A 65,949-nucleotide genomic window follows, 5' to 3' on the forward strand; every position below is an offset into this window, starting at 1 on the left:
TTACCTCCAAATCTAACAGCACTATAAGTGTTTTTAACATTCTTGTGCAAACAAAACTTTTACTGCTATGACGAGTTGCTTGAAATCACGTCAACGACGAGGTGATCGGGGCAAATCACTAAAAAGCTTTTTACTACGAGAACAACCACTCCCAGCAGTAGGACAGACACAACATAAAATCCATTCTTTTGCGCTATGGAATCGTCAATAGGTACTTTTATGCTCCATTGACAGAATTATTTAACTTTGGTATTATCTTTCAGTGGGCCCAACTTTGTGCAAAGAGAGATAGAAAGAGAGTTAATACATGAACAAATAAGTAAGAGCGTGCTAAGTTCGGCCGGGCCGAATCTTATATACCCTCCACCATGGATCGCATCTGTCGAGTTCTTTGCGCAGTATCTCTTTTTAGGCAAACAAAGAATAATGAATAAGGACGGAGGAGGAGGAGGAGCTATATCAAGTTATAGTAAGATTCAGGGCTCAATAATCAAAATCGGGAGATCGGTTTATATGGGAGCTGTATCAAGCTATAGATCGATTCAGACCGTATTGCACACGTATGTTGAAGGCCATGGGAGAAGCCTTGTGCCAAATCGGATGAAGTCAAGACCCAAGATCGGTTTATATGGCAGCTATATCAGATTATGGACCGATTTGGACCATACATCGTACAGTTGTTGAAAATGATACCAAAACACCACGTGCAAAATTTCAGTCAAATTGGACGAGAATTGCGCCCTCTAGAGGCTTAAAAAGTCGAGACCCAAGATCGGTTTATATGGCAGCTATATCAAAACATGGACCGATTTGGCCTATTTACAATCGCAACCGACCTACACAAATAAGAAGTATTCATGCAAAATTTCAACGGACGGTCAGACGGACGGACATGGCTAGTTTGACTTAAATTGTCACGACGATCAAGAATATATATATTGGGTTGCCCAAAAAGTAATTGCGAATTTTTTTAACAGACAGTAAATGCATCGATTTATGCGTTTTGTTTCTTCCTTAATTAACCCAAAAACATACATCAACATTTATTTGCTCACATGTAACAGCGTGCTAAATTCGGCCGGCCCGAATCTTATATATCCTCTACATGCAAAATTTCAGCCAAATCGGACAAAAATTGCGGTTTCCAGGGGCTTAACAAGTAAAATCGGGAGATCGGTTTATATGGGAGCTATATCAGATTATAGACCGATTTTGGTCATACTTAGCAAAGTTCTTGGAAGTCATAACAGAACACTTCATGCGAAATTTCAGCCAAATCGGACAAAAATTGCTGCATCCAGGGGCTCAAGAAGTCAAATCGGGAAATCGCTTTATACGGAACCTGTATCCAAATCTGAACCGATATGGCCCATTTGCAATCCCCAACAATTTACATCAATATTTAGTATATATGCCAAATTTCAAGCGGCTTGCTTTACAGGTTCGACCACTATCGTGATTTCGATAGACGAATAGGGCTAGATCGACTGAGAATGTCAAGACGAAAGGAAACGGAATGACTAGATTAGTATATCCCCATCCTATGGTGGTGGATATACAAAATTACTTACATATCTGAATCGGCATAGAAAACTATAATGAAATTATATTGAATGTGAGTAATACGACATTCAAAACCAAATTTCATGCAAATCCATTGAAAATTGTAGTAATTTCGCCCTTAGAAGTTTAAATCGGGAGAATTATATATGGAATCAGGGACGTAGCCAGGAGGGGCGGGAAAAAAGAAGAAAATCCTTCCTGTTAAATTTCGAGAGAATCAGTTAACGAATGACTATTTTATTGCATTATGACTGTAAATCAGACGAACATATATATGAAAGCTATATCTAAATCTGAACCGATTTTTCCAACTTCAATGATCTTCGTCTGTAGGCAGAAAAACATGCCTGTAACAAATTTTAAGACGATCGGATGAAAATTGCAACCTCTACTTTGTACCCAAATTAACATGGACAAACGGACAGACAGGCAGATGGGCATAGCTAAATCGAATCGGAAAGTGATTCTGAGTCGATCGGTATACTTATCAATGGGTCTATCTCTCTTCCTTCTGGGTGTTACAAACAAATGCACTAAGTTATAATACTGTACCACAGTATAGGTTTAGGGTACACAAATTAAAAAAAAAAAAAAAATAAATTCCTAAGTTTTCCAAACTTTTGAATTTTTTGGACACCGTTGGATTTATGAGGAATATCGCTTTCCGTAGTGATGGATGAAGCAATACTGTAAAGTTTTCTGTAAAAATCACCGCAAAATCCATTTTTGGGCGTCAAAATTCAAGGACACTTTCAAAGGCAAAAACGCTGTAACTCATTAATTTTTTCGAATTTCGAAAAATTTTCCAGCATCCCACAATTCGAAATTCCAAGAAGATTCATACAACAAACAGAATTACTTAAAAATTCACATTTAATATATTTTTTTAGCAAAGGCTAACAACCCCTTAGGAAAATTTTAAATTTTTGATGCGAAAAATTTTTTTGAGTTGAGTATACAGTATCGAAGATAATCGCAAAAAATTCGGATTAGTGCAATTCCTATGTTTTTTTCTCTTAAAAAAACAAGCTCAAAATCGCATAATTAATGTCCGAAAAATGCCAAAAAAAATCAAGGTGATTCTGAAATTGCTGTAAAATCTTGTGTTTTGCGAATTTCAAAATTCCGAGGACACCGTTAGATTCGCAAAGAAAATCTCTTTCCTCAATGGTGATGGACGAAGCAATACTCTTTTCTGTTTCATTGAAAACTTTAGAATATTGCTTCAAAATCGCATAATTCATTCCAAAAAATTAAAAAAAACCAATGTGAGTTTCCAATTGCTGTAACTTGCTTAGTTTTGCAAGCTTTAGAATTTTTCAGACACCGTTGGATTCGTGAGGATAATCAATTTCCTTAGTGGTGATAGATAAAGCAGTACTGTAAAGTTTTCTGTAAAAATCATCGCAAAACCCAAATTTTTTTGGGCGTAAGAATTCAAGGTCATTATCGAGGCCAACAACCCTGTAACTCCTTAATTTTTCCCAATTTCATAAATTTTCCTGCATTCCGCAGTTTGAAATTCGAAAAAGATTCATACAACAAACAGAATTACTTAAAAATTTAAATTTTATATTTTTTGCATTTTTTTTAGCAAAGGCTAACCCCTTATGAAAAATTTGCAATTTTTGATGCGAAGAAATTTTTCGAGTTGAGTATACAGTATTGAAGATAATGGCAAAAAATTCGGATTAGTGCAACTCCTACGCTTTTATCTTCAAAAACAAGCTCAAAATCGCATAATTAATATCGGAAAAATGCTAAAAATTCAAGGTGAGTTTGAAGCTGCTGTAACATCTTTTGTTTTGTTTTGCGAACTTCAAAATTCTGAGGATACCGTAGGCTTCGTGAAGAAAATCTCTTTAAGTAGTGGTGCTGGACGAAGCTATTCCTTGGAAACGTTAGAGTATTGCTCAAAAATTGCATAATTCATTCCAAAAAATTAAAAAAAAAAACAAAGGTGAGTTTGCAATTGCTGTAACTTCTATAGTTTTGCTAACTTCAGAATTAGATACCGTTGGATTCGCGAGGAGAATCACCTTTAGTAGTGATGCTGGATGATGGAATACTGTAGTTTTCTGTAAAAAACATCGCAAAAATCTATTTTTTTTTTGGCGTAAAAATGCAAAGTCGTTTTCAGGGCCAAAAACACTGTAACTCCTTAATTTTATATTTTTAGAACTTTTTTAGCAAAGGCTAACCCCTTATGAATATTTGCAGTTTTCAATGCGAAAAAAATTTTCGAGTTGAATATACAGTATTGAAGGTAATGGCTGAAAATTCGGATTAGTGCAACTCCTATGTTTTTTTTTTTCCTTAAAAAACAGGCTTAACATATTAAATTAATTTATGGAAAATCCCAAAAAATAAAGGTGAATTTGAAATTGCTGTAACTTCAAATTGCTGTAACATCTTTTGTTTAGCGAATTTCAAAATTCTGATTCGCGAAGGAAATCTCTTTCCGTAATGGTGCTGACGAAGCAATACTTTTTCCTGTTTCCTTGAAAACTTTAGAGTATTGCTTCAAAATTACATAATTCATTCCTAAAATTAAAAAAAAAAAAAACTATTATGACTTTGCAATTGCCGCAACTTCTATAGCTTTGCAAACTTCAGAATTTTTTAAATATCGTTGGATAATCACTTTCCTTAATGGTGCTGGATGAAGCAATACTGTAAAGTTTTCTGTAAAAAACATCGCAAAAATCAATTTTTCAAGGTCATTTTCAAGGGCAAAAACGCTATAACTCTTTCATTTTTTTCGAATTTCAAAAATTTTCCAGCATTCCACAATTCCAAATTCCCAGAAGATTCATACAATAAACAGAATTAATTAAAAATTCATACTTTATAATTTTTGCATATTGTTAGCCAAGGCTAACCCCTTATGAAAATTTTCAATTTTTGATGCGAAAAAATTTATCCAGTTGAGTATACAGTATTGAAGATTATGGCAAAAGATTCGGATTAGTGCAAATCCTATGTTTTTTCTTCAAAACACAAGCTCAAAATCGCATAACTTATAATATCAGATAAATGATAAAAAAATCCAGGTGAGTTTTAAATTGCTGTAACATCTTTTGTTTAGCGAATTTCAAAATTCAGTGGACACCGTTGGATTTGCGAAGAAAATCTCTATTCGTCATGGGGCTGAACTTGAAAACTCAACGTGAGTTTGCAATTGATGTAACATCTACAGTTTTGTTAACTTTAAAATTACTGTAACATCTTTTGTCTTGCGAATTTCAAAATTCTGAGGACACCGTTGGATTCGCGAAGAAAATCGAAGCAATACTCTTTTCTGTTTACTTGAAAACTTTTGGACTATTGCTTTAAAATCTCATAATTTATTTCAAACAAGTAAAAAGGCATTAAGTTCGGCCGGCCGTACTTTGGATACCAACCACCTCGAGTATATATGTAAACCCCATTTCGTCACAATCAGGTGAATATTGGATAACTTATGTACCCAAAAATTCGGCTCGGACATTGAGTGGTCTAATAAATATAAGTCACTGTTCAATTTTGTAGAAAAAAATATTGGTCTTTTTGGCAACTATATCCAAATAAAAACCGATCTAAACCATAAAGGACACGGATGTCGAAAAACCTTAAATAAGTCACTGCGTAAAATTTCAACGAAATCCGATAATAAATGCGCTTTTTATAGGGCCAAGACTTTAAATCGAGAGTTCTTCTATATGGCACCCTTAATCAAATCTGGATCGATGTGGACCAAATTAAACAAAGATATGATAATCATCCTATTTTATTATAACTCCACTACTATATACGTAGTTATGTCTTAATAGGCGCTGGTCTCGATGATATTTTATTCAGGTACCAAGAACTCTTATACAAGTAACATTTTCAAACAATAAATCTGTTTTTTATTGGATTAAGGCCCCAAATTGGAAGATCGCTGTATACGACAGCTATATAAATATTGGGTTGCCCAAAAAGTAATTGCAGATTTTTCATATAGTCGGCGTAGACAAATTTTTTCACAGCTTGTGACTCTGTAATTGCATTCTTTCTTCTGTCAATTATCAGCTGTTACTTTCAGCTTGCTTTAGAAAAAAAGTGTAAAAAAAGTATATTTGATTAAAGTTCATTCTAAGTTTTATTAAAAATGCATTTACTTTATTTTAAAAAATCCGCAATTACTTTTTGGGCAACCCAATATATAGTCTGATATGTCCCATATTTGGGGCGAATATCGGGAGGCGTAAAACAACTCACTACTTCAAATTTCAATTCCAGCGAAATCGAATAAAATATAAAGCTGTTATGGGCTTCAGACCCTTTAACGAGAGATCGGTCTATATGACAGCTATATCTTAATATAGTCCGATCTGAACCATATTAAGGTCGGATATCGGGAGGCTCAAAACAACTCACTGTTTCAAATTTCAGCGAAATCGGGTAATAAATAAAGCTTTTATGGGCTATATCCAAATATAGTCCGATCTGAACCATAATTGGGCCCGATATTGGGCGGACTAAAGCTACTCTTTGTTTAAAATTTTAACGAAATCGGATAAAAAATAAAGCATTTATGGCCATTAGACCCTCTATCGGGAGATCGGTCGATATAGCAGCTATATCTAAATATAATCCGATACAAGCCATATTTATGTTAGATGTCAGGAGGCTTAAAATAACCCACTGTTGAAAATAAATTTCATTAAATTTCAATTTCATTAAATTTCAGCGAAATTGGATAAATCTAAATCATATTTATGTCAGATGTCAGGAAGCTTAAAATAACCCACTGTTTCAAATTTCAGCGAAATCGGGTAATAAATAATACTTTTATGGGCATCAGACCCTTTATCGGGAGATCGGTCTATAGGGTAGCAATATCTAAATATGGTCCGATCTGAACCATATTTGCGAAATCCGATTAAAATAAAGCATTTATGGGCATTAGACCCTTTATCGGCAGATCGTTCTATACGGCAGCTATATCTAAATATATTCCGATCTGAACCATATTTGGGTCGGATGTCAGGATGTTAAAAACAACTAAATTTTCACATTTCAGCGATATAAAGTAATAAATAAAGCTATTATGGGCTTCAGACCCTTAACTGTCAGATCGGTCTATATGTCAGCTATATCCAAATATGGTACGATTTAGCCTGTTCCAGAAATTAACCTGCGTGCAGCAAAAAGACGCATCTATGCCAAATTTCAGCTCAATATTTCAATTTTTGAAGACTGTAGAATGATTACAACAGACGGACGGACGGGCGGACAGACACACGGGCATCGTTAATCGTCTTAGAATTTTACGACGATCCGAAATATATATACTTTGTAGGGTCTGGAAATGGATATTTCGATGTGTTGCAATCAATGATGAAATTAGTATAACCCCACCCTATGGTGGAGGGTATAAAACTGGAGGGTATGCGTTTCAAAAAAAAAAATCCTTTTTGTTTTCTGGTACACTCTAATATATATAATTCGGCCCCGCTGAGATATGCCCCCATATACATTTTTAATCATGAAATTAAAATGTTTCCTTCAGCTGTTTTTTAATCAATCACCACATATTCGTGATATATAAAAAAGTAAAAATATTTTGTATCAAAAATTATTATCACGTGGTTTGAAGATATTTTCAAAACATCAATACCTACATTAATCGGTCAAATTGTTGTCCATATACTTGCTTGTGTAAGGACAAAAGTATGACGTTCGACTTTGGCCAAAAATGCACATGACCAATAAAGTTTGTGTGAAACAAATACCCATGTATTGTAGTGATGTTTCATACAATTACACCTATGAATGTTATTTGAAGATATCTTATATGGTCACATCAGATTAGACCTTTTAAAGTTAAAACTCTATTGATAGACTAAGTAAATGTCAAAGCAAAAATGTTTGAAACAGTATTAAACGGTCTGTCAATCCATAAACTGGTGACATTATAAACGCACATAGAGTTAAAGCGCGATAAATTTAAAAGTTAGACAATTAAAATGAGGTTCCTGTTATTCATAGCACTTGTAGCGGTTTTGGTAAATTCAAAAGGTGAATTGATAAAAATAGGAAGAACTAAAAGAAATCTGAGAACAAATCAATAGTGCTTAGCAGAGGTTCCTATTTGAGGCCATATTTGGTGTTATCATTACATAATTAATTTCACTTTCAAGATAACACCAATGCAGGAACATGATAAAGACTGATTTGAATTCATCATATCGTGATATTAACAAATATTTTTACAACACACTTTAAGTGTTTAGCTGGGCAATTAGTCATAACCCTAACAGTGAAGGAAAACTGATTTTAAAAATATGGAGTGATTAAGTGTTAAAGTTAAAGTGATGAAAGAGAGTATTACTCACACCAAAAACTATGAAAAACCAGTAAGGAAAGGTAAAAGTCGGGCGGTGCCGACTGTATAATACCCTACACCTACCCCATAAATACAAAGTGAAACTATATCTATTTCCGAACCAACATTGATGGACCTCGGTGGATTTTTTCAGATGGGTTATTAAAATACCCGTATCAAAATTCGAGCAAAGGAAATGTCTTCAAAATGTAATAAATTCGGTTGGCAAGTGACTACAAATTACCCAACATCTTGCGAACATATATATGGGAGCTACATCTAAATCAAAATCGATTTTGACCAAACTTCTTCGATATTGTGGCAGTCATCGAGGAAAGCGTTGTGCACAATTTTGGCAAGATTGTTCAATAAATGCGCTTGCAGTGACCAAAGAAGTGAAAATCGGGCGATATACATATATGGCAGCTATATCTACGAAATGCCCCAGTAATGTTAAGGGTCACAAGAAAATCCTTCCTGCCTAATTTCGGGAAAATCGTTTACCAAATTAGCACTTTAATGTTATATTTCTCAAAATCAGACGAACATATAGATGGGAGCTATATCTAAATCTGAACCGATTTCGACCAAACTTTATGGATATTGTGATAGTCATCAAGGAAAGCTTTGTACAAAGTTTTGGCAAGTTTGGTCAATAAATGCTATTGCAGGGGCTCTTGAAGTGAAAATCGGGCGATATATATATATATATATATATATATATATATATAGATATATATATATATATATATATATATATATACAGGGTGGCTGATGAATATTGCTACAATGATGAATATTGCTACATTTTTTTTTCGGTGTATGGAATACATTTTTCTTTTATTCATGTTAAATTAAATTATTAAATTAATTATTAAATTATTATTAATTAAATTAATTAATTAATTAATTAAATTAATTATTAAATTATTATTATTAAATAGAAAAAAAGTTATTACATTTTTTTTTGGTAGCGGCTTTCATCAGCCACCCTGTATATATATATATATATATATATATATATATATATATATATATATATATATATATATATATATATATATATATATATATATAAGAGTTATATCTAAATCTGAAACGATTTCGACCAAACTTTATGGACTTTGTGGGAGTCGTCGAGGAAAGCGTTGTACAACATTTTGGAAAGATTGATCAATAAATGCGCTTGCAGTGGCTCTAGGAGTGAACATCGGACGAACATATATATGATAGCTATATCCAAATCTGAACCGATTTCTATGAAATTCACCACTACTGTCGAGAGTCAAAAGAAAGTCCTTTCTGCCATATTTCAAAAGAATCGGTTAACAAATTATCATTTTATTGCATTATTACTGCAAATCGGACGAACATTTATATGGGAGCTATATCTAAATCTGAACCGATTTCTATGAAATTCACCAGTAATATCGAGTGTCAAGAGAAAATCTTTCCTACAACATTTCAAGAGAATTGGTTAAGAAATGACCATTTTATGGCAGCATTACTTCAAATCGGACGAACATATACAATATATGGGAGCTATATCCAAATCTGAACCGATTTTTTCCAATTTCAATAGGCTGCGTCCCTAGGCCGAAAAAATTCACGTACCAAATTTTAAGACGATCGTAAGAAAATTGCGACTTGTAGTTTATACTCAAATTAACATGGACAGGCGGACAGACAGACAAACGGACATAGCTAAATCGAATCAGAAAGCGATTCTGTATCGATCGGTATACTTATCAATGGGTGTTACAAACTAATTCACTAAGTTATAATACCCTGTACCACAGTAGGAAAACGTGTTGGTTGGCTTTTTTGTTCCATGTCAGTAGATATGACATATCAATTAAATTTTAACATTTCAATTTTTGTGGACAATTTCCGCATGAAATTTTATAAGAAACAAGTTAAAAGATGTATGGTTCTATTGGGAAAATCCTACATATGCATCACCATCGATCACGTTCGAAAAGTTAAGGCTTGTGCTATGTTTGTGATTCACAGTGGAAAGCCCACATCAACCAAAATTGTTCCATCTGTGGCTGGGAAAACCCAAGAGTTATCGTTGAGAAGACCCTCAATCCTAAATGTGTGACTGATTGTACGGTTTATTGTCCGGCAGGGTCATTGGACTTCACTTTTTCGAAAATTAGGTTGGATCAACAGTTACCGTAAACCGAGGGATGATTAATGTTTTTTGTACCCTACACCACCACTATAATACAGTTTATTATAATTTTGTGCATCTGTTTGCAATGCAATGAAGGAGAAGAGCTAGACTCATTGATGAGTATAGCAGGGAACTGCAAGCGGGCCATTTTTATACCCTGCACCACCACTATTAGTGCATCTGTTTGTAACACCCAAAAGGAAAAGAGAGAGACCCATTGATAAGTATACTGATCGACTCAGAATCACTAATTTGAACTATGATCGTCTATCTGTCCGTCTGTCTGTCCGACTGTCAGTATGTTTGTCCATGTTAATTTGTGTAAAAACTACAGGTCGCAGTTTTCATCCCATTGTCTTCAAATTTAGAGACGAAGCCTATAGAAATTGGAAAAATCGGTTCAGATTTGGATATAGCTCCCATATAATATATATTCGTCCGATTTCCAATAATGATGCAATAAAAAGTTCATTTGTTAACCTATTGCCTCGAAATTTTGCAGTAAGGATTTTCTCTCCCGACATTACTAGGGAATTTCATAGAAATCGGTTCAGATTTAGATATAGCTCTCATATATATATATATATATATATATATATATATATATATATATATATATATATATATATATATAGCGCAAGCGCATTATTGACCAATATTGCCAAAATTGTGCACAACTCTTTCCTCGACGACTGCCACAATATCTGAGAAGATTGGTAAAAATGGGTTTAGATTTTGATATAGCTCCCACATATATGTTCGTCCGATTTTGAGAAATATTGCAATAAAGTGCTCAATTGTGAACCGATTCTCTCAAAATTTGGCATGAAGAATTTTTTATGACTCTCGACATTACTGGTGAATTTCATAGAAATCGGCCCAGTCTTAGATATAGCTGACATATATGTATATCACCCGATTTTCACTCCAAGAGCCACTCCAAGCGCCTTTATTGACCAATCGTGCCAAAATTTTGCAAAACGCTTTCCTTGGCGACTAACTAAGACGATTACCACAATATTTATAGACCTTGGTCGAAATCGGTTCAGATTTAGATATAGCTCCCATATATATGTTCGTCATATTTTGTCTAATTTGCAATAATGTTATCATTTGTCAACCGTTGTTCACAATCTCAGCTTATGGCTAAGTCTTATTTTTGGAGCTAAGGTTCACAGATGACCGAGTAGAACTCAGGTTCCTTTCCTTCACCACAGGGGACACACGCCACCATGTAAAACCCAGCAAGACAATACTTACTTATGCCAATGCCGAATGAATAGAGACAACAAATGAGTTCAAATTCGCTGGGGTCGGGGATCGCTGCCATAGCATACAAGACACCTCGGTCCAAAGCATTAAGAAAAGGGAAATGGAGTTGCCAGCTGGCTGATGAAAATACTGGTTTTATAATACATTTCAGTTTAGGAATTGAAGATTGTATCTTAAAAATAGGCTAATTCGTTGATAATAAGGCACCAAACCATTCAACAATCGTATTCATCACAGTTTGAACATATTTGCTCGTTTAAATATGAATTATGCAATTTTGAAGCCATAGTCCAAAAGATTTCAAGGAAACTGAAAAGAGTATTGCTTCGTCCAGCACCATTATGGAAAGAAATTTTCTTCGCAAATCCAACGATGTCCTCGGAATTTTGAAATTCTCAAAACAGAAAATGTTACAGCAATTTCAAACTCAACTTGATTTTTTAGGATTTTTCGGAAAATAATTATGCGAATTTGAGCTTGTTTTTTAAAGAAAAAAATATAGGGGTTGCACCAATCGGAAATTTTTGTCATTATCTTCAATCCTGTATACACAACACGAAACATTTTTTTCGCATCAAAAATTGCAAATTTTCATAAGGGGTTAGCCTTTGCTAAAAAAATGCAAAAAATAAAAAATTTAAATTTTTATGTAATTCTGTTCATTGTATGAATCTTCTTGGAATTTCAAATTGTGAAATGGTGGAAAATTTTTGAAATTCGAAAAAATGAAGGAGCCCAAAAAAACATAGGTTTTTGCAAAGTTTTTTACAGAAAACTTTACAGCATTGCTTCATCGAGCACATCCACGAAAAAAAACTTTCCTTACGAATCCAACGATGTCTAACAAAATCTGAAGTTCGCAAAACAAAGGAAGTTACAGCAATTGCAAACTCACGTTGTTTTTTTTAATTTTTTGGAATGAATTATGCGATTTCAAAGCAATAGTGCAAAAGTTTTCAAAAACACAGAAAAGAGTGTTGCTGGACAAACCATTACGAAAGATATTTTCTTCGCAAATCCAACAGTGTCCTCAGAATTTTGAAATTCGCAAAACTGAAGATGTTGCAGCGGTTTCAAACTCTCCTTGATTTTTTTAGCATTTTTGGATATTAATTATGAAATTTTGAGCTTGTTTTTTGGAGAAAAAACATAGGAGTTGCACTAATTCGAATTTTTTGCCATTATCTTCAATACTGTATACTCAACTCAAAAATTTTTTTCACATCAAAAATCGCAAATTTTGCTAAAAAAAATGCAAAAAAAAAATAAAATGTGAATTTTTAAGTAATTCTGTTTATTGTACGAATCTTCTACGAATTTGGAACTGCGGAATGCTGGAAAATTTTTGAAATTCGAAAAAATTAAGGAGTTACAGCATTTTTGACTTTAAAAACGACCTTGAATTTTTAAGCCCAAAAAAATTTGATTTTCGCTATGTTTTTCACAGAAAACTTTACAGTATTGCTTCTTCCAGCACCTCTACGGAAAGGAATTTTACTCACGAATTCAACGGTGTCTGAAAAAATTCAAAAGCTTTCAAAACTAAGGAAGTTAGAGCAATTGCAAACTCAAATTGTTTTTTTTTTAATTTTTTAGAATAAAATATGCAATTTTGAAGTAATATTTTTAAGTTTTCAAGGAAACAGAAAAGAGTATTGCTACGTCCAGCACCATTACGGAAAGAGATTTTCCTCATGAATCCAACGTTGTCCCCGGAATTTTCAATTTCACAAAACAAATGATGTTACAGCAATTTTAAACTCAACTTAATCTTTTTAGCATTTTTCGAATATTAATTATGCGATTTTGAGCTTGTTTTTTTGAAGAAAAAACATAGGGGTTGCATTAAACCGAATTTTTTGCCATTGTCATCAAAACTGTATACTCAACTCGAAAAATTTTTTTCATCAAAAATTGCAAATTTTTATCAGGGGTTAGCCTTTGCTAAAAAAAATGCAAAAAAAAAAATAAAATGTGAAATTTTAAGTAATTTTGTTTATTGTATGAATCTTCTACGAATTTGGAACTGCGGAATGTTTAAAAATTTTTGAAATTCGAAAAAATTAAGGAGTAAAAGCATTTTTGACTTTAAAAACAACCTTGAATTTTTACGCCCAAAATAAATTGATTTTTGCGAAGTTTTTCACAGAAAACTTAACAGTATTGCTTCATCCAGCACCTCTACAGAAAGAAATTTTACTCACGAATTCAACGGTGTCTGAAAAATTTCAAAAGCTTTCAAAACTAAGGAAGTTAGAGCAATTGCAAACTCAAATTGGTTTTTTTCAAAGTTTTCAAGGAAACAGAAAAGAGTATTGCTTAGTCCAGCACCATTACGGAAAGAGATTTTCCCCATGAATCTAACGGTGTCCCCGGAGTTTTCAAATTCGCAAAATAAATGATGTAACAGCAGTTTCGAACTTACCTTGATTGTCTTTAGCATTTTTCGGATATTACTTATGCGATTTTGAGCTTTTTTTTTGAAGAAAAAACATAGGAGTTGCATTAACCTGAATTTTTTGCCATTATATTCAATACTGTATACTCAACTCGAAAAATTATTTCGCATCAAAAATTGCAAATTTTCATAAGGGGTTAGCCTTTGCTAAAAACATGCAAAAAATAAAATGTAAAATTTCAAGTAATTCTGTTTATTGTACGAATCTTCTTCGAAATTCGAACTGTGGAAATTTTTCGAAATTCCAAAAAAATTAAGGAGTTACAGCGTTTTGGCCTTATATACGTCCTTGAATTTTTACGCCCAAAAAAATTTGGTTTTAGCGATAGTTTTCACAGAAAACTTTACATTTTATCTTCATGCAGCACCACTACGGATAGCGACTTTCCTCACAAATTCAACAGTGTCAGAAAAATACAAAAGCTTTCAAAACTAAGGAAGTTACAGCGAAGCGAAGGATTTTCTCTTAACTCTCGACATTACTGGCGAATTTCATGAACATGGGTTTAGATTTAGAAATATCTCTCATATATATATATATATATATATATATATATATATATATATATATATATATATATATATATATATATATATATATATATATATATCTATTTGATAAATCTTGCCAATACCGTGTGCAAGAAGTTTGGTTGAAATCGGTTCAGATTTAGATATATCTTCCATATATGTGCTCGTCAGATTTTGGTTAATTTGCAATTATGTTGTCATTTGTCAACCGTAGTTATTACAGTTTGAACATATTTGCTTGAAATTTGATTCGGATGATTAAATAACCCATCTGAAAACATCCGTCGAGGTCAATCAAAATTGGTTCAGAATTGGATATAGCTTCCACTTTGTATTCATAGGATAGGTGTAGGGTATTATACAGTTGCCACCTCCGGACTTTTGGTTTTGATTTGTGTTATACCCAAAAAATGTGATGTTAAAACAAACTCAGTCAAACCAACTCCGCAATAGCACTCGGCAAAGTCTCATAAGTCATGTGAATAAAAGTCATGCTGCTCATTTCGATGTTAGTTCGCTTCAATGATTCTTCGTGTAACATCGTTTGCCTACATCAGCGATGCCCAAAATGAAAATGTGACTGTATGTGTGAAATACCCTCTTTGAGTATTTTTATACCCTTCACCATAGGATGGAGGTATATTTATTTTGTCATTCCGTTTGCAACACCTCGAGATATGCGTCCAAGACCCTATTCAGAATAATATATCTGATCGTCATGATATTTTAAATCTATCTATACATGTCCGTCCGTCTGTCGAACCACGCAAACTTTCGAAGGAGTAAAGCTAGAAATAAAGAAGTTGTTTTTATTTTTCAAAAAAAAATAAAACGACCCCTTTTTTTGAGTTTTGTTCAAACGCTTTATTTAATTGTGTATATGTAAAGTACACAATTATGTCTTAAAATGATAACTGATTATAATGTTTTTCATCTGTCTTATTTATACTAATAAGTAAAGAATGAATGAGCGAAATTGGGCTATTTCGGCTTAACAAAATTATCGGGAATTGATTGACTTGATCCAATGAAAAAGATGACCATTCAATATTTACATTGACACGATCAAAGTAATTTCAAATATTTCCAATCAATTATCAATGGGTCAATATGGATTGTGCAAATTAAGATTGTTCATTGTAATGGGTAATGGATGGGTTTTCAAATTCCATCCAAATCGGATGAAAAATGCTCTTTTTATGGGCTCAGTACTCTATATAGGGAGATCAGTCTATATGGCATCTGTATCCAAATATGTGTCGATCTGGACGATATTCTCCAAAAAGGTTTAGAGGAGTATTGGAACTCGCTGTGCCCCATTTCATCGAAATATGTTGAAAATTGTTCCTTTTATAGGCGCATTACACTATATCGGGAGATCGATATATATGGCAGCTATATCCAAATATAGTCCGATCTGTTTCACATTTGACAGGAATGGGTAGGGGTCTAGCAGAACACACAGTGCCAAATTTCATTTCATCGAATTCGGGTAATAATGGATATTTTATGGCCTTAATACCCTATATCTGGAGAACGGTTGGTCTGTCTATAGGGCAGCTATATCCAAATATAGTCCGATCTGAACCGAACTTGGGTAGGGGTCTACCAGAACTCACTGTGCCAAATTTCGAAATCGGATGAAAAATTAACAATTTTTTGCTTCAAGACCTTAAGTCTGGAGATATGTCTATATAGCGGCTATATATAACTAAAATCCGATTTTATGAGATCAGAAGGCAAGGTTTATATACAAAGAATACGAAATTATAAAAAAAAAAATTTTTTGGAAAATGTTTTAATACCCAAGATATCTGCAAAATTATAAATACTAAGCTTTTGGGTATAAATGGGTAAATACCCGGATATTTACCCAATGTACCCAATTTACCGGGTAAATACCTTTTGGGTATATACCTATCGCTTGTCTCCAGTAATGGAAGTGATATAATTCCCAAGACTTAATTTGGTCAATTTGGGTCGTTGCAAAACTGTTGCAAATGCACATTACAATTGTGTCGTTCGGACAATGACACTTAAAATAGAATAATTTGTAGATTGACTTTGAATGTTGCGGAAGTGTTGCATATGCCGATATGCAAGAGACCATACACTCATACATTTATTAATGTGTGTGTGTATGTTCTTTATATTGTGAACATTGGGGTGGTCGTAAGTTCAAGGCTCCGATGCAGACAATATGTAAATTCTCTTGTTCATTCTTATGTAGATTATTTTCGTTCCTTTTTAGCATAAAATTTTCTAAAATAATTATCTCTCCGACATTGAACTTAAAGTTTTCATAAGATGATTGCTCGGTTTTACATGACAGTTTTCGATTTTTTTCAAAAAAGTTTTAATTTTTCCAAAGTTAACAGTAGTTTTACAATTATTTTCAATTTTGCTATAAAAATTCTTTAATACTAATAATCCAGGGTAAATTACTTCTTTTTCTCCAATTGAAGGATTCGTTTTACCAATTGGTTCTTAATTTTTTACAATATTTTGGATACAACTATCTTGTATTTTACGCAATTTTTTATATTCGTAAAAATCTGTATTATAAGTTTTATTATTATGTATTAGAAAAGATTTATCATTCATAGCTAGTGATCTGTTGAATTTGTTCGAAATCGGTTCTATTAAAATTTCAGCAAATGTTTCATTCAAGAATCTAGCAATGTGAAGGGTCAAAATACCTAATTTATGTCTGAATTTTGCGGATATATTAGTATATAGATATGATTCCACTTAATCCATAAGTTCGTATTCCTCTATTGTAAGTATGTCGGATGGTATTACCCCTAGTTTAGAATTGAATATGATGCCCTATTTCATCTACATGGTTTGTTAATAACGATCTAAACTCGTTATTAATTTTAAATATGTTTTCCAAAAAAGTATTTTTTTTCTTCCTATATATTTCCGATCCTCCCAATTGATTTTGTGAGCTGACGTAATTATTGCCCCATAAAAAATTTCGCACATGATGTTTTGTTACAACTTCCAACATCCATTCTAGGTTTGGTTCAAAACCTTCTATTGCTCCCATATAAACTAATCTCCCAGTTTGAATTCTTGAGCGTGTAGAAGGCACAATTTTACCAGACTTGGAATGAATGTGTTTACTGGTAAATGCAGTTCTTATCTAATCCAATCAGTAGGATTTATTTTCTTGAGCCTCTTTCGAACTCAATGATTATCCGATTTTGCTGAAGTAGTTTGGAAGTGGTTTTTGGTCTAACAGCCATGGCAAGGATGATTCATATCGGGCCATACCGTAATAGAGTTTCGTTCAAAAACGTATTCTGTATTTCAAAAACTCATAAAAAAAACTTGTCATGCTATCCTTGGTAGAGGGTATTTAAGATTCTTCCCGGCCGAACTTAATGAGCTTTAACTTGATATCTGTATTCTCCAAAACGATTAGATAGGAAAATTGATTTTGCGCTGAACGGTTTACCTTTCCTTTAACTAACTCGTTATAGTGTTTTATTTGAATTAGCACTACAACTTTTTTAAACATTAAATTTGTTTACTTAAATCAAAAACAAATTAATGAAATCCCTTAAAAATATTTTAAAATTTTTTTATTTTTTTTTTATTACAGTTTTTGCACTGGATTGTTACCAATGTGGGGGAGACGACTGCAATGATGAGTCCACTACACAAGTCATTACTTGCCCAAATACCGGCGATGTTTTTGCCTGCTACACAATGAAATACCAAGGTAATTTACAGCAAGGGGCCGATAAATATCCGCATCCTCTTTCCAACCTAATCTAATTTACAACTTTAACACTTTTATTCATTAAGCCCAATACTATATTCACTTTTCGCATCCATTTTCCACACTTTCTATTGCAACAACTCTTGTTGAAAGTTACAATTTAAAATATTTCTATTTGTAGATATATTCCCTTACAGGAAAAACAACAATTCTTTCGAAAAAATTGTCATTTTCATTTATGATTTCCTTTTTGAAAATCGGATTTCGTTAGCGAAAAGCGAACATTGAACATTGAACCAATGCTTAGACGTAACAAAATTTTCTGATTTGTAGAATGCTCATATTGCTGCATATAATGAACGAAAGATGATTAAATATTGAGGCAGGCGCGAACGCTTTGAACGTTGATGAAACACCGATTTCGTTTATTTAAAGTTTTCTTACATTCTATTCTAACAAATCGTACTAGACTACTTATCCCATAAAGGGATGCTTATCTATCATTATATAACTCACATTATTTACGACAGCCATAACATACACGTTGTCTATGGCAACCATAATATATCATTAATATTCACTTCACCTAATCAAAAAACCACTAACCCATTAGACTCTAAATCCTCCCAATCACTAAGGGATATTTTCAATATTACTCTAGTCATAATATCTTTATCTAGGTAACTATAGATTCCGTTTGAATGAATTTCGAACAATAGAGTTAGTTCGAAATAGAAAACCAATTTGCTGATTATTTTTATACCCTCCACAATAGGATGGGGGTGTACTAATTTCGTCATTCCGTTTATAACACCTTGAAATATTCCTGTAAGACCCCATAAAGTATGCATATTCTTGATCATCATGACATTTTAAGTCGATCTAGCCATGTCCGTCCGTCTGTCGAAAGCACAAAGGAGTTAAGCTAGGCGCTTGAAATTTTTCCCAAACACTTTTTATCATTGTAGGTTGGTTGGGATTGCAAATAGGCCATATCGGTCCATGTTTTGATAAAGCTGCCTTGATCTTGACTTCTTGCATCACTACAGGGCGCAATTCTTATCCGATTTGGCTGAAATTTTGCATGAAGTGTTTTTGTTTTGACGTCCAACAACTGTGCTCAGTATGGTTTGAATCGTGTCATAACCTGATATAGCAGCCATATAAACCGATCTTAGATCTTAATTTCTTAGGTCTCTAGGGCAATTCTCATCCGATTTTAAATAAAGTGTTTGTTGCTAAGTATGGTAAAAATCGGCGCATAACCTGATATAGCTGCCATATAAACCGATCTGGGATCTTGACTTCTTAGGCCTCTAGAGGGCTCAATTCTTATCGAATTTGGCTGAAATTTTGTACAACGGCTTCTCCCATAACCTTCAGCATACATGTCCAATATGGTCTGAATCGATCTATAGCCTGATACATCTCCCATATAAACCGATCTCCATAATGCTCCATAATGCTACTTGAGCCCCTACAAAGCGCAATTATTCTACCCATCGGGCCGCCCCAACCCGAAAACTCCCCCAAACAGACATATTGGATGTTCATTTCAATATAGGGCTCAAATGAAAGGTATTCGGGAGTAGATATCGAATCTGGCATGCAAAATTAGAGCGAATTACAGGGGGTCACGCCACCCTCAAAAACGCCATAGACCCATTATGACTATATGATACTTGGCTGAACCGATTTTCTTACAATTTTCATAGATTGTTTACGTTTGCCTAAAAGGAAGCATAGGCTATATAATTTTTAGATATTGGGTGAGGCGGACCCTCACCCTTACCCAAAAACGCCACCCATATCCGAAAGTGGTCTGATGGGCACAACAAGGGTATCAAATGAAAGGTATTGGAGACCAGAAAACTAATATGGTATTAATATTTGGGCCCAAGTACCCAGTGGGCCCCCCAACCCCAAAACTCCTCTAAACAGATATTCGAAGTTCATGTTAATCTGGGACTCAAATGAAAAAAGAATTAGGCAGTAGATTAAACATTGGGTTCAAGTAATGGGAGGTCGCCGACCCCCGAATACCCCCAAATGGGCATATTAGCAGAGCATGGCTAAATGGGACTCAAATGAAAGGTATTTTGGAGTAGATTACGAATATGACACTAAAATTTGCGTTCATGTTAAGATGGCGCTTTTCATCATATATATATATGTCAAATGGGTTATTTGACCTGTTATGACAATAAGGGACTCAAATGAAAGGTATTTGAGAGTAGAAAACAAAAAATTTTTAAAAACACCAGGAATCAAGCTGGGGCAAACTTCTCACACATCAATGAGTGCTTTCCGATTCAAGTTTAAACTCAATGATAAGAGACCTTTTTTCATAGTCGAGTCCGTCGCGCAGTGCGACACCTCTTAGGGAGAATTTTTTTAAATGATCATGCATGGCATTGTACCTCGCAAATGTTGCCAACCACCGCTATGTCCGATGTTCTCGCTAGGATCGAAACGCGTTCAACGTCATAGGCTACAATGGCACGAATTCGATATCCGCATTCAGGGCTAAGTGTCCCCACCCTAAAAAGAAATTACAGAGTTAAAGAAGGCGCAGCGGAGCGGGCCAGGTTCGGCTAGTATTAAAATAATATATAGACTTAATTGCGTTCAATAGTCCAGAATGAAAATCCATTGGCTGCTTTCTTTCTAAAAACAAATAACGTTTACGTGAAAGTGTTAACTGAACGAACTAGTTCAGTGAGCTGAAGTGAACTGCCGGTTACTGTAATGAACTACAAGACCAAATAAAATGATATTTTATTTATATTTTTATTACAATATAATGATATATTTTTCATTCTTAAATTATCATTAATTAACCGCCTTTTTTCTTTTCTTTTGCAGATGGTGATGTCACCAAAAAACAAAAAGGCTGCTCAGTAAAATCAGACACCATCGCCGCTTGTAGTGATGTCATCATTCCAGAGGGCACACGAAATGTTGTTTGTGAAATATGTACGGAACCAAAATGCAATTCAAGTCCAGCCCTTGCATTGTCTATGCTGCTGATACCAGTAGTTTTATTCATTCGTTATATAATGAATTAATTAAAACTGTTTTAATGAATAACTTTTAAGAAGAATTAAGTATTAAACTAAATTTAACGCACGCGCTAAAAACTCATTGTTTGAAGAAAAACAAAAAACAATAAAGCGTTTAGTACAACACAATATACATGTGTATTTCATGGGGGGATTTTAAGTTTAACAGTTAAAGTTATCAAGCTATATAAGATTTTTAAACCGAATCGGACCGAATTGATGTTGGAACTCAATTAAGGCTCCATTTTGGGAGTAAGGCCGAAGGTATACAAAAAGTCACCAAATAAAGCTAAAGTATGTAGGATGTAAGAAAAGGACAGAGATACACTCACAGATTCCAGTTTTCTTTGAATGTGCTTCTGGTAGTCTATAGCTCTGACGAGAAATATCCCAGGACGTTGGAAGTTACAGCAATTGCAAATTCACGTTGTTTTTCTTTTGGAATTTTTTGGAATGAATTATGCGATTTTGAAGCAATACTCTAAAGTTTTCAAGGAATCAGATAAGAGTATTGCTTCAAAATCGCATAATTCGTTCCAAAAAATTCAACAAAAAAAAAACAACGTTGCTTTTTTCCATAGTTTTGCAAACTTTAGACACCGTTGGATTTGTGAGGAAAGTCGCTTTTAGTAGTTGTGCTGGATGAAGCAGTACTGTAAAGATTTCTGTGAAAACCATCGATAAAAGCAATTTTTTTGGCCGGAAAAATTCAAGATCGTTTTCAAAGCCAAAAGCGCTGTAATTCCTTCATTTTTTTGAATTTCAAAAATTTTCCAGCATTCCGCAGTTTGAAATTCGAAGAAGATTCGTACAATAAACAGAATTACTTAAAAATTCACATTTTATTTTTTTTGAATTTTTTAGCAAAGGCTAACCCCTTATGAAAATTTGCAATTTTTGATGCGAAAAAATTTTTCGAGTTGAGTATACAGTATTGGAGATTATGGCAAAAAATTCGGATTAGTGCAACTCCTATGTTTTTCTTCCCGTAATGGTGCTGGACGAAGCAATACTCTTTTCAGTTTCCTTAAAAAATATACAGTATTGCGTCAAAAACGCATAATTCATATCCAGAAAATACAAAAAAACCAACGTGAGTTTGCAAGTTCTGTAACTTCATTAGTTTTGCAATCTTCACAGTTTTTTAGACACCGTTGGATTCGTGAGGAAAAACCATCTCCGTAGAGGTGCTGGATGAAGCCATACTGTAAAGTTTTCTGTGAAAAACATTGCTAAAACCAATTTTTTTTTGGGCGTAAAAATTCAAGGTCGTTTTCAAGACCAAAAACGCTGTAACTCCTTAATTTTTTCGAATTTCGAAAATTTTCCAGCATTTCGCAATTCGAAATTCGAAGAAGATTCGAACAATTAACAAAATTACTTAAAATTTCACATTTTATTTTTTTTGCATTTTTTTAGCAAAGGCTAACCCCTTATGAAAATTTGCAATTTTTGATGCGAAAAAATTTTTCGAGTTGAGTATACAGTATTGAAGATTATGGCAAAAAATTCGGATTAGTGCCACTCCTATGTTTTTTCTTCAAAAAACAAGCTCAAAATCGCATAATTAATATCCGAAAAATGCTAAAAAAATCAAGGTGAGTTTGAAACCGCTGCCACATCTTCAGTTTTGCGAATTTCAAAATTTTGAGGACACCGTTGGATTCGTGAAGAAAATCTCTTTCCGTACCGGTGCTGGACGAAGCAATACTCTTTTCAGTTTCCTTAAAAACTATACAGTATTGCGTCAAAAACGCATAATTCATATCCAGAAAATACAAAAAAACCAACGTGAGTTTGCAAGTTCTGTAACTTCATTAGTTTTGCAATCTTCACTGTTTTTTAGACACCGTTGGATTCGTGAGGAAAAACTCTCTCCGTAGAGGTGCTGGATGAAGCCATACTGTAAAGTTTTCTGTGAAAAACATTGCTAAAACCAATTTTTTTTGGGCGTAAAAATTCAAGGTCGTTTTCAAGACCAAAAACGCTGTAACTCCTTAATTTTTTCGAATTTCGAAAATTTTCCAGCATTTCGCAATTCGAAATTCGAAGAAGATTCGAACAATTAACAAAATTACTTAAAATTTCACATTTTATTTTTTTTGCATTTTTTTTAGCAAAGGCTAACCCCTTATGAAAATTTGCAATTTTTGATGCGAAAAAATTTTTCGAGTTGAGTATACAGTATTGAAGAGCATTTCGCAATTCGAAATTCGAAGAAGATTCAAACAATTAACAAAATTACTTAAAATTTCACATTTTATTTTTTTTGCATTTTTTTAGCAAAGGCTAACCCCTTATGAAAATTTGCAATTTTTGATGCGAAAAAATTTTTCGAGTTGAGTATACAGTATTGAAGAGCATTTCGCAATTCGAAATTCGAAGAAGATTCGAACAATTAACAAAATTACTTAAAATTTCACATTTTATTTTTTTTTTGCATTTTTTTAGCAAAGGCTAACCCCTTATGAAAATTTGCAATTTTTGATGCGAAAAAATTTTTCGAGTTGAGTATACAGTATTGAAGATTATGGCAAAAAATTCGGATTAGTGCAACTCCTATGTTTTTCTTCAAAAAACAAGCTCAAAATCGCATAATTAATATCCGAAAAATGCTAAAAAAAATCAAGGTGAGTTTGAAACCGCTGCCACATCTTCAGTTTTGCGAATTTCAAAATTTTGAGGACACCGTTGGATTCGTGAAGAAAATCTCTTTCCGTAATGGTGCTGGACGAAGCAATACTCTTTTCAGTTTCCTTAAAAACAATACAGTATTGCGTCAAAAACGCATAATTCATATTTAGAAAATACAAAAAAACCAACGTGAGTTTGCAAGTTCTGTAACTTCATTAGTTTTGCAATCTTCACAGTTTTTTAGACACCGTTGGATTCGTGAGGAAAAACTCTCTCCGCAGAGGTGCTGGATGAAGCCATACTGTAAAGTTTTCTGTGAAAAACATTGCTAAAACCAATTTTTTTTGGGCGTAAAAATTCAAGGTCGTTTTCAAGACCAAAAACGATGTAACTCCTTAATTTTTTCGAATTTCGAAAATTTTCCAGCATTTCGCAATTCGAAATTCGAAGAAGATTCAAACAATTAACAAAATTACTTAAAATTTCACATTTTATTTTTTTTTGCATTTTTTTAGCAAAGGCTAACCCCTTATGAAAATTTGCAATTTTTGATGCGAAAAAATTTTTCGAGTTGAGTATACAGTATTGAAGATTATGGCAAAAAATTCGGATTAGTGCAACTCCTATGTTTTTTCTTCAAAAAACAAGCTCAAAATCGCATAATTAATATCCGAAAAATGCTAAAAAAAATCAAGGTGAGTTTGAAACCGCTGCCACATCTTCAGTTTTGCGAATTTCAAAATTTTGAGGACACCGTTGGATTCGTGAAGAAAATCTCTTTCCGTAATGGTGCTGGACGAAGCAATACTCTTTTCAGTTTCCTTAAAAACATTACAGTATTGCGTCAAAAACGCATAATTCATATTTAGAAAATACAAAAAAAAACCAACGTGAGTTTGCAAGTTCTGTAACTTCATTAGTTTTGCAATCTTCACAGTTTTTTAGACACCGTTGGATTCGTGAGGAAAAACTCTCTCCGTAGAGGTGCTGGATGAAGCCATACTGTAAAGTTTTCTGTGAAAAACATTGCTAAAACCAATTTTTTTTCTGTCGTAAAAATTCAAGGTCGTTTTCAAGACCAAAAACGCTGTAACTCCTTAATTTTTCGAATTTCGAAAATTTTCCAGCATTTCGCAATTCGAAATTCGAAGAAGATTCGAACAATTAACAAAATTACTTAAAATTTCACATTTTATTTTTTTTGCATTTTTTTAGCAAAGGCTAACCCCTTATGAAAATTTGCAATTTTTGATGCGAAAAAATTTTTCGAGTTGAGTATACAGTATTGAAGATTATGGCAAAAAATTCGGATTAGTGCAACTCCTATGTTTTTTCTTCAAAAAACAAGCTCAAAATCGCATAATTAATATCCGAAAAATGCTAAAAAAAATCAAGGTGAGTTTGAAACCGCTGCCACATCTTCAGTTTTGCGAATTTCAAAATTTTGAGGACACCGTTGGATTCGTGAAGAAAATCTCTTTTCGTAATGGTGCTGGACGAAGCAATACTCTTTTCAGTTTCCTTAAAAACAATACAGTATTGCGTCAAAAACGCATAATTCATATTTAGAAAATACAAAAAAACCAACGTGAGTTTGCAAGTTCTGTAACTTCATTAGTTTTGCAATCTTCACAGTTTTTTAGACACCGTTGGATTCGTGAGGAAAAACTCTCTCCGTAGAGGTGCTGGATGAAGCCATACTGTAAAGTTTTCTGTGAAAAACATTGCTAAAACCAATTTTTTTTTGGGCGTAAAAATTCAAGGTCGTTTTCAAGACCAAAAACGCTGTAACTCCTTAATTTTTTCGAATTTCGAAAATTTTCCAGCATTTCGCAATTCGAAATTCGAAGAAGATTCGAACAATTAACAAAATTACTTAAAATTTCACATTTTATTTTTTTTGCATTTTTTTAGCAAAGGCTAACCCCTTATGAAAATTTGCAATTTTTGATGCGAAAAAATTTTTCGAGTTGAGTATACAGTATTGAAGATTATGGCAAAAAATTCGGATTAGTGCAACTCCTATGTTTTTTCTTCAAAAAACAAGCTCAAAATCGCATAATTAATATCCGAAAAATGCTAAAAAAAATCAAGGTGAGTTTGAAACCGCTGCCACATCTTCAGTTTTGCGAATTTCAAAATTTTGAGGACACCGTTGGATTCGTGAAGAAAATCTCTTTTCGTAATGGTGCTGGACGAAGCAATACTCTTTTCAGTTTCCTTAAAAACAATACAGTATTGCGTCAAAAACGCATAATTCATATTTAGAAAATACAAAAAAACCAACGTGAGTTTGCAAGTTCTGTAACTTCATTAGTTTTGCAATCTTCACAGTTTTTTAGACACCGTTGGATTCGTGAGGAAAAACTCTCTCCGTAGAGGTGCTGGATGAAGCCATACTGTAAAGTTTTCTGTGAAAAACATTGCTAAAACCAATTTTTTTTGGGCGTAAAAATTCAAGGTCGTTTTCAAGACCAAAAACGCAGTAACTCCTTAATTTTTTCGAATTTCGAAAATTTTCCAGCATTTCGCAATTCGAAATTCGAAGAATATTCGAACAATTAACAAAATTACTTAAAATTTCACATTTTATTTTTTTTGCATTTTTTTAGCAAAGGCTAACCCCTTATGAAAATTTGCAATTTTTGATGCGAAAAAATTTTTCGAGTTGAGTATACAGTATTGAAGATTATGGCAAAAAATTCGGATTAGTGCAACTCCTATGTTTTTTCTTCAAAAAACAAGCTCAAAATCGCATAATTAATATCCGAAAAATGCTAAAAAAAATCAAGGTGAGTTTGAAACCGCTGCCACATCTTCAGGTTTGCGAATTTCAAAATTTTGAGGACACCGTTGGATTCGTGAAGAAAATCTCTTTCCGTAATGGTGCTGGACGAAGCAATACTCTTTTCAGTTTCCTTAAAAACAATACAGTATTGCGTCAAAAACGCATAATTCATATTTAGAAAATACAAAAAAACCAACGTGAGTTTGCAAGTTCTGTAACTTCATTAGTTTTGCAATCTTCACAGTTTTTTAGACACCGTTGGATTCGTGAGGAAAAACTCTCTCCGTAGAGGTGCTGGATGAAGCCATACTGTAAAGTTTTCTGTGAAAAACATTGCTAAAACCAATTTTTTTTGGGCGTAAAAATTCAAGGTCGTTTTCAAGACCAAAAACGCTGTAACTCCTTAATTTTTTCGAATTTCGAAAATTTTCCAGCAGTTCGCAATTCGAAATTCGAAGAAGATTCGAACAATTAACAAAATTACTTAAAATTTCACATTTTATTTTTTTTGCATTTTTTAGCAAAGGCTAACCCCTTATGAAAATTTGCAATTTTTGATGCGAAAAAATTTTTCGAGTTGAGTATACAGTATTGAAGATTATGGCAAAAAATTCGGATTAGTGCAACTCCTATGTTTTTCTTCAAAAAACAAGCTCAAAATCGCATAATTAATATCCGAAAAATGCAAAAAAAAATCAAGGTGAGTTTGAAACCGCTGCCACATCTTCAGTTTTGCGAATTTCAAAATTTTGAGGACACCGTTGGATTCGTGAAAAAAATCTCTTTCCGTAATGGTGCTGGACGAAGCAATACTCTTTTCAGTTTCCTTAAAAACAATACAGTATTGCGTCAAAAACGCATAATTCATATTTAGAAAATACAAAAAAACCAACGTGAGTTTGCAAGTTCTGTAACTTCATTAGTTTTGCAATCTTCACAGTTTTTTAGACACCGTTGGATTCGTGAGGAAAAACTCTCTCCGTAGAGGTGCTGGATGAAGCCATACTGTAAAGTTTTCTGTGAAAAACATTGCTAAAACCAATTTTTTTTGGGCGTAAAAATTCAAGGTCGTTTTCAAGACCAAAAACGCTGTAACTCCTTAATTTTTCGAATTTCGAAAATTTTCCAGCATTTCGCAATTCGAAATTCGAAGAAGATTCGAACAATTAACAAAATTACTTAAAATTTCACATTTTATTTTTTTTGCATTTTTTTAGCAAAGGCTAACCCCTTATGAAAATTTGCAATTTTTGATGCGAAAAAATTTTTCGAGTTGAGTATACAGTATTGAAGATTATGGCAAAAAATTCGGATTAGTGCAACTCCTATGTTTTTTCTTCAAAAAACAAGCTCAAAATCGCATAATTAATATCCGAAAAATGCTAAAAAAAATCAAGGTGAGTTTGAAACCGCTGCCACATCTTCAGTTTTGCGAATTTCAAAATTTTGAGGACACCGTTGGATTCGTGAAGAAAATCTCTTTCCGTAATGGTGCTGGACGAAGCAATACTCTTTTCAGTTTCCTTAAAAACAATACAGTATTGCGTCAAAAACGCATAATTCATATCTAGAAAATACAAAAAAACCAACGTGAGTTTGCAAGTTCTGTAACTTCATTAGTTTTGCAATCTTCACAGTTTTTTAGACACCGTTGGATTCGTGAGGAAAAACTCTCTCCGTAGAGGTGCTGGATGAAGCCATACTGTAAAGTTTTCTGTGAAAAACATTGCTAAAACCAATTTTTTTTGGGCGTAAAAATTCAAGGTCGTTTTCAAGACCAAAAACGCTGTAACTCCTTAATTTTTTCGAATTTCGAAAATTTTCCAGCATTTCGCAATTCGAAATTCGAAGAAGATTCGAACAATTAACATAATTACTTAAAATTTCACATTTTATTTTTTTTGCATTTTTTTAGCAAAGGCTAACCCCTTATGAAAATTTGCAATTTTTGATGCGAAAAAATTTTTCGAGTTGAGTATACAGTATTGAAGATTATGGCAAAAAATTCGGATTAGTGCAACTCCTATGTTTTTTCTTCAAAAAACAAGCTCAAAATCGCATAATTAATATCCGAAAAATGCTAAAAAAAATCAAGGTGAGTTTGAAACCGCTGCCACATCTTCAGTTTTGCGAATTTCAAAATTTTGAGGACACCGTTGGATTCGTGAAGAAAATCTCTTTCCGTAATGGTGCTGGACGAAGCAATACTCTTTTCAGTTTCCTTAAAAACAATACAGTATTGCGTCAAAAACGCATAATTCATATTTAGAAAATACAAAAAAACCAATTTGAGTTTGCAAGTTCTGTAACTTCATTAGTTTTGCAATCTTCACAGTTTTTTAGACACCGTTGGATTCGTGAGGAAAAAATCTCTCCGTAGAGGTGCTGGATGAAGCCATACTGTAAAGTTTTCTGTGAAAAACATTGCTAAAACCAATTTTTTTGGGCGTAAAAATTCAAGGTCGTTTTCAAGACCAAAAACGCTGTAACTCCTTAATTTTTTCGAATTTCGAAAATTTTCCAGCATTTCGCAATTCGAAATTCGAAGAAGATTCGAACAATTAACAAAATTACTTAAAATTTCACATTTTATATTTTTTGCATTTTTTTAGCAAAGGCTAACCCCTTATGAAAATTTGCAATTTTTGATGCGAAAAAATTTTTCGAGTTGAGTATACAGTATTGAAGATTATGGCAAAAAATTCGGATTAGTGCAACTCCTATGTTTTTTCTTCAAAAAACAAGCTCAAAATCGCATAATTAATATCCGAAAAATGCTAAAAAAAATCAAGGTGAGTTTGAAACCGCTGCCACATCTTCAGTTTTGCGAATTTCAAAATTTTGAGGACACCGTTGGATTCGTGAAAAAAATCTCTTTCCGTAATGGTGCTGGACGAAGCAATACTCTTTTCAGTTTCCTTAAAAACAATACAGTATTGCGTCAAAAACGCATAATTCATATTTAGAAAATACAAAAAAACCAACGTGAGTTTGCAAGTTCTGTAACTTCATTAGTTTTGCAATCTTCACAGTTTTTTAGACACCGTTGGATTCGTGAGGAAAAACTCTCTCCGTAGAGGTGCTGGATGAAGCCATACTGTAAAGTTTTCTGTGAAAAACATTGCTAAAACCAATTTTTTTTTGGGCGTAAAAATTCAAGGTCGTTTTCAAGACCAAAAACGCTGTAACTCCTTAATTTTTTCGAATTTCGAAAATTTTCCAGCATTTCGCAATTCGAAATTCGAAGAAGATTCGAACAATTAACAAAATTACTTAAAATTTCACATTTTATTTTTTTTGCATTTTTTTAGCAAAGGCTAACCCCTTATGAAAATTTGCAATTTTTGATGCGAAAAAATTTTTCGAGTTGAGTATACAGTATTGAAGATTATGGCAAAAAATTCGGATTAGTGCAACTCCTATGTTTTTTCTTCAAAAAACAAGCTCAAAATCGCATAATTAATATCCGAAAAATGCTAAAAAAAATCAAGGTGAGTTTGAAACCGCTGCCACATCTTCAGTTTTGCGAATTTCAAAATTTTGAGGACACCGTTGGATTCGTGAAGAAAATCTCTTTCCGTAATGGTGCTGGACGAAGCAATACTCTTTTCAGTTTCCTTAAAAACAATACAGTATTGCGTCAAAAACGCATAATTCATATTTAGAAAATACAAAAAAACCAACGTGAGTTTGCAAGTTCTGTAACTTCATTAGTTTTGCAATCTTCACAGTTTTTTAGACACCGTTGGATTCGTGAGGAAAAACTCTCTCCGTAGAGGTGCTGGATGAAGCCATACTGTAAAGTTTTCTGTGAAAAACATTGCTAAAACCAATTTTTTTTTGGGCGTAAAAATTCAAGGTCGTTTTCAAGACCAAAAACGCTGTAACTCCTTAATTTTTTCGAATTTCGAAAATTTTCCAGCATTCCGCAATTCGAAATTCGAAGAAGATTCGAACAATTAACAAAATTACTTAAAATTTCACATTTTATTTTTTTTTTCATTTTTTTAGCAAAGGCTAACCCCTTATGAAAATTTGCAATTTTTGATGCGAAAAAATTTTTCGAGTTGAGTATACAGTATTGAAGATTATGGCAAAAAATTCGGATTAGTGCAACTCCTATGTTTTTTCTTCAAAAAACAAGCTCAAAATCGCATAATTAATATCCGAAAAATGCTAAAAAAAATCAAGGTGAGTTTGAAACCGCTGCCACATCTTCAGTTTTGCGAATTTCAAAATTTTGAGGACACCGTTGGATTCGTGAAGAAAATCTCTTTCCGTAATGGTGCTGGACGAAGCAATACTCTTTTCAGTTTCCTTAAAAACAATACAGTATTGCGTCAAAAGCGCATAATTCATATTTAGAAAATACAAAAAAACCAACGTGAGTTTGCAAGTTCTGTAACTTCATTAGTTTTGCAATCTTCACAGTTTTTTAGACACCGTTGGATTCGTGAGGAAAAACTCTCTCCGTAGAGGTGCTGGATGAAGCCATACTGTAAAGTTTTCTGTGAAAAACATTGCTAAAACCAATTTTTTTTGGGCGTAAAAATTCAAGGTCGTTTTCAAGACCAAAAACGCTGTAACTCCTTAATTTTTCGAATTTCGAAAATTTTCCAGCATTTCGCAATTCGAAATTCGAAGAAGATTCGAACAATTAACAAAATTACTTAAAATTTCACATTTTATTTTTTTTTGCATTTTTTTAGCAAAGGCTAACAGTTTTAGATACAAACTTCTCTTGTGTAAGTTTCAAGTCTATCTGAATCTTTATTTCAAATTTTCCTTAACGCTAGCTTAATAAATAAATGTTTACAATTAGCTGATGAATTCTTCATAGTATATGTTTTCATTATGGCTCGCTATGGGTGGTCAAATGATATTTGCATTGATCTCTGTTTCTCTGTGGCTGGTTGGGGTAAATGGATTTTGTATATACAAAATCCATTTGCGACAATTTCGTTGATCATGGATTTTTGCTAATGCTGCAAAAATCCATAGTCATAATGAATTAAAATTCTGCGGACAGCGTGGGTGGCCCTGTAACTCCCCCAACGCTTGTTTCGGGCACCGTCCTCGGAGTCGATGATAGATTTAACTTAAATCTTTTTACACTTTGATATGAAATAAGTATAATTATAATTGATATTAACAAATACAGACATGTATAATGGTAATTTGACACTTTTTGATGTTTTTCAATTTTGTTTCTATTTTGGACATTTTTTGTGTCCAATATTTCCATAGTAAGTTCTTCTTTGGTTGTATTTGTAAATGGTATAGCTTTAATAAACTCAGGGTTTAAATAATGGTGTTTAATAGTGTTTTCGACATTTGTAAAAGATTGATTTTTAAGGTATAAAGTACAATTTTTGTATTTAATCCATTTTGTTCCTTCTACAAAAATATTATGACCACAAGTAGTTTTCATTTTGGTTTTGTGAAATTTCTGTATTACAATAGAGCCTGGCGTTATAATTTTTATTGTTTCTTCTGCTTTTTTCTTAATTCTAATGCAATTTTTTATTATGGATTTTGTAAAAATATCGATAATACATTCATCATTTAATTTTACAAGATTGCTTGCTTTTTCCGATTTCTCATTAAATTCGTAAACAATACCGTCTTTTAACAATATTTCTTTGTGCTTAAAACTAATTGTTTCATTTTTATCATCCAAAATTTCAAAAAGACGATATTTTTCATATTTTTCTTTTCCGTATTTAGGAATTAATAGAGTAAATATAATAATATTATGCTTATATAGTAATGACACTAAATCAATATTTTTAAATTCTTCGTCAGATTCTATCAGTTTTGTTTCTTGGTCTGTCAAAATATTTCTTGTGAGGATACCTAATCGGCTGGTCAAAATAACGTCCTCTATTGTGTCGATAAAATGAAGTAAAGAATTAATGTCATTGTGTATTTGAAAACATACTTTCAAATAGTAATAATGTTCCCTAATCTGAGTATTTAATACAAGACTTTTTATTTGGCTGGAAATATATCTTTCAATATTCAAAATATTTTTGTTTAGAATTTCTATCTGTTCCTGTAATTCCTTGTTTATTTTAATTTGTTTGTTATTTTCATTAATAAGTTCGGTATTTTCTGTATCTAAATTATGTAATGCATTATAGATTGCTTTTTCATCCTCACTGTCCATGGTTCCTGCAATAACTTTTAATGTTTTCCCTAATAAGTCAATTAATCCTCTTTTATTTCTTATTTTTGGTGTTAAAGCTTTAAGTTTTGTATCCAGTTCCCTAAAATTCCTAAGCAACGTCCTATGTATATAGTCATTTTTTGTGTCACTTGGTAGCGTTTCATTTAACATCTTAATATTAACTTCTATTTGGTTTCTAGCAACTTCTAGTTCTGTTATATTAATTATGTGTAATACTTTCATATTATACTCAATAAGCCGCACTTCATCCACTTTGATTGGTAAATAACCATTGTTGTTGTCCAAATCGATTATTTCGATATTCTCCGCATGAATTCCATATATCAAAATTATTAGTACCAACAAAGTTGTCATTGTGATCTAATAGAATATAAGATCAAGGAAGACCAATTTAGACAATTATAATAATTATTTGTTATTTAGATATATATATATATATATATATGTATAAAATTAATGCAGTAATCTTTAAAATTCGATTTTATGCTCCTGTATTGTTGCTACTAATTATTTCGTTTAACAGCATTACCCCTTCTAGTGGTTTGTTGCACTGGGAATCTTACGTTCTGTGCGTTTTGGAATTTCTTTTTCTTTTTAACATGTGTTTTATAATAAATTTGTTTTGAATTTTGGTCTTTTAAATGAGAGTCGTCAATTTTCCTTCCTTCTATTTTCCTGAATTTCTGATAATTTTTGCCTCCTCTAGTCTCTTTGATATAATTGATGCCGTCTTCTAGAATTTTTTCTCCTATCCTTGATTCATTCAGTTTATTAATTACTTGTTCCTTTTTCTTTAGCATCCTATCATATATATCCGGGTATTGAGATTCATTAATCTTCCCTTGAATAAAATCAATTGGTTTTATATTTGTTGTACTATGTATAGTATGGTTGTAGAAACCATTTATTTGAATCATCTGTTCTTCTATAGAAATGTCAATTTTGCTTTGCTTGAGAATTCTTAAATGTTCATTGATAGTATTATGTAGCCTTTCAATATCGCTATTGCTATTATGATTTAAACTTGATGTAAAGTTAATTTCAATATTCTTTTCTTTTAAGAACTCCATCATTCCATGTGATTTCATTCCGAGTTCGTTATCTGTTACAATTTTTTCAATATTTCCATAAGAGCTTAAATATCTTAAGATGCATTTCCTAAATTCGGGGTCTGATCTATTGGTAACACGAGTTATAAGTGCTACTTTACTAAATTTGTCTATCATGGTAACAAATATACTTTTATTTATGGAATAAAATACATCCATATGGATAATTTCATGTGGTCTTCTAGGGGTTTCAGATATTTTATAAGGAACTAGATCTGGATTCCTTTCGTATTTTGACAGCATACAAACTTCACAATTGTTTATAAATTCCGATACTTTCTTATACAAATATGGGTAATAATATTTATCTTTAATTTCTTTGTAGTTTTCATTGCATCCTCTATGGTTATTTTTCAAATGTTCATTAGAGATTATCTCTTCTAAATACTCCTCGTCGAGGATATCAATTAATTTCTTGAGACATCTGACAATTTTTAGATTACTATAATCTTTAAATAAGATTGATTTTAATTTATTAAATATGTCATCATCTACAAATAGTGCGTTTGTTTTTTCGTGATCAAAATGATTTTCTATAATTGTTTTCAGGAAATCATCGTCAAATTCCTTTGCCTTTATTACTTTTCTTTTGTGGTTATGTATGACTGAGTTTCTAATTGATACAGCGCCTGATATTATTTTTTGAAATATAACTTGATTGTCATAAATATTTATTGGTTTTTGCAATTCCTTAATTGAATTTAGATTTTCATTATTGTTAAAATTTTGATTTGATGATATGGTATTATTAATTTCAATTCTACTAAGACAGTCTGCCACCTTATTTAGGTGTCCTTCTTTATAGTTTATTTCATAATCATACTCTCCTATTTGAAGTCTCCACCGCATTAATTTCGAATTTGGCTCTTTTAAGTTATTTAACCATATTAGTGGTTTGTGGTCAGTAAAAAGTTTAATTTTCCTGCCATAGACATATGGCCTAAATTGTTTTAAACACCATACAATTCCAAGACATTCTTTCTCAATGGTGGAATAGTTTATTTCGTGTTCATTCAAAGTTCGAGATACGTATGCAATCGGTTTATCGTTCTGCGATAGAACTCCTCCAATAGCAACATTGCTCGCATCCGTAGTAATTTCAAAAGGTAAACTGAAGTCGGGATAAACTAATATTGGAGCATGAACCAACTTTTCCTTCAAAATGTTAAATGCATCGATGTAATTTATATCTTTTATATCTAAAATCGAGTCCTTTTTCAAGTATTTAGTCATGGGTTTAGTAATGTGTGCATAATTTTTTATGAATCTTCTATAATAGCCCGTCATTCCCAAGAATCTTTTTATTTCCTTTTCAGTTCTAGGAATTTGTAATTTTCTTATAACTTCAATTTTAGCTTGGTTCGGGGACACGCCTTCTTCATTTACTGTATGACCCAAAAATTCGACTTCTTTCCTGAAAAATTCACATTTATCTAATTGAATTTTGAGCCTTGCATTTCTTAATTTGTTAAGCACTGATTTCAAATTTTTTACATGTTCTTCTAGTCCATTGGAAAATACAATAATATCATCCATATAAACCATACACTCCCTTTTCGAAACATTTTCCCTTAAAATATTATCTACCAATCGTTGAAAAGTGCTCGGTGCATTTTTCAACCCGAATGGCATTCTATTAAATTCATAATGGCCGTTATCTACTGAAAATGCAGTTTTTTGTCTGTCCTTTTCATGGACTTCGATTTGGTGAAAACCGCTTTTGAGGTCAAGAATAGAAAAATAATTCGATTTTCCTAACTTGTCTAATATATCTGTTATATTTGGAATCGGATAATTATCCTCAATGGTTTTATCATTTAATTTTCGATAGTCAATGACTAATCTAAATTTCTTCATGCCCGATGCATCTGATTTCTTTGGTACAACCCAAACAGGACTGTTGTATGGACTACTGCTCGGTGCAATAATTCCATTACTTAACATTTCCAAAATCTGTTTTTGGATTTCATCTTTGTATATATAAGGGTACCGATAAATTTTACTTCTTATTGGTATTTCATCAGTGGTATCTATAGTATGCTTAATTTCGTGGGTAAAAGTCAATTTTCCATTATCAGAAAGTAAAACCTTAAAATCCCTAATTAGTTTCTCCAATTCTAATCTCTCCTTAGAATTAAGGTGTTCGGTTCTAATTTTCTTTAGAACTGAATCAACATCTATAATTTCGCTATTGATTTTTCCACTAATATCATTAATATTATGAATTTCCGAAATTTCTTCATACGTCAAAATCACTCCTGTATCTAAAACAATAGGTTTATTTGATTTATTATTAATCTTTACACACACTTCTCCATTTTCACATTTATAAAGACCTTCATTGAGAATTATTCCATTACCCTGCATAATATTATTAATTAATACGTCTCCATTTTCTAAAGGAAGACATATTTTACAATCTTGCTCTCCCGGTGGAATAGTTATCTTTACTTTCGTCGTTATTTTCTCAGAAAGTAATGGCAGTTTTGAACCATTTAGAAGTAAATACATCCCTTCGTAATTTATAATCGCTTTATTTTTCAATAAAATGTCGTTGCCTATTAATCCTTCAAAATTATTATTAAAATTGTAAACATAAAATTCAAACATTTGATTTGGCAAATTAAATTCCCTGAAAGCCTTCACCACGGCTTTATGTGTAACTATATGTGAATTTTTTAAAGCTAACATTTCCTTTGGTCCTTTTAATTGTACTATTTTACTTTGATGAAAAACATTTGGATTCACTAAGGAGTTTGTGGCTCCTGTATCAATCAAAAATTTGCACTTGTTAATTACTATGTAGGTGAGTTCATTGGAGCTGTCTGACAAAAATTTCCAATATCCATTGGTGTTGGTCTATCACTATCATTTATTGGCTGATTAGTTGAATCACTGCTAACGGTGTTATTTTGAAACGGGTTGTTTCGATTATTACTATCATTCTGTCTCGGAATATAATTTTGATATTGATCCTGATATCTGGTATAATTTTGATTCTGATGTTGATTTTGTCTGTGTCTTTGATTTTGATATTTATAGTTTTGATTTTTATTAAAGTTCGTATTTTGATTCACGCTTTTATTTCTATTGTCATGAGTAGAATTTGTTTCGTTTTTATTTGGAATTGGATTAGGATTATAGAAAGCATAATTCGTATCGTAAAGTATTTTCATCGCATTCTCGATATTATTTGGATTTCTACAAATTATAATGGAACGCATTGGTTCAATTAATTTGTTTTTAAATACGTCCAATGCTACCCTTTTATTAGCTGCAATGAGAGCATTGTAGCCCGCTTCGTTTTGATGTAATGATCGAGTTTTCATGTTAAGTCTTCTGAGATAAGTTATTATCTCGTCATAAAAATTCTTTGCATTAGTTTTAAATTTAACTGATCTTAATTTATCATATAACTGTTCATCTGTTAATCTATCGCCAAAGTTGTTAATAAGGGTTTCTTTTAGCTCTGTCCATCTTGTAAGGTGATTGTTTATTTCGGAAATGTCCTTAGCCGGTCCACTTAGTTTTGACTTAATTATGTCTAAAAATATTCCCTTCGACAAGTCATCATAGGTTTCTAAAATTTGCGTAATTCTGTCAACTAAGTCAATAAAGGTGTAGAGTTCGCTAAAACTACCGTTATAAACCGGTAATTTTGATAAATACTTTATAGGGTCAACCGTGACTGCGTTAAGTGCCATTTTACTATTATTTAAATTTTTTTGTCTAAATTAAAACTTTTTTTCTTTGCTGATTTTTTTTTATCAGAAACAATTTTTTTTTAGCGTAAAATTTTCACAATTTTTTTTTTCACAATTTCTTAATATTCACTATTATTTTCTTATTAGTTACCATAAATTAGAGCTATCAGAAACAATTTTTTTTTTAGCGTAAATTTTTCACAATTTTTTTTTTCACAATTTCTTAATATTCAATATTATTTTCTTATTAGTTACCATAAATTAAAGCTGGTATGTTTCTCCCTCTTTCTTCCTTTATCCGTCGTATGGTTTTTCCTGCTGCCCGGACAAAACCTTTTCCTGGATTCCGAAAGTAAATCCTTTTCGAGGATTTATGTTTTCATCCTTTTTCTTCCTTTATCCGTCGTATGGTTTTTCCTGTTGCCCGGACAAAACCTTTTCCTGGATTCCGAAAGTAAATCCTTTTCGAGGATTTATGTTTTCATCCTTTTCCTGGATGGTGTTGAGTCGTGGATACCTTGTAGGATCCTACCGACTGCGCCAGTTTTAGATACAAACTTCTCTTGTGTAAGTTTCAAGTCTATCTGAATCTTTATTTCAAATTTTCCTTAACGCTAGCTTAATAAATAAATGTTTACAATTAGCTGATGAATTCTTCATAGTATATGTTTTCATTATGGCTCGCTATGGGTGGTCAAATGATATTTGCATTGATCTCTGTTTCTCTGTGGCTGGTTGGGGTAAATGGATTTTGTATATACAAAATCCATTTGCGACAATTTCGTTGATCATGGATTTTTGCTAATGCTGCAAAAATCCATAGTCATAATGAATTAAAATTCTGCGGACAGCGTGGGTGGCCCTGTAACTTCTAGCCCAGCCATATGCAGGAACCTTATGGCTCTTCTGCATAGCTTAGAAGTATTATAACATCGTCTGCGTAGCAGATGGGCTCAAATCCATCCTCAGTCAGCATCCGTAATAGGTCATTTATGGTGGTCACCCATAGGAGTGGCCACTTTCTCCCTTATATTTATGCCATGGGACACACAATTTATCCACCTGTTTCTTAGCATATGGTTTATCCAGTCTCTAAGGACCGGGTCTACCCGTATTATTGAGGAAACGTGGTGCGTTAAATAGGCCCACCTTCGTCTTCCTCGCGAACAGGCATATTTTTCAGTCATCTCTGGGTAAACATTAAGAACTTTGGGTCTAGCCCAGCCATATGCAGGAACCTTTCGGCTCTTCTGCATAGCTTAGAAGTATTATAACATCGTCTGCGTAGCAGATGGGCTCAAATCCATCCTCAGTCAGCATCCGTAATAGGTCATTTATGGTGGTCACCCATAGAAGTGGCCACTTTCTCCCTTATATTTATGCCATGGGACACACAATTTATCTACCTGTTCCTTAGCATGTGGTTTATCCAGTCTCTAAGGATCGGGTCCACCCGGTACTAGTCTAAGGATTGGATCAGTGTGCCGCTCCGCACATTGTTGAAAGTCTCCTCGATGTCAATGCATACCGCCAGTGTGTACGTTTTAGCATCGAAGGATTCTTCGAGACTGCCCTGCACAACCTCGTGCAGGGCAGTCTCCTCCGACCTTCCCTTGACATAGGCATGCTGTGTGTATTTGCTCTTTTGTATTTGGTCCAAGTCGGAACATATTGCGATGTAGATGCTATGGGTCATAAGGTATGCATTTTCCCCGGATTTTGACGAAAGGTAGTTTATATGTATACCCTAGGTGATGGGTATCCAAAGTTCGCCCGGCTGAACTTAACGCCTTTTTACTTGTTTTTGTTTAATTATATGACTGTTACAATTCGTTAACGACATACATGTATGTATTAGGAACTACCCTATTGTTGCTGCTATTGTAACGGTATTTACTTCATTCAAACCAACAGTCCAGAACAGAACGCAAACCACAAATAACCAAAGGCGAAGCCGAGAGTAATATTGACAGACTATACTCCCGGTGAGAGAACTGAACAGACTAAGCTCTCCCGATAAGCACATTTAAGTTAGCCAAGTATAAAACCCTTTGACCAACTTCATACTCACAACAGTTGGATTTCTTTGTTCGAAAAGTGTCGTCGTTTTCGGTTTATTTTTTTAATTTTGTACACGGGAAATTTTTTTCTTAAGCAGAGTAGTGGTTTATTGGCAATATTTAATTGATAAAGTAAACAACTGATAAAATGCATTCCATCAAGGGAACAACAACATATGGACGCCTTTTAATTGGCATCAGCATTGCAACTTTACTATTGACATTGGCAACCGCTGAGGGTATGTAACATTAGATCCACATGGCCAAAAACTAATTTTTGCCGAATTTCTGAATATTTCATCCAGATCCAATAAAGTGCTTTCAATGCTCCTCAAAGGATTCGAACGATTGTCTGGATTTTACAAAACTCCAAGCGAAAGTTTGTAGCAATACTGCGGCCACTAAATGTTTTACCAAGAACGGTAAGTATGACTAATTCGCTTCAATTTCGTTTGATTGAAGCTTTTTTTTGTTTTTTGCATTAATAATAAGTGAAAAGTCGATAATACTACGAGTGCAGTGGTTGGCCAGCAAAAAGAATTCTTATCAATCACCTTTAAACATTCATATCGGCCTACCTACAAAACCTATCTATCAGCCAATGTTTGTTTTCGTATCGCTCAGTATTGTTTGCGGCACAAAGATAAGTTGTGAAATTTATACAATCCAATATTGGCCACTTTGTAATCCAACTTGTGTAGCACTGAAGCTTTTAATGCCAATGAATTCAATAAATAGGCCATAGCTTGCAACTAGGATAAGGTGGGAAATTCCACATGCAAAGGGCAACTTATTGCATTAATTGGTAGCAATTATGGGCATAGAAAAGTAAAACCAAATAAGTATGGCTAGAGCGAAGTTTGTATACCCATCATCACTGATATGTGGTCCTCTTATTGTCAAAATCAGGTGAAAAATGCATCGTTTAAAGAGAGATTTTTTAAGAGCTATAGGAAAGAAAATGCATAAAATCTTTATTTGGATCAATAGTACGGTCCTTATAATTTAACTAGCATCCCGGTGGTCCACTTCGCTACCCCCGTTTTTCATACCCCCTTATAAGTGTAGGACTTCTATAAAACATAGATAGTCACTCAGTTCATAGGGTTATGAAGTTTTGCAATAATCTTATATATAACAAGTAAGAGCGTGCAAAGTTCGGCCGGACCGAATCTTATATACCCTCCCTCCACCATGGATCGCCTTTGTCGAGTTCTATGCGCGGTATCTCTTTTTAGGCAAACAAAGAATATTGAAGTCAAAGTCCGATTCGAACCATAAATGAATGCTGAACATTGTAGAAGTCATTGTGTAAAATTTCAGTTCATTCGCATAAGAATTGTGCCTTGTAGGGGCTCAAGAAGCAAAATCGGGAGATAGGTTTATAGGGAAGCTGTATCCAGCTATTGATCGATTCAGACCGTATTAAACACGTACGTTGAAGGTCATGAGAGAAGCCGCTGTACAAAATTTCTGCCAAATCGGATGAGAATTGCGCCCTCTAGAGGCTCAAGACGTCAAGATCTCAGATCGATTTATATGGCAGCTATATTAGGTTATGTACTGATTTGCGCCATACTTAGCACAGTTATTGAAAGTCATTGCAAAACATCTCATGCGAAATTTCAGCCAAATCGGATGAGAATTGCGCTCTCCAGCAGCTCAAGATGTCAAGATCCAAGATCGGTTTATATGGCAGCTATACCAGATTATGAACCGATTCAAATCATACTTAACACAGTTGTTGAAAGTGATACAAAAACACCACGTGCAAAATTTCAGTCAAATCGGACGAGAATTGTGCCCTCAAGAGGCTCAAGAAGCCAAGACCCAAGATCGGTTTATATGGCAGCTAGATCAGGTTATAGACTGATTTGAACCATACTTAGCGAAGTTTTTGGAAGTGATACCAAAACACCACGTGCACAATTTAAGTCAAATCGGACGAGAATTGTGCCCTCTAGAGGCTCAAGAAGTCAAGACCCAAGGTCGGTTTATATGGCAGCTATATCAAAACATGGACCGATTTGACCCATTTACAATACCAACCGACCTACACTAATAAGAAGTATTTGTGCAAAATTTCAAGCGGCTAGCTTTACTCCTTCGAAAGTTAGCGTGCTTTCGACAGACAGACGGACGGACATGGCTAGATCGACTTAAAATGACATGACGATCAAGAATATTTCGAGGTGTTACAAACAGGTTATAGACTGATTCAGACCGTACTTGGCACAGTTGTTGGAAGTCGTTACAAAACACTACATGCAAATTGATCAAAAATTGCGGCTTCCAGGGGCTCAAGAAGTGAAATCGGGAGATAGGTTTATATGGGTGCTGTATCAAGTTATAGATCGATTCGGACCGTACTTGGCATGAATGTTGGCAGTCGTAACGGAACACCGCATGCAAAATTTCATCCAAATTGGACAAAAATAGCGGCTTGTAGGGACTCAAGAAGTCAAATCGGGAGATCGGTTTATATGGGAGCTATATTCAAATCTTAACCGATATGCCACATTTGCAATCTTCAATGGCCTACATCAATATTAAGTATGTGTGCAAAGTTTCAAGCGGCTAACGCGTTCGACCGCTATAGCGATTTTGACGGACGGACGGAAATGACTACATCGACTTAGAATGTCGAGACGAACAAGAATGGGGTCGTATATATCAATATTTCGGGGTGTTACAAAGATAATGACTAGATAAGTATACCCCCATCCAATGGTGATGGGTATAAAAATGGATTGCTTCCAATTTCGAGAAAATTTTCTGCTGGATATTGCTGTGCTCCTGAAATGTCCCCTACATTTATATTAACGTTACATTTTCCCTTTTTCAGATGCTGGTACTATAACAAGAGACTGTATGGGAGATGGGGATTGTACTGGTGAAAATTGCAAAACTTGCGATGGCACCACCACCGATGCATGCAACAATCATAATATCTGCAAGAAATGTTCTACTGATGATGCCCTATGCTCCCAAAGCCAAGTCACCGATATCAAATATAATTCCATATGTGATTCATCTACAACGGAGTGTTTTGCCCAAGTGAAGGACAAGAAGGTAGAAAGACGTTGTGCCGCTGCTCAGGATACATGTGATGCAACATCAACCACATGCAAAAAATCAGCTGCAGCATTGAGTAATCAGGGCTTTTTCCCAGCAAAGCGTATACAGTGCTATCAATGCTCCGGTTCGGAATGCTCTGACCCTTCAACCGCGACCATACTAGCTAAACCATGCGCCAATTATGTGGACAATGATCAGTGCTATATGACTGCGGAGAGTGCTGCTGCTGTTGTGCGAGGCTGTAAATCGGATGATGGTACCAAATGTTCCGATGATGCTGCTGATAAAAGCAACTGCTTCACCTGCTCTGCTGATAGTTGCAACAATTCTGCCTATGAGAAAATTCAAAAACTGAAATGTATTCAATGTGAGGGAGACGATTGCTATAAGGAACAACAGGCCAGCGATGCTAAGGATTGTAAAGAGAAAATTCTATATAACGCCGAAGAGTCATGCATTACTACATTCACCAAAGATGGTATCTACAGGGGATGTTTTGTTTGTTTGTTTTGTTGTTGTTTATTATTTCTATCAATATTTCATTTTTTTTTTTTTTTTTTCTTATATATACAAAAATACATTTTTTTGAGTTTCTATCTATAAGATATTTCAGCAAATGAGCATGTATGTTATTTATGAAAGCAACTTAAAAGTACATAATATATTAGGAAAAAGATAGTAAAAAACCTAAATTTAATATCACAATATTTAAGTTTAAAGAAGTTTTACAAACGGTTACTAATTTTAACTATACTACTTGTATAGTAGAAAAATAGAACCCGCTAAACCAAACTTCTCAGATGACTGTAGGTTGACCTTCTACATTTGTCATTAAATGTCAGTGTCATATCATTTATAAAGGTTTCAATCAGTTTTTGTTTGGACTTACGATGCAATTCTGCTGTGGGATATCGTCGAGGAAGATTGTAAATAATCTTGAGGTTCTTATTCTGAATAATTTGGATCTTCCTCCTGTGAGTCATCGCACAGTCATTCCATATCTGGCACCCATAAGTAAGTATAGGTCTTATACACATCCTGTAAAGCATCAATTTGTTCCTAATGTCTAACTTGGACTTCCTATTCAGTAATGGAAACAGTGCACGCCCACATCTCACAGCACTAACACATACACTGTCTATATGCTGCCTAAAAGTCAATTTCTCATCAAGGGTAATTCCAAGATATTTTATCGTCTTTGAAAAAGGTATTTCCCTTCCATTTGCCATCAGCTTACGCGTAGGTTGTCTCTTGGGAGATTTATTAAAAGGGAATAGTATCGCCTGTGACTTCTGCTCATTTATTTTTATCTTCCATTTTGAAAAATATTTAGATGCCGAATTTAGTGCCCTTTGCATTCTACCTACTATCGCATTCGATACTTTCCCTTGACAAATAAACGCACTGTCGTCAGCGTAGAAGGCGATGTCGCTTTCTCTGGAAGGCCTAATGTCTGAGGTATAAAGCGAGTATAAAAGGGGAGACAGAACAGAACCCTGGGGAACTCCAGCAGGAATGGTTTTTATCGACGATTGTTGACCTTCAACATCTACAGTGAAGCCTCTTTCGGTAAGGAAATCATTTACCAATTTAATCAAATATAATGGAAATTTCATTTTATTAAGCTTATATAGTAAACCTTTGTGCCAAATTGAATCAAAGGCTTTTTCGATGTCGATAAAAAGAATTCCTGTCGAATGTCGTCTTTGCTTGTTCTGACGTATCATTTTCACAACTCTTTTAACCTGATGAGTTGTGGAATGTTGTGCTCTGAAACCATACTGGCAGTCATGGATTAGGTCATTTTCTTCCACAAAACTCTGAAGTCTGTGAAATATAATTCTCTCAAAAACTTTGCCTATCGAGCTCAAAAGGCTGATGGGGCGGTAGCTGGTAGGTGATTTGGGGTCTTTGCCCTTTTTATGAATCGAAATGACCTTTGCTATTTTGAAGGGTCTTGGAAAAACCGAAAATTTAATACAAAAGTTAAAAACTTTTACTAAGAACCTTACAGCCGAATCTGGCAATTGTTTCAATAATAAATTACTAACCTGATCAATTCCCGGTGACTTACCATTCCTCAGACGACCTATCAGAAATGCTACCTCTTCCTGATTCGTAAAGGATGTCATATCGTCGTTCGGGGTCGAGTCCTCCTGTATCGCCTTTGTCGTCAATTCCACTTTTCCTTCCATTGTACTCATCATACCCACCGTTGTCCGATGAGCATTTACGAAATGCTCAGCGAGAATTTCAGCTTTCTCATGATTACAACAAATCATCTTGTCGTTATAAACCAAATCTCCTATTCCCCTATTTTGGCCCTTAATACGCCTTGTAACCTTCCAAAAGTTCCTACTGCCAATCCTCAAGGTAGATAAAAAGTTACCCCATTGAATGTTTCTACTTCTATTCATGCCAATTGCAATCATCTTATTAATTTCCCGGACCACAGCCTGGTACGTAGTTCTTAAACTCTGATCCGTACTCCTCTGAGCCATTCTTCTGAATTTGTTCCTGGTCGAAATCATAAGCTTACATTCAGCTGTCATCCTAGCACTGTCTGTGGCTCTGGGACCATGAGGCACTGACTTACTGCAGGCCTCACCCAGCAAATCCACAAAACCCTCAATCGTCTTGTCAACGTCACGAAGTGATAATTCACAATTAAAAACATCAGAATTGCAAAGTTCTAAATCCAACAATGACTTGAAACGTTGCCAATTGGCCATTCTAAAATCTGGGTATAATTTTATGGCTTCGTTGAATTTCTCGTTAACCGTAAATGTTACAGGTACATGATCGGAATTTAATTTGTGCGGATGCGTTTCCAGGTCGGTAAAAACTAAAGAGGAATTTGATAGTAGAAGATCAATTGTTGACGGTCGTCTGATGGTTTGATTTTGGGGAAATCTTGTATGACTAGGTGGGAAATATATATAGTAGTTTGATTTATTTTGATGGTCAAATAACACTTTTCCGGCCACATCGCTATCAGCGCAATTCCAGCTGGTGTGGTGGGCATTAAAATCCCCAGCAATAAAGAATTCAACATTTGCAGACGTCATAATTTCGAGATCACTTTGGAAGTCAGAAGTGTAACGCGGGCAATATGCTGCAACAAATTTAACTTTTGCTTTACAGAAATCTACTGAGATACATTTGTTTTCTATGATTTTCGTTGGAAACGAATTTTCAACCTTGTGTTTGATTGTATTTCTAACTGCTATGGCTACGCCGCCTCCGTGGGTAGTCCTATCAGCTCGGTGTATAACATATCCAGGGATTACAAATTTATGTATAGTTTTCAGAAAAGTTTCATTTAAAAGAATGATGTCAATCGAGTAGTCTGTGATAAACTGATGTAGTTCTTGTGATTGCGAATATGTTGTAATGCCTTGACAATTCCAATGCATTATTTTGAGGCGTTCTGAAGTATTTTTATATAGCATACTTCAGCATTGACATTATAACGTTGAGCTGCTCGATTTTGGTTCTACAATTGCGTAGATCTGAAACCGATTTTGTGAAAATCTGGAACAGTTCATCTATACTGAAAAGTTCATTATGTTGAGCGTGTGGAGGTTGAGTTACATTGGCGTAGCTTGTGCTGGGATTATTATTTAAAGGTTCATGTTGGATAAAGCTTGAGTCATTTTCTTGGGGCATCGGATTTGGTTGACGACTAAATGCTCTAGATTTGTTAAGCATTTTTTCACGAATCAGCATATACTCTTTACGGCACGGGCATCTTGGGTCATCGGCTCGATGGCCGTTGTTTTTTAAGTTTCTTTTTATGCAATTGAAGCATTTGTAAACAGCGGGACTACCTTGAGTTGTTTTATTTACTTGGCAGTTTGCAAGGTCATGCTCTCCTCCGCATGCTATACATATACTCTTACGGTAGCAATTTCTTGCGCCGTGGCCATACATAGCGCATTTATTGCATTGTGTTGGTCCCTTATTTCCCTTATGGGGCTTTCTCCAGTGCACAACGATACTGCACAAACGTCTAATTTTTAAGACTTGCGATTTTGTGTTTTGAGAGCGGTCAAAATCTAAAGCATATAAAGCATCATCAGCTGATGAACGAGAAGTTGTAATTTCTTTTATGTTTACAACATTAACATTGTATGAATTTTTGAGCTCCTCTTTTATTTCATCTACTGGAATGCGGGGTAGACCATAAAGAACTAGCTTGAATAATTTGGTGTCCTTATATTCATGAGTAAAAAATGTGAATTTCTTTTCCACTAGTTTATTCTTAGCAAGTTCATAAAGAGCTAGTGAAGGTGATACAATTTTCGTGCCTACGGACATTCTTTTAAATTCATGCGATGTTCCGATTAGTTGGTACACTGTTTGAAAAGTATGCACTGGATCAACTACGATTGGAGGAACAACAATTTTATATTCCCGCACTTCTCCCTCTTCTGACTCACTATACGTGTCATCATCATCGAATGTTTGTAAAATGTTAAACATGTTTTCATTTCTTTTATGTTTTTCTTTTGGGGCTCTGCCCATCATATGCTTCCTTTTCAACGATTGCATTGAAGACACTTGTTTTTGTTATTGTAACTTTAGTCTGGATTTACTAACAATTTGTTGTATTGTTGATACTGTTATATGAATGGGTTGTTTTTGGTTCGTCACGATCAATTATGTGGAAGGGAATCCAACGCACAGCGATAGAAACAGACGTCTGATTGCGATCAAAGACAGCATGAGACTGATCTACAGGGGATGTTTGCATGACAATCCCACTCTGGCCGAGGAGTGTAATAAAGATGGCACTTCATGCAAGAAATGTAACTCTGGCGATGGCTGCAACAAAGAGGCAGAGGAAAATACCTTCACATGCATTGTCTGTCGCAGTGATATTGATAAGAAATGCTGGAACGAAGCTGATTCTACGGGACAAAAATGCCGCACAGGTGAAAGTTCAGCCCAAGAAGGATGTTTCCATGGAATTTGGAGTAAGTATCTAAACTTATTAATCGATTAGGTAAGGTCGGTGTGGCATTCCATTCAACAGGCTACCTTAGACAATATAACTCAGTGGTGATACCACAGTTGTGACAGACTAAATCGTCAAACCCAAAACTTCCGATGTGGAAAACAGTTTTAAGTACATCGTAATACCCGAAAGGTACAGACTAAAGCCATTGGTGCAAATCGAATCCATCCGACCGCAATGGTAATGCAAATTTACCCATAAGCATTTCATTAAGGAACAGTGACAAACTTCTCTCATATCAACAATAATAAGGAGCCTCCTTTTTATAGCCGAGTCCGAACGGCGTGCCGCAGTGCGATACCTCTTTGGGAGTACATGGCATATATATGTATCTATTATATAAAAATGAAATTGTTGCGCTTTGTTTTGTTTGTCTGTTCCGTATAGACTCAAAAAGGGCCAATTCGATTTGCACAGATGTTAGAGTTTGGGCCCCCGGTGAATATAGGGTACTACATTTTTTGATATCCGAAGGGGGGCGGACCCTCCCCCATGCCCCAATTTTCAAAAACGCTAGATCTCGGAGATGCGTTCACTGATTTAAGCGAAATTTTGTATGCCACCTTTTGGTACCCCAAAAACTCGAAATTGGTAAAAATGTGTGCGGTCAAATAACCTGGGGGGACGCCCCATCCCAAAACCCACCCGAACGGACATGTGTAGCGATTTTGACAACATGGGTATCAAATGAAAGGTATTTAAGAGTAGAGTACGAATTTGGTGTACAAATTTCACTCTTAATTTTCGGGGGGGTCCCTCACCCCCAAAAAAGCCCCAAGAGGACACTTTCACCGCTTTGGGCAATATGGGTATCAAATGAGAGATATTTAAGAGTAAAGTACGAACTTGGCATTAAAATGTTACCCTAAGCGTCGGAGAGCTCCCTACCCCCAAATGCACTACCCAACAGGACACTTTAACCGGTTTGAGCAATATGGGTATCAAATGATAAATATTTTAAAGTTGAATATAAATCTTACACAAAAATTAATTTTATGGTGTCTGAGGGCCCTCCCCACCACCCAGCAGGACAAATTTACCGATTAGGATAATATGAATATCGGCTACCGGGGGCTAAATCTGCCTTTATTTAGATGTAGCCGTTATAAAGTTCGAACTGCTGGTTTAGGACAAATCGAGGTAGCCTATGAAAGCTTCATTTATTGTCACATTTCGCTCTAATTTGAAACAGTGAGTTGAGTGAGAGTCATCCAGTTAGAATACTATCCAGATCGAACCATACTTAGATGTAACCACCATATAGACCGTTCTTCCAATTTAGGGTCTTAATCCCATAAAACGGCAGATTTATTGTCCAATTTCGCTGAAACTGCGAATTGTGTAAGAGTTCTCGCCAACTGAATCGAATATGATGCAGATCAGCCCATACTTGGATATAACTATGGATATGGTAGTGGAATTGTAATAAAATGGGAATGATGATGATATCCATGGTGGTGGGTATTTAACGTTCGGCGCAACCAAACTTAATACGTTTTTACTTACTTCTTTTTTCTTCATATTGAGGTAGTTATAAGACAGGAAAAAAGTTGTGTTTAGAACAATAACATACTCTGATACAATAAATATCCAACACATTTAACCAAATATTTCTAATAGTATAATTGTTCTTGATCATTATCCATAGTCTTAAGTTCTTCTCAAATTTTAAGACAATTTTCCTCTTCTAAAACTATTTTCCAGATGATGTTGCCATTCGTGGATGTGTAATCGATGCGGATGAGAAAACCAAAGCTACCTGCCTGGATGCCAATAATCATCAGTGCCGAGTCTGCTATGCTAAAAATTGCAATAAGGATAAGTCATCGTCGGCACCTCAAAGTGTTACCATTTTCACTGGCCTCTTAGTAATGATGATATCGGCCATTTGGTATTTGAATTAAATTCTATAAAACGTTTCTTTGTTAATACACGTAATAATAAGTTTTTGTAAACATTTCCTACAATATGTTGGAAAACATATTGTCTATTAAATAGATGAAGATATTTTTCTTCAACTTCATTAAAATTGCAAAGAACATCGGATTTTACAGATTTATTTGTTAGTTAATGATGGGAGACAATAAATACTGGAAAAAGGTATCGCTATGTACTTTCGATATAAATGGGAATTGGTAATTGTTGTAAATCAACAAAAAAACGGGGCGATCCGAAATTTGCCAAATGTACGCCTATTAGGTTAGATTAGGTTTACATTGCAGCCTGCAATGAGACTCACTTGGGCATTTTCCAAGGAAGCAGAAGAAAAATGCAGATCTTCTTAAAAAGCCCATAAAATAGCGAGTGTTAGCATCCGCTAATTCGGTGCAATCCTCAAAAAAATGAAAACCCAAAGCCGAACTCCATTTGCTTGCCAATGCAGCACCCACATATATATATCAGATGATCTATAGTCTCCTTTTGCTCGACGTTTTCGCAGCTTCTGCAGAAGTCGTTACTTGCAACCTTCATTTGGATTTGTTTGTAACACCCAGAAGGAAGAGAGATAGACCCATTGATAAGTATACCGACCGACTCAGAATCACTTTCTGATTTGATTTACCTATGTCCGTCTGTCTGCCTGTCTGTCTATATTAATTTGTGTACTAACTACAGGTCGCAGTTGTCACCCGACCGTCTTCAAATTTGGTACAGGCATGTTTTTTGGCCTAGAGATGAAGCCTATTGAAATTGCGAAAAATCGGTTTTGATTTAGATATAGCTCCCACATAGATGTTCGTCCGATTTACAGTAATAGCGCAATAAAATGGACATTTGTTAACCTAACCTGTCGAAATTTGGCAGGAAGAATTTTCTTTAAACTCCAGACATTATTGGTGAATTTCAAAAAAGTCGGTTCTGATTTAGATATAACTCATATATATTGGGTTGCCCAAAAAGTAATTGTGGATTTTTCATATAGTCGGCGTTGACAAATTTTTTCACAGCTTGTGACTCTGTAATTGCATTCTTTCTTCTGTCAGTTATCAGCTGTTACTATTAGCTTGCTTTAGAAAAAAAGTGTAATAAAGTATATTTGATTAAATTTCATTCTAAGTGCTATTAAAAATGCATTTACTTTCTTTTAAAAAATCCGTAATTACTTTTTGGGCAACCCAATATATCGCTCGATTTTCACTCCTAGAGCCACTGCAAGCGCATATATATATTCTTCCGATTTTGAGAAATAGTGCAGTAAATGGCTCATTGTTAACCGATTCTTCATAAATTTGGCAGGAAGGGCATTCTTTAGACTCTCGACATTACTGGTGAATTTCAAAGAAATCGGTTTGGATTTAGGTATACCTCTCATAAATTCATATCGCCCGATTTTCACTCCCAGAGCCACTGCAAGAACATTTATTGACCGATCTTGCCAAAACTTTGTACAACGCTTTCCTCGACGATTTCCACAACATCTAGAAAGTTTCCGCGAAATCGGTTCAGATTTTGTGTTCATGTTCGTACGATTTTGAGAAATATTGCAATAAAGTGGTCATTTGTTAACCGATTCTCTCAAAATTTAGCAGCAAGGATTTTCTTATGACTCTTAATATTACTGTTGAATTTCATAGAAACCGGTCCAGATTTAGATATAGCTTCCATATATGCATATCTCCCGATTTTCACTTCTAGAGCCACTGCAAGCGCATTTACTGCCAAAGATATGCATAACGCTATTCCTCGATGCCTACCACAATATCTAAGAAGTTTGGTCAAAATCGGTTCAGATTTAGAAGTAGCTCTCGTATATATGTTCGTCAGATTTTGGGTAATTTGCAATAATGTTGTCATTTGTCAACCGTATCTATTACAGTTTGTACATATTTGCTCGAAATTTGAGACGGATTGTTTAATAACCCATCTAAAAACATCCGCCCAGGTCCATCAAAATTGGTTCAGAATTAGATATATTTACTTTACTTTAATTGGTTATGACAGAACATTTGTTCCACTAGCCGAGCGTAGAATAGCGTTCCAAGCGCCTCGATCTTCTGCGCTCATTCTAAATTCTCTGACACCAGGTTCCGAGGTGTCTCCCACCACTTGATCTTTCCATCGGGCTTTTGGTCTTCCCGGTTTGAGTGTACTACCTTGTTTGCCTTCAAAAGACTTCTTTGCTGGAGCTTCTTCATCCATTCTGACAACATGACCTAGCCAAGGCAGCCGTTGTATTTTAATACGTGCAACTATGCTATCGTCGTCATACAGTTCATGCAGCTTTTGGTTCATACGTCGCCTATATTCTCCATTAACGCAAGCTAGTCCATATATTATACGAAGAATCTTTCTCTCAAATACTCCAAACACTGCTTCGTCTGCTTTCACAAGTACCCATGCCTCAGAACCATATAACAACACGGGTAGTATCAGTGTCTTGCATTGTGTAATCTTCGTCTGTCGAGAGGTGACCTTGTTTCTTAACTGTCACTTAGTCCAAAGTAGCATCTGTTTGCCAGTATTATTCTTCGCTTAATCTCAAAACTTGTGACATTCGTTTCGGTTACGGCATTGCCAAGGTAGATAAAGTTGCTGACTATCTCAAAGTTGTAGTTCACAACTTTCTCCATTTTCTTTATCCGATTGGTTGTATAAGGCATTTTGGAAGTTGAAACCAACCATTTAATTTTTCCTGATTCTCTTTCGATTCTTTCAAAGGCTGCACTTACTACTTCCGGTGACCGACCTATAATATCGATGTCCTCGGCATAGGCGAGTAGCATGTGTTCTCTTGTGATTAGTGTTCTGATACTAATCAGAATTAGATATAGCTCCCACTTTGTACCTATAGAGTAGGCGTAGGCAAAAGTCGGCACCGCCCTAAGAAAATATTTATTTTCGTTGATACTAAAGTTCAATTGCAATAACAGTCCTTTTTTATTCAATTGTACAAGTACATGCATGTTAACTTCTCATGTTAACTAACAGTGGTAAAGCTCAATTAGCTGTAAACTATTTTACTGGAAAGCTGCTTTACGCCTTTTGGATTGGTATCAGCTCGAATAATCAAAGCACTAAGGTTGCAATTTTTCGAAATTTAAACAATTTACACTACCGTACACTGCTTTTCACATGATTTTTTCTGCAAGGCCAATACATTTATGTAAAAGCTCTCCAACAAACCAAATGTCTGATATAAAACAAATCTGAACAAATTCGGAAGTCTTCCGACAAGATCTTACCGAATTCGTTGCGGGAATTGTTGTTCCGACGGTTCTGAAAGAATTCTGAACGATTTCTGACCGTGTTTCCGTATGGGTTTGTTTTTGAATTTTTCTTCCGACAGTTCGGAAGGAATTCTGAACGATTCCCGAACTGTTTGTCTGAAGGAATTTTTTGTTCCGACGGTTCTAAAGAATTCTGAACGATTTCTGCGTCTTTTCGTATGGATTTTTTATTTAATTTTTCTTCCAAAAGCTCGGAAGGAATTCTGAACGATTTCTGCACTGTTTGTCTGAAGGAATTTTTGTACCGACGGTTCTGAAAGAATTCCGAACGATTTCTGACCGTCCTTTCGTATGGGGTTTTTTTTTTGAATTTTTCTTCCGAAAGTTCAGAAGGAATTCTGAACGATTTCTGCACTGTTTGTCGGAAGGAATTTTTGTTCCGACAGTTCTAAAGGAATTCTGAACGATTTCTGACTGTCTTTTCATATGGTTCTTTATTTGAATTTTTCTTCCAACAGTTCGGAACGATTTCTGGACAGTTTGTCTGAAATTTTTGTTCCGACAGTTGTGAAAGAATTCTGAACGTCTTGTTGAATATTTTTTAAGTTTTTCTTCCGAGAGTTCAGAATGAATCCTGAACGAAGTCTGAACTCCATATTTGATGTTTTTGGTTTTTGTGCTTGTTTTTATACCCTCCACCATAAGATTGGAGGTTTACTAATTTTGTCATTTCGTTTGTAACACCTTGAAATATGCGTGTAAGACTACAAAAAGTATATATACACTTGATGGTCATGACATTTTAAGTCTATCTAGCTATGTTCGTCCGTATCAATAGCAATTCTTATCCAATATGGTTGAAATTTTGGATATGCTATTTTGGTATGACTTCCAACAACTGCTTTAAGTATGGTTTAAATCGGTCAGAAACCTGATATAGCACAAACCGGTTCTCACTGTTTCAAATTCTAGAGAAAAAGTTCGTAAGTTCTGATATTAACTTTTATTCTTTTGTAGTTGTTTGTTGTGTTCTATCTTTCGTCTGCTAGATTCTGTTGAGTGTCTAGATCCAGGAACTCTGCAACTAACTATAACTGGTACGAGTGTCAAAGGATGTCTTTCGAATTTCGTAAATTCTGGGTAAGAAATGTGGCTTTTGTGAGTTCAATGCCTTCAAACTGATAATAGGGCTATGTTTAAGCTATATACAAATACGGTCAGTTGTGATTCATCCTCAGATGTGGAGGGGTCGATGCAGTAAACTGTTATGCCGAAAATGTGTAGTAAATGAACATTTATGGACTCAATTTGGCTTTTCCAATCTAAAATGGCCAACTCTAGGAAGTGGACTATAAAAAATATACACCCATTTTTGGCTTTAAGACAATTGGTAGGTTTTAGTCGGCTTTGTTAGAATTTTTCTTAAATTTTGGTAGGAAATAGTTTTCTTGGGTGGCAACACTGATCCTTACCCCTAAGAAGTATTATAACATCGTATTCGTAGTAGACTGGTTCAAATCCCTCCACAGTCTGCATCCGTAATAGGTCATTTACGGTGATTATCCATAGGTGTCGTGATATAATGCCACCTGTGGCTTGCGTCAACCAGACTTTCGGAGTATATGCAAGTCCTAAGCACGCTGTGAAAATAGTGGTTAGATGGGGCGCCAAATAGTCGACCTTCTTCTGTAGTAACATCGGAGCTTGAAGCATTACTCTCGACTAGAGGTGCCAAGGCACCCTGACTTATAGGAAGGGCGGACTACATGCTACGGTCCAATATCACCATCGCAGCTGTTGGATCTTTGGAGTCCATTTTGACTCTATTCCTGAAAACTTGAAAAGGTTTCAGATGGTACGTCCGATTTCAATTGTTTAGAATTCTTTAGGAAGTTTCAGAAGGAACATCCGATTTGAATACGAAGTTACTTCCGATTTATATACAAAATTGCTTCCGAAATCATTCAGAATTCTTTAAGAAATTTCGGAAGGAACATCTGATTTCTAAACGAAAGCATTCAGAACTCTTTACGAAGTTTCAGAAGGAATATTCCATGCGAAATTATTTTGAATTGTTTACGAAGTTTCGGAAGAAACATGCGATTTCAATACGAAATTACTTCTGAAATCATTCAGAATTCTTTATGAAGTTTCGGAATGAACATCCAATTTCTTTACGAAATTACTTCCGAAATCGTTCAGAATTCTTTATGAAGTTTCGAAAGGAACATCCGATTTCTATACGAATTACTTCCGAAATCGTTCAGAATTCGTTATGAAGTTTCGGAAGGAACATCCTATTTCAATACTAAATTGCTTCCGAAATCGTTCACAGTTCTTTAAAAAGTTTCGGAAGAAACATCCGATTTCAATACTAAATTGCTTCCGAAATCGTTCACAATTCTTTACAAAGTTTCGGAAGAAACATCCAATTTCTTTACGAAATTACTTCCGAAATCATTCAGAATTCTTTACGAAATTACTTCCGAAATCTTTCAGATTTTTTATAAAATTTCGGAACGAACATACGATTTCTATACGAAATTGCTTCCGAAATCGTTCACAATTCTTTACGAAGCTTCGGAAGGAACATCCGATTCAATACAAAATTTCTTCCGAAATCGTTTAGAATTCTTTATGAAGTTTCGAAAGGAAATACGAAATTACTTCCGAAATCGTTCAGAATTCTTTACGGAAGAAACATCTGATTTCTTGACGAAGTTACTTCCGAAATTGTTCAGAATTCTTTATGAAGTTTCGGTTTTTTTTCAGATTTCGTTCAGAAACCGGAACGAATTCCGACGAAATCCGACATTTGATTTCTTTACGAAGTTACTTCCGAAATTGTTCACAATTCTTTACGAAGTTTCGGCAAGAAATTTGCGTTTCCGAACTTCCCAAGGTTTTTTTTCAGATTTCGTTCGGAAACCGGAACGAATTCGTTCCAAGTTCTTTTCAAAACTTCAATGCTTCGTTCCGAAATCATGTCAACCACCCCATATAACTTTCGTAAAGATTTCTGATCCGAAGTCGGAAGAATCATCCGAAGTTAGTACAGATTTCGCAACTATTGGTTAACTGGGTCGATACGAAATATGAATATAAATGGGATAGTAAGTATATGCATAAAATTGGAAAAAAAATAGCTTTGATCTTTCATCGAGATCCAATTTGAATGTCAATAAAATCGATTATATATTTATGTACACTATTGAGCCGCAGAGTGATACTTCCATTGTAAAAAAATAAACCAGCCCCCACAAGTCGTGGTGGGTAAATAATAACAATAATATATATGTATGTCATCTTCACATTTGAATTTTGTATTTCCCCGTCAATAAACTCATTCCACCAAGTAACAACAAAACCACTTTAATTCTAATATCATCATAGTGCATTCGTATAGGAATACACATTTTGTCATCCCGAATTATGATTAGATATGGGTAATCAATTTTCCAAAATGTTCTCCTCAATGGCGCTGTTCTAATAATCTATGGTCATGGGAATAAAATCAATCAAAATGTTGCCGTCGCTCTTTATTATCTTTATGCATAGCAAATAAAGGATAAGATAATCAACAATGTTCATTAACGTTTTTATTCAAAATATTATAATGGAAGGAATCAATTTATCAGCCGAAAGGTGATCCACGGGTTTTTAAGAGGGATTTAGTAATCCAATAAAAACCTGAATGAATTTGATGAACTATTTCTAATTTAATTTTTTATATTTTATTGACGGGCTATTTGATCAGGTTGAAGATTTGTTTTATTTAAGAAATACTCCATCAGACAATATAGCCCGACAAAAAAAAAAAAACGAAACAAGTTATAGTCCAATTCAAATCACAAACTAATTGAATGCTGAACATTGTAGAAGTCATTCTGTAATATTTCAGTCCATTCAGTTAAGAATTGCAAGAAAGCAAAATCGGGAGATCGGATTATATGGGAGCTGTATCAAGCTATTGATCGATTCAGGCCATAGTGAACACGTATGTTGAAAGTCATGAGAGAAGCCGTTGTACACTTGTTTTCTGTTAGACAGTAACCTGTCTTGACGGACACAATGACTGAGACGTCTGTTCTTGTCAGTGACAGCAAGTCTAGATAACGAATGCTCAGAGCCCCCTTTTTGTGACCATCTATCATTAGTTGTCCTTCGGACCTGGTCCTGAAAACTTAGCTTACATGTCGCTAGAGACATGCCCACAGATTCCAGTATCCCTGGAATGTGTAGGGTAGTTCCTAGTCTCGCAAGCTCATCCGCTTTACAATTCCCTAGGATATGTTTGTGGCCGGCATCCAGAACAGGTGAATTTTGAACTGTTCAGCCATCTCGTTGAGAGATCTGCTACAGTCGAGGACGGTTTTTGTGTTCAGAAATACATTCTCCAGGATTTAATGGCTGCCTGGCTGTCTGGGAAGATATTTATGCCAATCGTCAGTTATGACATTATATCTTAGCCATCCCACCACTTTCTTAATTGCAAGGATCTCTGCTTGATACACTCTGTAGTGGTCGGGTAACCTTTTCGATATGACCAGTTCTAGATCTTTAGAGTACACCTCAAAGCCCACCTGGTCGTCTATTGTAGTTTGGTGCCAACCGTATAGAAGTCTATGTAACTTCTGTTACCAGGATACCGTGGTTCCATCGGTTCTATCAGGAATAATGGTACATCACGTTTTTATCAAAAAACGGCTCAGGTAGGATGTAATCCACACTGCCTGGAACATCGGATATTGTATCAAGAATAACACAGTGTCCGTAGCCACCATATGACCAATGAGGAAGCTCCCTTAACCTCCCGGCAGTGGTCGCAACAATTTGTCTAGCAACAATGTCCAGAGGCAATAGATGTACCATTAAATTCAGTGCATCAGATGGTGTTGTCCTCATTACAACTGTGATGCACAAACAAGCCATCCTTTGGATCAGTTGAGCATTGAGCAATAGGTGGACTTTTGAGGCGCCATCCACCAGACCACAACACCATATAGCATTATAGGTCTGATAACTGCAGTATATACCCAATGCATGACGCGTGATCTAAGCTTCCATATTTTGCCAATGGCTCTCTTGCAGTTGTATATCGCAAGAGTGGCCTTTCTTGCCCTTTCCAAAATGTTGGCTTTGAAGTTCAATTTCGTGTCCAGCAAAACTCCCAGGCATTTGGAGCTTTCTGTAAATGGAACATTCTCTCCTTCCAAGGAGACAGGTGCCAATGTAGGCAAATTGTATCTCTTGTTGAAAAGAACTACTTCTGTCATACACCGATTTATGCCTAGACCACTTTCGGTAGCCCACTTCGCATTTGTACGTAGAGCTTCCTGAAGTATATCTCTTAGAGTATTGGGAAACTATCCCCTAACCGCAATTGTCACGGCATCAGCATACGCTAACACTGACACCTTTTTCTTCCAGAGACAATAATATATTGTTAACGGGTATATTCCAAAGAAGAGGAGACAGACTTTTAGTAAGTAAGTTATTAATAAATTTTCTTTCCAACTCGTTCATTATTGACGTCGGTTTTACATTATTGAAAGCAGCTTCAATGTCAAGAAATGCTACCACTGTATATTCCTTGATAGCGAGAGAATCCTCTATGTAGCCGACTAGATTGTGAAGGGCTGTTTCAGTGGACTTGCCTTTACTATATGCATGCTGCTGCTGCGACAGGGGATCTCCAGGGATCTTAGCCCTAAGATAAGTTTCTGTCAACCTTTTAAGAGTCTTCAGCATAAAGGATGACAGACTAATAGGACAAAGATTTTCTTGCTTTCGGAATGAAAATGACCTTTGTGTCCCTACATCTCTCAGTTATATATTACATGCTGATACAAGCTGAGTATATCTCCCTGAGCCAAGGAACCAGTCTCTCAGAGACAGCTTGTAATTCAACCGGTGATACATCATCAGGACCTGGCGACTTAAAGCAGTGGAAACTTCTTATCGCTCAAAGAATTTTCGGCTCGGACACAATTCCCCTAATAACCTCCGACGATTGCATACCAATGGGTCAGATTGCGGGAGGCAGATCGGTATATATGGCAGCTATCGGGAGGCTTAAAACAACTCACTGTTTCAAATTTCAGCGAAATCGAAAAATTAAAGCAGCTTTTATGGGCTACAGATCCTTAATCGGCGGATAGGTTTATATGGCAGCTATATCTAAATATAATCTGACCTGAACCATAATTGAATCGGATATCTTGAGATTTACAATAACTCACTGTTTTAAATTTCGACGAGAAACTCTTTTACGACAGCCAGAGATATAAAGGGTGATTTTTTTGAGGTTAGGATTTACATGCATTAGTATTTGACAGATCACGTGGGATTTCAGACATGGTGTCAAAGAGAAAGATGCTCAGTATGCTTTGACATTTCATCATGAATAGACTTACTAACGAGCAACGCTTGCAAATCATTGAATTTTATTACCAAAATCAGTGTTCGGTTCGAAATGTGTTCAAATTTTGACAAATTTTGTTCAGCGATGAGGCTCATTTCTGGTTGAATGGCTACGTAAATAAGCAAAATTGCCGCATTTGGAGTGAAGAGCAACCAGAAGCCGTTCAAGAACTGCCCATGCATCCCGAAAAATGCACTGTTTGGTGTGGTTTGTACGCTGGCGGAATCATTGGACCGTATTTTTTCAAAGATGCTGTTGGACGCAACGTTACGGTGAATGAACACATTTCGAACCGAACACTGATTTTGGTAATAAAATTCAATGATTTGCAAGCGTTGCTCGTTAGTAAGTCTATTCATGATGAAATGTCAAAGCATACTGAGCATCTTTCTTTTTGACACCATGTCTGAAATCCCACGTGATCTGTCAAATACTAATGCATGAAAATCCTAACCTCAAAAAAATCAACCTTTAAAAGAGAGGCTAGAATTAAATATTTCGACTTCCAAAGAAGACCTAATGAAAGGGGTTTAAAAGGTGCCTTTGTTAAGAAAAAACCTCTCCTACGGCTTGCTCAAAGCCCTGATCTAAACCCATAGAGCATCTTTGGGTTATCCTAGATGATAAAATCTGGATGGAATCCAGATCAAATCTTCAAACATTTTGGAAAAAAATGCAAAATAAATGCAGGGCAATTCCAACAAATACTTTAAAGAAGCTTACTTTAAGGATGCCGAAAAGATTAAGAGAAGTCATAAATAACAAAAGAGGAGCAATTTCGTAGTAAATTTTTAAGTTATATAATTTTTTTTTAATATTTATTAGAGAAGTATTACTTAATTTTGTCACTTGAAATTCTTTATGTGCCATATAGTTTGTATCATTGACTGCCACTTAAACCTAATCTAACCTAAACTATGGGCCTGATTGCCTGTTGGTATATGAGGATCCCCACTTCGGTAGGAAGACCACTTCTCATACGAAGGAGCCAATGGTACCCAAAATAAGTAGACTTGGCCTTGCAAAGAATAAAATCAATGTGTCGACAGAAATCGAAGCGACCATGGAAAACGACACCAAGATATCTAATGGATTCCCATACACATATCAGCTGGCCTCCAAACACGGAGCACCGGGATATAACGCCTGAAGTTCGGGGAAGACAACATGCCTGAACTTGCCGCAAAAAACAACAGCCACACACTACTCGACATTCAATCTGAAACCCAAATTTCGAAAGTAACAGTGCAGCGACTCAAGGTGGGAGTTGAACAGCGCTGTGACCGTGCTGGCCCTAGGGCCTGAATCCACAATCCGTCAACAGCAAGCAGCTCGGGGGATGCAGGAATGTCACAGACAAAAATGTTGTACAACACCTGTCCTAGAATGGAGCCTTGCGGTTACCGGATGCTGAGGAGATGAGGTGATGTCTCCTCACCGAATTTCATCCTAAACACCCAAAAGACAGGAGCTTATAGAGGAGACCGTTGTGCCACACGGCACCCAACGCCTTCCATCCGAACCCCAACCGAACCCCACCTTCTGTCGAAGCCGCCAACGACATGGCCGGTAAAGGCCACAAGAGCATGTGAAGTTCCAAGGCCAGGTCGGAAACCGAACTGACATTCAAGTAGAATCGCCCTATCCTCATTAATATCCCTGACTGTGGAGACCAGTCCTTACTTACTTACGATTCCCGGTTAAATTATGGACCAAACTGAAGATGTTTAACAGTGAAACAAAACACGAAACGCACATGAGCTGCTTAAAACCAGTGTTGCCAAAAAGATAATAGCTAAAAAATCACCCTTTATTTAAAATAGACTAAATGCATATAATATATAACAATGTTTCACAATAGGGTTCTATAATTTAATCTACAAGCATTGTCTAATGGATTAATCGTGTCGTTACTTTTATCATATCAAATGCTATAGCATCCATGTTCCGGCGATACTTCATAAATAAATCTCAAAACTTAATTTAGAAGTCAATACCAAATTGTTGTTGAAGCCATTAACATACAGCTTTAACTAATCGGAAAAGAACGAGGGTAACAGGATGTGTCGATATTTTACCAAATCAGTGCAATTTTATGGAATAATACTATTTGTGATTAGTTTAATTAATTGCGAAGGTGAATCCTTGAAAAAATGTCCTTTAAAGAGAGTCCTTTGGTAAAATCAAACAAGTGATATATGGGTGTGGACATATGGTTATAAGGGTTTACATAGTCCAACCGTGAAGAATATCAATAAAAACAATATGTGCATATATATTAAACCTGAATCCAAGGGTTTTAACAGCTACAATATGAAATCCTTGATTCTTTGTACAAAATATAAATTTTGTGTATTTGGATTTTCCAGTTGCGTCTAATTGAATTCTATGATAGTTGACTAATTCAAGTGGTACTCTATCTAAATAATGAATATTTGATAGTTCCTTTTTTTACGAGAAAGATCTAACAAGAAACGGATTAAAGCATAAACTATTTCATTGAACAATACATTGGATGATAGATTGCCAAATAAACAAAAACTTAATTTTAATGTCTCTAAATGCTACTAAATTTCCCATGAACATTCCATTAAGGAACGTTTCACCTGCTGTCTCAAATCGGTGAGTGCAGTCCGATTAAAGTTTGAACAGCTGTTAATGTTATTGGCAACCTACGTTCTAGCAACATATATCAGTAATGGACAAGCCACTAACTGTAGCAGGAAAGGCAGAGGCCGAAGAACACTTTATTACACATGGAGGCCCTAACCAAGCCAGATAGGTTTTTTTTAAAAAAATCTTCCATTCTAACGATATTCAATGTCACGATCATATATTGTTGCCCAAAAAGTAATTGCGGATTTTTCATATAGTCGGCGATGACAAATTTTTTCACAGCTTGTGACTCTGTAATTGCATTCTTTCTTCTGTCAGTTATCAGCTGTTACTTTCAGCTTGCTTTAGAAAAAAAGTGTAAAAAAAGTATATTTGATTAAAGTTTATTCTAAGTTTTATTAAAAATGCATTTACAATAGCTCAACTTTTCACAAATAATGTGAGGAATCAATGAAATTTGAAATCTAGCCGTGTACCTGAGAAAGTTAATATAAAATATGTCGATTGTTGACTCTTATGCTAATAATCAGACAAGTTCCGACCACTTTCCATTACATTAAGTACAGGATATGGAGAACAAATCTGGCTATAAGTCGAAAAGACGAAATTTATTTTTCAATGTAGTGTAGACAAAATTTCTCGAAAAACCCCAAAATAATGCATTAGGTGATCAATTCAAAACAGAACCAAACCAAATTGCAGAACAATCAGTACTGTCCCCAAAAGTAGCTGACCTAACAAAGAAAACACAAACAAGTAGAAGCGTGCTAAACTTGGCCGGGCCGAATCTTGGGAACCCAACTCCATGGATTCTGCTAAAATATGGAGTTATAACTGGTTATAGATCGATTTGGAACGTACTTAACACAGCTGTTGGAAGTCATAACAGAACACTATGTGCAAAATTTCAGCCAAATCAGACAAAAATTGTGGCTTCCAGGGGCTCAAGAATTCAAATCGGGAGTTCGGGAGCTATATCAGGTTATGGACCAATTTGGACCGTACTTAACACATTTGTTGGGAGCTATATCATGTTCTTGACCTATTTAAACCGTTCCTTGCACAGTTGTTCGAAGTCATAACAGAATGAAAATTTTGACTTCCAGTGGCTCAAGAAGTCAAATTGGGAGATCGGTTTATATGGGAGCTATATCCAAATCTGAACCGATATGACCCATTTGCAATCTCCAACGACAAAGTACATTTGCAAAAGTTAAAGCAGTTAGCTAGTTCAAGCAGTAAGCTGGCCCATTTGCAATCTCCAACGACAAAGTAAATTTGCAAAAGTTCAAGCTGTTAGCTAGCTTTACGCGTTCGATCGCTATCGTGATTTCGACAGCCGGACGGACATGGCTAGTTCGAATTAGAATTTTTCAGACGATCAAGAATATATATACTTTATGCGGTTCTAGTATTTCGAGGTGTTGCAAACGGAATGACTAGATTAGTATACACTCATCTTGTGGTGGGATAAAAATTTGAGAACATTTTTATACTCACCACCATAGGATAGGGGATATATTCAGTTTGCAATACATCGAAATATCCATTTCTGACCTTACAAAGTGTATATATTTTGGATCGTCGTAAAATTCTAAGGCAATTTAACCATGGCCGTGTGTCTGCCCGTCTGTTGCAATCACTATACAGTCTACCCGAAATTGAGATATTGAACTGAAATTTAGACCGATCTGCCGATTTTAGGGTCTGAAGCCCATAAAAGCTTTATTTATTACCCGATTTCGCTGATACTTGAAACATCAATCTGTTTTAAGCCTCCCGACATCCTCCCCATATATGGCTCAAATCGGACTATATTTAGATATAGCTGTCATATAGACCGGTCTGCCGATTTAGGGTCTTAGGCCATAAAAGGCGCAATTATTATCCGATTTCGCTGAACTTTGGGACAGTTTTTTACATTAGGCCCCTCGACATTTTTGTTTAATTTTTCTCAGATCGGTTCAAATTTGGATATAGCTGCCAAATAGACCGATTTCTCGCTTTAAGGTTTGAGTCCCATTTATTGTCCGATTTCGCTAAAACTTGGGTAAGTGGAAAGCGTTAGGGCCCTATTCAATACGGCGTGGATCGGTCCAGATTTGGATATAGCTGCCATATAAATCGATCTTGGATCTTGACTGCTTGAGCCACTGGAGGGCGCAATTCTCATCCGTTTTGATAAAACTTTGCATGAGGCGTTTCGTTATGATTCTCAACAACTGTGCTGGGTGTTGTTAAAATCGATTTATAACCTTATATAACTGCCATATAAACCTATCTTGGATCTTGACTTCCTGAGCCACTAGAGGGCGCAATTCTCATCCGGTTTGGCTAAAATTTTGCAAGAGGTATTTTGTTATGATTTTCAACAACTGTGCTATGTATGGTTTAAATCGGTTCACAACCTGATATAGCTGCCATATAAACCGATCTTGAGTCTTGACTTCTTCAGCCACAAGAGGGCGTAATTATTATCCGATTTGGCTGAAATTTTTGTACAACGACTTCTTGCATGACCTTCAAGATGCGTACCAAATACAGCCTAAACTGGTCTATAACTGGTCCAGTTATACATACACAAAATCAGAGTTTCACTAATCACTGATTTTGACAGATAGTGTACTCAATATATTGATGTTGGGCAACATCCACTACCTGTAAATAAATATATCTTGCCCACCACCATAGGATGGGGGTATATTAATCTAGTCATTCCGTTTGTAACACCTCGAAATATTGATCTGAGACCCCATAAAGTATAAATTTTCTACATTTTGATTCGATCTAGCCATGTCCTTCCGTCCGTCTGTCAAAATCACGATAGCGATCGAACGCGTAAAGTTGGCCGCTTGAAATTTTGCACAGATACTAATTATTGATGTATGTCGTAAGAGATTGCAAATGGGCCATATTGATTCAGATTTGGATATAGCTCCCGTATAAACCGATCTCCCGATTTGATTTTTGAGCTCCTGGAAGCCGCAATTTTTAACCGATTTGGCTAAAATTTTGCATTTGGTATTGTATTATGACTTCCAACAACTCTAGGGTCTAAATCGGTCTACAAACTGATATAGCTCTTATGTAAACCGATCTCCCAATGTGACTTGTTGGTTCCTTACATGCCTCAATTTTTGTCCGATTTGACTGAAATTAAGCATGTACTGTTTTTCTATGACTTTTAACTACTGTGCTCTGTTATGACTTCCAACAACTGTGCTAAGTACGGTCCAAATCAAGCTACAAGCCGCAATTTGTGACCGATTTGGCTGAAAATTTGCATGCCGTGCTCCGTTACGACTTACAACAACAGTGCCAAGTAAGGTTCAAATCGGTTGATAACCTGATATAGATCCTATATAAACCGATCTGGCGATTTGACTTCTTGAGCCCCTACAAGCCACAATTTGTGTCCGATTTTGGTGAAATTGTGCATGCTGTGCTCCGTTACGACTTCCAACAACTGTGCCAAGTAAGGTTCAAATGGGAGAAGATTATACGAGATGCAGATGTGAATATATATGGCACACTAATCACAAGAGAACACATGCTACTCGCCTATGCCGATGACATCGATATCATAGGTCGGGCACCGGAAGTAGTAATTGCAGCTTTTGAAAGCATCGAAAGAGAGTCAGTGAAAATGGGTCTGGCAGTAAATGGAGATAAGACGAAATGGATGGTTGCAACTCCCAAGAAGCTTTGCACAACTGAGCAGTTAAATAAAATTGAGAAAGTTGGGAACCACAACTTTGAGATAGTCGGTAACTTTATCTACCTCGGCACCGCCGTAACCGAAACGAATGACACTAGTTTTGAGATTCAGCGAAGAATAATACTGGCAAACAGATGCTACTTTGGACTAAGTAAGCTGTTTTGAAACAAGGCCACCTCTCGATAGACGAAGATTACACTATACAAAACACTGATACTATTGTACCCGTGTTGTTATATGGTTCTCAAGCATGGGTACTTGTGAAAGCAGATGAGGCAGTGCTTGGAGTATTT

The 65,949-nt window shown here is 35.0% G+C and overlaps 4 protein-coding genes across 4 annotated transcripts; 3 read left to right on the top strand and 1 right to left on the bottom strand.

Moving 5' to 3' along the window:
* The first annotated feature begins 7,490 nt into the window (after positions 1 to 7,490).
* LOC106083693 (uncharacterized) lies at positions 7,491 to 21,244 on the top strand. The gene is made up of 3 exons (XM_059365393.1): positions 7,491 to 7,608; positions 17,966 to 18,085; positions 20,951 to 21,244. The coding sequence occupies exons 1-3, from the start codon at positions 7,557 to 7,559 to the stop codon at positions 21,151 to 21,153; spliced, it is 375 nt and encodes a 124-aa protein (XP_059221376.1). The 5' UTR covers positions 7,491 to 7,556; the 3' UTR covers positions 21,154 to 21,244.
* Positions 21,245 to 39,674: 18,430 nt separating this feature from the next.
* Positions 39,675 to 43,404, top strand: LOC131996279 (protein psiQ-like). The gene is made up of 3 exons (XM_059365820.1): positions 39,675 to 39,871; positions 39,938 to 40,054; positions 42,478 to 43,404. Exons 1-3 carry the CDS (start codon positions 39,781 to 39,783, stop codon positions 43,311 to 43,313), a joined length of 1,044 nt encoding a protein of 347 aa, XP_059221803.1. The 5' UTR covers positions 39,675 to 39,780; the 3' UTR covers positions 43,314 to 43,404.
* A 672-nt stretch (positions 43,405 to 44,076) lies between these two features.
* Positions 44,077 to 45,778, bottom strand: LOC131996021 (uncharacterized). Its single transcript, XM_059365436.1, has 2 exons — positions 44,762 to 45,778; positions 44,077 to 44,163 (listed from the first exon to the last, which is right to left on the bottom strand). The coding sequence occupies exons 1-2, from the start codon at positions 45,776 to 45,778 to the stop codon at positions 44,077 to 44,079; spliced, it is 1,104 nt and encodes a 367-aa protein (XP_059221419.1).
* Positions 45,779 to 47,343: 1,565 nt separating this feature from the next.
* On the top strand, positions 47,344 to 49,649 carry LOC131996280 (uncharacterized). The gene is made up of 2 exons (XM_059365821.1): positions 47,344 to 47,689; positions 49,435 to 49,649. The coding sequence occupies exons 1-2, from the start codon at positions 47,344 to 47,346 to the stop codon at positions 49,632 to 49,634; spliced, it is 546 nt and encodes a 181-aa protein (XP_059221804.1). The 3' UTR covers positions 49,635 to 49,649.
* The last annotated feature ends 16,300 nt before the right edge of the window (positions 49,650 to 65,949 follow it).

This window comes from Stomoxys calcitrans, chromosome 3 (assembly GCF_963082655.1).
Source record: "Stomoxys calcitrans chromosome 3, idStoCalc2.1, whole genome shotgun sequence".
Taxonomy (NCBI): domain Eukaryota; kingdom Metazoa; phylum Arthropoda; class Insecta; order Diptera; family Muscidae; genus Stomoxys; species Stomoxys calcitrans.

What these genes read in the sequence shown, in the direction of transcription:
- LOC106083693 (XM_059365393.1), top strand. Translation starts at nt 7,557, where the DNA reads ATGAGGTTCCTGTTATTCATAGCACTTGTAGCGGTTTTGGTAAATTCA. An exon ending in GGTTTTGGTAAATTCAAAAG is followed by an intron (nt 7,609 to 17,965) that starts GTGAATTGATAA and finishes TTTTTATTACAG; the next exon opens with TTTTTGCACTGGATTGTTAC. An exon ending in CTACACAATGAAATACCAAG is followed by an intron (nt 18,086 to 20,950) that starts GTAATTTACAGC and finishes TTTCTTTTGCAG; the next exon opens with ATGGTGATGTCACCAAAAAA.
- LOC131996280 (XM_059365821.1), top strand. Translation starts at nt 47,344, where the DNA reads ATGGGTTGTTTTTGGTTCGTCACGATCAATTATGTGGAAGGGAATCCA. An exon ending in ATGTTTCCATGGAATTTGGA is followed by an intron (nt 47,690 to 49,434) that starts GTAAGTATCTAA and finishes ACTATTTTCCAG; the next exon opens with ATGATGTTGCCATTCGTGGA.
- LOC131996279 (XM_059365820.1), top strand. Translation starts at nt 39,781, where the DNA reads ATGCATTCCATCAAGGGAACAACAACATATGGACGCCTTTTAATTGGC. An exon ending in GACATTGGCAACCGCTGAGG is followed by an intron (nt 39,872 to 39,937) that starts GTATGTAACATT and finishes TATTTCATCCAG; the next exon opens with ATCCAATAAAGTGCTTTCAA. An exon ending in TAAATGTTTTACCAAGAACG is followed by an intron (nt 40,055 to 42,477) that starts GTAAGTATGACT and finishes TCCCTTTTTCAG; the next exon opens with ATGCTGGTACTATAACAAGA.
- LOC131996021 (XM_059365436.1), bottom strand. Translation starts at nt 45,778, where the DNA reads ATGACGTCTGCAAATGTTGAATTCTTTATTGCTGGGGATTTTAATGCC. An exon ending in AGTCACCGGGAATTGATCAG is followed by an intron (nt 44,164 to 44,761) that starts GTTAGTAATTTA and finishes TTTATACCTCAG; the next exon opens with ACATTAGGCCTTCCAGAGAA.